Below are 71,847 nucleotides of genomic sequence, written 5' to 3'. Positions count from 1 at the left end.
AAGGTTAATGTTCAGGAGGATGCCTATATGTTTTTCTTTGGGTTCTCCTTCTTATTTAGCTTCTCTAAGAACCCGAATTATAGGCCCAATGTCCTTTATTTATAGCTAGAAACCAAATATGAGTGAGTACATCCCATGTTCCTGTTTTTGGGTCTGGCTTACCTCACTCAGGATTGTGTTTTCTATTTCCATCCATTTGCCTGCAAACTTCAAGAAGCACATCTAGGAGTCTTATTCTGCACAGGTGGCCAGGGAAGGATATAAAATGGCTATCAGTATTCTTTATAGCCTTCACATGGGCAAAAAAGTAGAATCATGTAGAAGTCAGTACACATTTCTTTCTGCGTTTTCCAAGTTGCTCTTTTTCTAGTCATAAAATATGCTTATGAATCAGGACATGTACCATATAAGAAAAATGGAAAAAAAAATCATAGTTTTTTTTTATCCAAAGAAAGACTAAATGTTTTTGCACATGTTCAAACTCTTATGTTCAAATTTATTTTTACAAACATTGTTATATTTAGTTTTCTAAGTCATTATACATTTATGTTTTTAACGTTTTCCGCAAACCAGGTGAATAAACAGAAAGAATAGGTTTTTAAAATGAAAAGTAATTATGAGGAAAGATATAACACACCGAACATTAAAATATAGTATAGGGAAATTTAAAAACATTACTTTGAAAAATACATGATAGAGATGACTCACCCCATGGTTCCAGAAAGTTTCCCCTGTGTCTAAAGCAGCCGGTGCTCACATCGGCACCTCCCATCACTTCATCATGTTGCATGTTATATGAACCTAAAAACTAAGTAGAAAAATTCCAAACATAAAAAAGAACCTGAAATTAAAGTAATAAAAGTGTTTGGCAAGATAAAAATATTCTAAAATTGAAGCAGTAAAATGGTTCATGCACAACAAAAGACTTGATAAATTTGATCCTCAAAAATTACAATTTCTTTCCTAGAAATGGTAGACTTGCCTACCATGCATGAAGCTTGACTTCAATTCCCACGACCAAAAATAGTTTCTCTTATTCCAAAACTACAGTCATATTCAAGAGACAAACATAAAACTAAGGAAAATAGACCTACTATTAAATATTTAATATAAAACTATTAAATATTAACTTGAAGCATAAGTTGATTATTAATATTGTTAGTGCCATAAAAATGCCTTAATAAAATTGGAAGAGAATTACTTACACAGAAATTAACACATATTAATAAGAGTCTACATCAGGGTGGTGGTGATGCACGCCTTTAATCCGAGCACTCAGGAAGCAGAGGCAGGCGGATCTCTATGAGTTCGAAGCCAACCTGGTTTACAAGAATAAGTCCCAGGACAGGCTCCAAAGCCACAGAAAAACCCAAACCCTGCCTCAAAAAAAAAAAAAATCTAACATCATTATATGACTTTAAAAGCTTATCAGTACGAGATGCAAGCAAGTTCCTCTTTTGTTACTCCATTTCATATTTCAGGAGTGAAAATACCGAATGTTGGTACAAATTTAAAGGAACAATCATTCTCATATTCTTTTGGAGTAAAAATTGGCTTAAATCTTTTTGTTCATAGTTTATCAAAAAGCCTTAACACCAATGTGTCCTGCACAGCAGTCATTCCATTTTTATAATTTTTGTCCTCAAAGGTATTTGTTTGCTTGTTTGTTTAGTTAGTTATTTGAGGCAGGGTTTCTCTGTGTAGTCTTGTCTGTCCTAGAACTCTGTAGACCAGACTGGCCCTGAACTCAGAGATCCGCCTGCCTCTGCCACCACAACCTTGCTTCTTCTTTTTGTTTAAAGAATGTAATATTCAGACATAAAATTCTCATAAAATTATTTAGAAAAGGAAATAGAAATACAATGTATAGCTATGTGATTAAATTTTCTTTCATGATATTTTTTAAACTATTTAAAGCAATAGTTTTTGCAATATAAATTAGCTTATGAATCAATTTGAGGTTATCTGAACTCTTGATTCAATTTTCCTTTCTAAGAAAATGCTTATGTAGGTCACAGGATGTAGCTACTGTACAAAGATGTCTTTTTCTATTGTGCCGTCTACACAGATGCTGCTAAGTAAGCAATGCTTACCTTACAATAGCCTCTGGCTCACATACTTTAGCTACGGTCAAGTGCATGAAAAGATGAGTGTACTGAGAAATTACCTAATTTAATGTTCAAAATAGCCAACGAAGAGGATGTTATGTTTTCCATTCCAGAAAAGGGATGTGGTTGGAGAGATGGCTCATCTGTTAAAGGTGAGGCTCACACACAAAAAGGTGATTGAGGAGACTTTAAATAGCTGGTAGCAATTTGCAGCTACCGAGTGACAGCCAGGTCCTTCTGACTTATAACTTCAAATCTCTTAACTACACTACTCTGAAGTGTAAAAAGCTCTTGAATCTTATATCTTTAACTTATATTCCAATTGACAGAACTTTAGGATTTGGAGAAAAATACATTTGAATTACAAATTTTAAATCAGCATTCTTTATTTCATCTTGCAGACTTCTCAATAAAGCTTCTATTGAATTTTAAAGACTACTTCTGACACAAGAATGCTCAAACGATTGTCAGTAGTATTTGTCAGGAGAAAAATCAGAAAGGTCTGTTAATATTTTTGAATATATCATGTCCTTAAACACAAATTTTGTGACTTAAAAGTCATGTTTTCATATGTCTCAGATTTCTTATAATGAAAAGACTCCGGGGCTGGAGAGATGGTCAGAGGACAACTTTGTGAAGTCCGTTGTCTCCTTTCAGCTTTTTGTGCTTCCAGGGTTAGAACTCAGGTTGCAGGCTTGTGTACCACATTCTTTATCAGCTGAGCTGTCTTTCTGGCCCTGGGGAGCCTATTTTACCTATTTTAATTGTTAAGAATTTTCCCAATGCAAGTTTAGATTCTCTCTCCTCCCCCCCCCCCTTGCTCACTCTCTTATGGTTTTTCAAGACAGGGTTTTTCTGTGGAGCTTGTCCTGGAACTTGCTCTGTAGACCAGACTGGCCTTACACTTACAGGGATCTTCCTGCCTCTGCCTCCAGAGTGCTGGGACTAAAGGCCTGTGTCACCACTGCCTGGCTAGTTTTGATTCTTTTAAATCAGTGCTTTTCAAAGTTCTCTGAGTGCATGCATTGACATGATAGAAATGATGATCCTAATTTTCTAGGAGGTCTGGATTGGGGTGTGATCATCTGCTGTTAGATGGATATTGCTCCTTTGCAGATTCTATTTTGAGAGGTAAAACTTCAGTTGAAAAGATCTCAGGAGACTTTTCTTCTCTCTTATTTATGGACTTTCTTTTACTGCACAGCATCTTACTACATAACCATGCCCATCCTCCTGTCTCTGGCCCTCAGAGCTAGGATTACAAGCCTGAACTTGCACACGCTGCTTCCAGCTGGCTTTTATATGGGAAGTGCACACACCTGCTTGGCTCCCTGAACGTCCCAGTACATTTTCTTGTTCCATTCTTTACATTAATGATGAGGCTTTGGATATTCTTTAAAATGTTTTTTATAGCCTGCATTGGAAAAAGCCCAGGAGAGGAACTAAAAAGATCCTTTAAAGATCTGATAAAAAAAAAAAATGCTCTTCAAAAACCAGCCCTCCTGGGTTTGGGGAGACAGCTCAGTTAGTGAAGTGCTTGCTGGAGAATGGAGTTCAGATGCCCGTGACCTATGGAAAAAGCCAAGCAAGGTGGCGTGTACCTGTTAGGCTAATGCTGGCCTATGAAATGTCTCTGAGCTATGCCTCCTCCAGCCACTCTTGACAAATGAGTGAGTTTCCAGGTTCAGGAGGAGACCCCATTACAAAAGACAAGGTGGAGGCTTGAGAAGCAGTTTGGTGGTTAAGAGCCCTGACTGCTCTTCCAGAGAACCTAGATTCAGTTCCCAGCACCCACGTGGGAGTTCAGAACCATCCAGCCCCAGTTTCAGAGGATCCGATGTCCCTTTCTGGTCTCCTGAGTTCATATCTCTTTGATAATTTTGTTAGCAGCAGGCACAGTGCCCAGCCTTTCCTTTTATTGGCTTCCATTCTCTTCTCTTTAGGAAACTAAATATTGTTTCAAATCCTTCATTTATATGTGTGATGCTTGACAGCAAGCTCACACTTGTGACATCAACATACGACGTGGAGATAAGGGACTCGGAAAACGTAGACTTTTAGAAAACAATCAAAGCGCTTCCTCTTTCATAATCCTAATTTAAAAAATACTATCGACATGTGAGTGCATTTCCTTACGTTTCTCTTTCACTCGTCATTTAAAAGTCCATTTGTTTTTGTAAAAGTCATATGAAAACAGAAAATGTTTCAAAACATACACACATGTCTATATGACACATCCATTTCCACTTCCCACCTCCTACCATCACTATGCCTACTGAATACACACACACACACACACACACACACATAACATTTTTAATTTTGGTTTTTCAAGACAGAGTTTCTCTGTGTAGCTCTGGCTGTCCTGGAATTTGCTCTGTAGACCAGGCTAGCCTCGAAATTACATATCTGCCTGTTTCTGCCTCCCGAGTGCCAGGGTAGAAGTGCACCACTACTGCCTGACTAAAGGGTCTTAAAGCATCCTTGTTTGTGTTGGTGGCTATTCTTTTTGTTTGTTTGTTTGATACATGGTATCTCTGTGTAGCCCCAGCTATTCTGAAACTTTCTTTGTAGACCAGGCTGGCCTTGAACTCACAGAGATCCACCTGCCTCTGCCTCTTGAGTTTATGGGATTAAAGGCGTGCACCACCACCACCCAACTTGGTGGATACTCATAAAATGTACTAATGTTTCTGTCCAGTTCTTGGCTTACTAATTTTGGACCATATCTATCCAGTCTTCTGAAAGATAGGATGTCTTAGTTGTATAGACACTGCCTACATTCCTCATTTCTTGGGTTTGGGGATTTCTTTGGTTATTGGAATTTGTAATGCTAATGTTTGTTTTCTGGATATAAATACCTTGTTGGTGCTGTGTTTATGGACTTCATATGGAAATATCAACTCCAGGGAACGATGGGAAGGAGGGTAAGGAGGATGCAGTTGGATGGCCTAGCACTTTAATTTTGCTGATAATGGCTCCTTCTTGAAAACTTTTGAAGACATTGCCTCTGTACTTGGGATTTTCCTCTGTGTCCTTTGGAAATGATTCCTGTCACCTCTGAAGTTTGGAGTTGTCACTTTTATTTCATTTAATCCCTTAGTGTGGTTCTATTTTATTTCTATTTTTTCAGGAATTTTCTCAAACTCATTCTATGCCTCTTACCATTAACATCAGCTAGCTCAGCAACATTCCAAATTATCTTCTTAAGACTTAGAATTCAGAGTTTATACCCAAGGGTGATAGATATTTAATAATAATAGCTATAATATTTAAAGAACAAACAAACACTAATAATTCAAATGCTAACACTTAAAATCAGGGCTGGTTTGTAGCTCAGCTATAGAGGATTTACATACGTGAAGATTCCTGGGTTCCATTCCTAGCAGTGTAAAATTGTTTTTTAAAACAACACCAATGTCTTACAATATAACAAAACTTTAAAAATGGGCATAGCTATAAAGTGAAAATGTAAAACTAAATATTTTTATAAATATTCTTTAAACTGATAATAAAATTGTTTTATAATTTTGTTGGCATCTCAGTGGGGTATTATGGTAGTTTGAATATGAATGGCTCCCATGGGCTTATATATTTAAATGCTGGGCTCCCATTGTTGGAACTGTTTGGGAAGGATTAGCAGGTGTGGCCTTGTTGGAGGAGATACATCACTGTCATTGGGCTTGGAGGTTTCAAAAAACCTAGGTCATTCAGTGATTTCTCTCTCTGCTTGTCTCAAAAAAAAAAAAAAAAAAAAAAAAAAACCCACAGAACTCTATCCCAAAGAGAACACCAAAACACTGAAAACAAGAGGCTGTCATGTAGCAGCCATGAGGAGTTAACACCTTCTTTTATACTCTATACAGATTCTGTGTTTGCTTGGATTTCCACCTCTCATTTCTACCCAGTGGGCTCCAGAAAGGAAAACAACAAACAACCCTAAGTCTTCTGTATAAAGGCAACTTTAGTTTCTTTCCTCCTTTCCCAAAGTTAGCCCTCTTCTGCTGATATGCGGAGAGGCATTTTCCAGGGTGGGACCTGATACCTGTTGCTAGTCCTGAGGAAGGTGTGAGTCCTAATTATGTATGGTTTATCTGAGGGTACTGGTTACAACTTCAGGGAAGCTTGATGGAGGAAGGTCATTGGCTAATAAAGAAACTGCCTTGGCCCATTTGATAGGCCAGCCTTTAGGTAGGTGGAGTAAGCAGAACAGAATGCTGGGAGGAAGAGAAGTGAGCTCAGACGCCATGCTCCCCTCTCCCGGGCAGACATGATGAAGCTCTGACCCAGGATGGACGTAGGCTAGAATCTTCCCAGTAAGCGCACCTTGGGGTGCTACACACATTAATAGAAATGGGTAATCAAGATGTAAGAACTAGCCAGTAAGAAGCTAGAGCTAATGAGCCAGGCAGTGTTTAAATGAAGACAATTTGTGTGTTATTATTTCGGGGCATAAGCTAGTCAGGCGGCCAAGAGCCGGGCTGTGGGAAGAGGCCTGCAGCTCTTACTACAGAAGCTGGGTGGAAAAAGTCCAGCCAACACTCTGCTTGTCAGGTGGGAAGTGAAGATGGGGTAATTTCTCCCACTATTTGTCTTGTTTAATTGGTATTATTGGGGTAAAAGGTTTAGTTTCCCTAAATATGTTGGATTCATGTCCCAGTTACTAATTGGTGTTCCAGACTGGGGTCAAGACAGAGAAATTTTCCCTGACAGAGGTATCATGACCTGCTTCTTTGATTCCTGGGAAGTCAGTCCCTCTGAAGTGGATACTGACAGAATAGCCCGGCTTTGCCAAAAGCCACTGCTTACAAAGGTTCTGTACAAAAAGCCTGCCTGCCCCTTCGTTGTTTTCCAATAACACTGTATTAGCAAAAGTCTGGGGATGTGGCTCCGGGGACAAACTGCTAGCCTAGCATGCCCGAGGCCCTGGCTTCCATGCCTAGTCTTGCATCAACCAGGGTGGCACAGGCCTCTGATCTTAGCACTTGATTAGTAAAGGCAGAAGGACCAGAAGTTCAAGGTCAATGTCAGCTACTAGAGAATACAAGGTTAGCTTGAAGTAGAGAATGTTTCAAACATACTATATATGAATACACTAGAGCTCACGTGTCTGTGCGTGCACGCGCGCGCATACACACACACACACACACACACACACACTATAACAAAAAAAACCAAAAAGCCTAACAGGAGACAATACCAGCAAGTGGTAAATGTGGGCTGAGGATGTAGGCTGGTTTGCCCTTTGGATAGAGAAAGATCTGCAGCCAGTTATTTAACACTGCATTTGCCGACCAAAAAAGAACTTCAGAACAACACGTCCGCAAAGCATCTTTACAGTCTGGGCACATTTTTTTTTTTTTCATTCTATGATGTGGATCACTGGTCAATAGTTACTTGAGTACATGTATGAGAACTGAAAATGTCTTTTATAGTTTGTGTTCCTATGGAATCTTATTTCCAAAACTGTTTTCCTATTGTTTTAATTAGCAAGAAAAAATTTCAGGTGCTGGGGAAAAAAATCTGTTATATTTAGTAAGGCAGGCCAACAGTTAAAAACCGAAGAAAAGGGGGAAATTGAAGTTGGTTTATTTCCAGATTTCACTCATCTGAACGTTCTGATTGGGAGCCACCTGAGAACTAAATCATGCATCGTTTTAATGGATTGAAGTCCAAACGCTGCAAGACCGCTGGCTTTTCCTCCGTGGCCGCGGACGGGCAGGGCAGGGCGGCTGCTGCATCCGGCATCACAGGCTTGGCCAGGCCCTGAGCCCAGCGAGGCGCTGCGCCACAAAGAGCCGCAGCGATGGAGGGAGGAGGAGGAAAGGCGGCGTCACCGTGGCGGCTCAGATGAATCAGAGGTGCAGGTGGGAGACCCGCGGCCGCGTCGCCCTCGGCATCGTGGTCAGCGTCCTTTCCATCACCTTCTGAACCACAAATAGAACCCCGCGGAGACGGGGAGAAGGTAGACCAAAGCGCTTGCTCCGCGGGCGGCACTTTCGACAGTCGCTCCTTAGTTTAATGCTCGGGCTTTAGTTTGAAGTCACTCGAAACGTGTATGATCTTAAACATTTAAAAATTAACCCTTAGAGTTTTTACTTAACTAGATTGCATGTTATTAAAAAATTAATCCTCAAAACAATCCTCTACTTTAAGTGATGGCTTTGAATCAGAGGAATCGGTCAACCACTGGACAATAGGAAATGGCATATACCTCTGGGGGGGGGGGATGATTTTTGGGGACTAGGAAGTTCTAATTCATGAACAGCACGGTTCTACTGGGCTTTACCTTTTAATTTATTAACTTAATTTTTTTGTTTCGTATCAAAATGCAGCGCGTCCTTCCTCAGGCTGCTGAGGGAGTAGGACGAGCGGACTCTGGGATCCCCGGATTAAGCTGTGTGCTAATAAGGGCTAACAATTGGCTCTGGGAAAAACTCTGATTTGTGGCAATTTTCTCGTTTCTGTGCATGACCATCTTCACCGTGTCTCTCTGGGAGCAGAGCAGTGTGAGGTCAATTGCTTTATCAAATTGCTGCCAGGTCAGCAATGCGCCTTGGGGAGCCAGTACCACGCTTAGTGGTACTGGGTGCCGCACCCATGCTGGTTCCCATGCCGACTGCAGGTGGATTTGAGCATCTCTCTGAGGTGATGGTTGGGTCGGACCTGCCCTTTGTGGCATGTGGGTTTGCTAAGTGATTGAGAGAATTCTTGAGGGCCACCATATTGGGGAGATGCTGCATGGCTAGGGGCTTCACTTTTCCCACTGCAGTTTTGTAGGGCAAGGGAGGCCTGGTTATTTATACAGGACTGGAATTTCAGTACTCAGGAGGCTGAGAAGGGAGATTGCGGCGGGTAAGAGGCCAGCCTGGACTTCAGAGTGAAATTCTGTCTCAAAATACAAACCAAACTACTAGCAAAAGCAAACACACACACACACACACACACACACACACACACACACAGGGTGAGGGTGAGAAGGGAGGGAGGGGGAGAGAGTCTCAAACCAAGCAGGGCAGTCCTGATTTCAGCTTCAGAATCCTGTACAAGATATTGTTTGAAGACAAAGGTCTAGTATCGAGGAAAAGATAACATTAGAGACCATCTGAATGGCTGAACGTATCTGTTCATTTTCATTTATGAAAACCTGACAATGCTGTGAATCTATAAATGTGGACCAAACACCAGCGTATGAGTCTATGACAGCACTGAACTCAGAGTTCTTTCTTGTTCTTTTATTTTCTTTATTTATTTATTTATTTATTTATTATTTTTTTTATTTATTAAAGATTTCTGTCTCTTCCCCACCGCCGCCTCCCCTTTCCCTCCCCGTCCCCCAATCAAGTCCCCCTCCCTGTCAGCCCAAAGAGCAGTCAGGGTTCTCTGCCCTGTGGGAAGTCCAAGGACCACCCACCTCCATCCAGGTCTAGTAAGGTGAGCATCCAAACTGCCTAGGCTCCCACAAAACCGATAGGTGCAGTAGGATCAAAAACCCATTGCCATTGTTCTTGAGGTCTCAATAGTCCTCCTTGTCCGCTATGTTCAGCAAGACTGGTTTTAACCCAGGCTTTTTCAGACCCAGGCCAGCTGGCCTTGGTGAGTTCCCGATAGAACATCCCCATTGTCTCAGTGTGTGGGTGCACCCCTCGCGGTCCTGAGTTCCTTGCTCGTGCTCTCTCTCCTTCTGCTCCTGATTTGGACCTTGAGATTTCAGTCCGGTGCTCCAATGTGGGTCTCTGTCTCTGTCTCTTGTCTCCTTTCATCGCCTGATGAAGGTTAATGTTCAGGAGGATGCCTATATGTTTTTCTTTGGGTTCTCCTTCTTATTTAGCTTCTCTAAGAACCCGAATTATAGGCCCAATGTCCTTTATTTATAGCTAGAAACCAAATATGAGTGAGTACATCCCATGTTCCTGTTTTTGGGTCTGGCTTACCTCACTCAGGATAGTGTTTTCTATTTCCATCCATTTGCCTGCAAACTTCAAGAAGTCCTTGTTTTTTACTGCTGAGTAGTACTCTAATATGTATATATTCCATACTTTCTTCATCCATTCTTCAATTGAAGGGCATCTAGGTTGTTTCCAAGTTCTGGCTATTACAAACAATGCTGCTATGAACATAGTGGAGCTTATACTTTTGTTGTATGATAAGGCCTCTCTTGGATTAGATACTAATCCTGGACAAAAAAGACAAGTGTGTCTGTCTGAATGGTGCTGTGTGCATGTAACCACGGACCTGTTTAAAATGAGAAGGACCTTAGATATGGTTTCTTCCATTTTCAGATATGCTATGCAAATTCATTGGAACCCCCCTGGAAGGTGTGTATGTGAGGAGAGGGAGGGGAAAGGAAGAGAGAACAAGTGCAGAAGCTCACAGAAGTTCAGTCCACACGTACCCAGCCCTCCCTGCCACACGCCACCCCTGCCCTTGCACAGAAAGCAGTTCCTTGGTGGGAATCTGCTTCCTGTGTTTTCAATATGCAGCTTTCATTTCAGGAGAGTGGTGGTAACTGACGTTGTCTCTGGCTTTCCAAAAACGGAGAAAAATGAAAAAAAAAACTAACAAATAAACAAAAAGATAGTAAACTGTAAAGAAAACTTTGTCACTGTCCAAACAGCGGGTAAGAGGCAAGGTCAGATTTGGAATAAGGATGTCTGCTCCCCACATTATTTTCCGTTTCAGAAGCCAGCTACCCATCATTCCTTCCTCTGACAGCTCTGTGTGAAGGTCCAGGATGTGCCAACCCCTGAGGTACTATCGCGGGCGCAAACTGTGAATACTTAAAATATGAGGTTTTCCCAATTAAGATGTATCAAATGATTAAAAAAATTAGTTGAATTTTCTGGGTTTTCAGACTGGAAAACTTCTAATTATGTGATCTTCTTGAATTTAAAAGGAACTCCACCAGATTGCTCTATAAAAACATGTGATATTCAGCTTTTGATGTGGGCGTGTTTTTTTAAAAATTTAACACAGATGCAAAGCCCACCCCCCAACTGAAATAAATTCTACCATATTCAGATGCTATCAGTGATTCACCCTGATTTGAAAGAAAGATGCTAGTGAATGTCCACGTGGCTCAGTCTCCTTTCCCACTAACACAGCACATCACTCATGTCATCCAGTATTTAACAATTTATCCTTTGTACAGTGTAATAATCAGCAGCACCAAGTACCACGAAGATGGAAAATGAGAACCAGATTGGACTGAGTTTGCTCTGTAAGGGCAGCCCACCTTCAGGGTCTTCAGTTGCTTTGACCCTTACTCTGAATTCTCTTTTTTCTTAAGCCATTTGGTTTCTTTAAAATATAGGTGTTCTTTAAAACTTAACCTTATATGCTAACAACCTATCTATCCAGGACACAAAGAAATTGATAAATAGATTTAAAGCAATACCAACAGGAAGTTCCAGATTTTAATTGTCAAACTTTGTTATTTAACATATACTTAGATAAAAAACATAAAAAGTGATGGTTCTATGGTTTGTGTGTGTGTGTGTGTGTTTTAAGACATGATCTTGCTACGTATACACCAAACGATGGAAGTTGAGATACTCCTGAGTCCCACAAATGTTGGAATTTTAGGTATCTGTCACACACAACTTTTTAAAAGAATGGTATTTGATGAACAACCTGACTTTTGGGAACGACGATCTTTCATGGGCACATATTTGTGTCCAAGAATTCGATTCTCTGCACATGGAGTCTGAAATCCAGAGAGACACTAACAGTCTTCCGCCAGGAACTGGGCAGCCTTAAACCGTCTGGATGACAAGGCTCAGAGAGCTCCCAAGCCCCCGTGAAAAGATTATTTTCCTTTTAGATTCTTTGCCTACCGCAATTAATGCTGTTTAGTGTGCACTGTCAACGTTAAAACGAAAATTTGCCATCCAGTCGCTCTTAGCTCATTGGCATGCACTTTGGAATATTTCTTTAAAAAAAAAAAAAACTGTGCAAATGTGTTCTGATTATCCTTATCTCCAAATTCGCTCCAGAGCCTAAAAAAAAAAAAAAAATCACACTCAAACATTCACGACGCGTCCACGAGGCCCAGATCCCGCGGCAGGAGCATCATCAATGTATTCAGTTCACACCCTCCTACAGATCAATTTCAGCAGAGCCTGAAAAGTACATTTTAGTTTCTTTATAGTGAAACCCAAAATATTCAGAAACCCAATATCCAAGGATTTTGTCCAGCAGCCAGTTTACACCGATCCCGTCCAGAGCCAGTGTCCCTCCTCGGGAAGATTGGCACCCTTTCCGTCCGCCGTGGGCGCTGGGCTCCGGGCAGCAACTGTCCTCGCGGTTCGCAGCCCTCGGCTCTGCGACCGGCCAATGGCTGATACCGCTCGCCCTTTCATCCCGCCTTTTGGCGGCATACTAGCCAATAAGAATGGCCTCACGGAGTCAGCAGCCAATGGGAACTGGGAGAGGCGGCGGCCTAGCCTCCCGCGGTGCAAGCTGGGCCTCCGCTCCGTTGCCCGGGAGCCGAGGCCGCCGAGCCGCCGCCCACAGCCGAGGTCCCAAATAGTGATTGAGTTCAAACTCCCCAGTCGCAGGCGCAAGTCCGCAGCGTCCGTGTGTTCCTCGCTTCGGGCCGCAGCTGTCGGTCGGGCTCGGGGATCGGGTGGGTGATCCAGGCAGGAGCAGGCAGCGCCGGCTTGGAGGGTAAGGGGCGGGCCGAGGCCAAAGAAGAGGTCTGCGGCTGGGGGATGGACACGATGGGGATGGGGTGGGGTGGGGCGGGGCGGCTGATGCGGCACTGGGGCGGAGCATTAGAAAGTTAGGAGCGTGAGGGTTTGTTAGCCCCGAAAAGCAAGAGGAAAGTGCGGTGCTGGCGGATCCAGAGTTACCAGAACGAACTAACTCTCTGGAGGCTGGTGGAGATCCGGACGGTGGGCGTGGAGCCTTTCAGAGGCTCTGGAACAGGGTATTATTATTATTACACTGTCATTAAGGGGGCAAGGCACATTTTCCCAGGCTGTGAATTACTTTTATTCATCCTTGAGGGATGGAATGAGACGAATAAAGGTAGTTAGCAAAACCTACCTGTTGACATAGCTGCGTTGGGGTGGGGTAGACGCTTTGCTCCGCGTGGGGTGAACAAGGGGGACAGTGTTTCTCAGTGTGGAGGGCTGAGCCAGTTCACCTCACTTCGTGGGCTTGAAAAGTAATGGCATCTCTTGGTAACAAGTTAGAAGCGGCAGTGTCCCCCCCCCCCCGAGGGTGAGGGGTGCGGTGAATAGCAGATTCGTTTCGAGGATTAATTTTATGGAGGTATTTGTGCCAATGTTTGGGTAAATGGGTGAGGGGTGTGGAGGAAGGTTTTATGAGAGTAGATTTTCTTTTCGGAGTGATTTTGTGTCTTTTCTGTCACGGACCAGCCCCTCATCTCCACCCCGAAGTTTGAGGGTCTAAGCTCATCCATCGACCAAGTAGAGTACGCCTGACCACTTTAATGTTTATTTATGCCCAGTCGTGCATTTAGGATTAGATGTCTTTGGGGTCAAAAGTCGTCATTTAGTTCAGCAGTTAAGAGCACTGACTACTCTTCCAGAGGACCCAGGTTTGATGTCCAGCAGCCACATGACAGGTTGCAACTGTCTGGTTCCAGTTCCAAGAAATCCAACGCTTTCTTCTGGTCTCCTTGGGCATCGGAATGCACATGGTGCACAGACGTATGCTCAGGCAAAACACCCATACACATACTAATAAATACATCAGTAACAGGCATCGAGGAAAAAGGTAAATGGAGGTTTCATTTTGCCCGTGTATTCTTCTTTCTAGTCTCTCAATGCACTTCTGTTTTATATTATCATTTACAGTATTTCATCCTGGGTTTGGTTGCATATTGATTACGGAGTCCATTCGGATGTGTGACAGGAAAGGCTAGTTTTCTTGGAGTCTTTAAGCTGATAAACTGTCATTCAGATGTCAAAAATCGGCTGATGCCAGCTCTCTTTAACACGACAGAACTAATTCCGTAAGACTTGCTAGAAGACTCAAGCAGTCCCTTCCTGGTTCTCCTTTCTGTTGTCAACTCTGGAGGACACCCTCTTCTGCCCACCACAACTTAATCTACCCTTTTCCCCCATCCCATCCTTTTCTTTCTGGCTAGCTTCTGCATTTCGGCTTCTACCATCTATAACTAATTAGCACACACCCCAGTTTTCTATCTCTGCAACTCCTATGTAGGCAGATTTAGATATTTCCACTAAGATTAACCTGGCCACAAGCACCCTAAATTCAGAATGTCTGGTAGCTGAATGATTACCTTTTCCTGAGAAACTCCTTGCAACTGGATGGTATCCTTTGCATCCAGTTTTACAAGTCAAAAACTTTGAAATTCATTCAGGTTCTTCTTATAGTCCACATTCAATCCTTCATCAACTCTAGTTTATTTGATTTGCTAAATATCTCTGACATCAGTTTGAAGCCCTGTATCTCTAGTTATGCTACTGTAGCTCAAACCTCCATTTCTCGGGTTAGGAGGATCCTTTGTTTCCATAAGAAGTCTTCCCGTGATTGCAGTCTCCCCATCACTTACTGGTGCTCACAGCCAGTGCATTCTCTTCCAGCCAGATTGCCCAATATTAATATAATGTGAAGCATATTTATTTTCAGTAAGCATATAAAATATAAACAAGTAAAGCTAATTTTAATATATGGTAACCTAATAATCCAAAAATATTGTTTCAACACATAACCAATATAGAAAAGATTATTAAAGGTTTTTTTTGTTTGTTTTCCGTGCATGCATATTAAATTTTCAAAAGCTCATGTGGTATGTGTAAGAGTTTTGGTTACTATACAATGAGAATGACTTTCACTGCCCTCTTTTTTCCGCCTCACTTCCTTTAGACCTGTTCCTACATTCTCATCATGTATAAATTTATACCTAGATTCTACATATGTGATAACACGAAGTATCTGTCTTTCTGTGTGCAGCTTATTGAAATAACACCTAACAATCCAGGTCCATCCATTTTCCTGCAATATCATACTTGCAGGTGAATATATTTCCGCTGTGTAATCTGCCTTATTTTCTTTATGACTTCTTCTGCTGGTGGACCTCTAGGCTGATCCGTATCATGGCTACGAGAGTGGGGTAGTGGTAAACACAGAAGTCCCACCGACATATTCCAGCTGTCATACATCTCAGTTCTGATGATGTGCATTTCACATGCTTAGTATTATTTAAAATTTGAGGGTATGCTATGTTTTTGTTATTAGGCCCTTGATGACTTGGTATAAGGTCCAGGCTGCTGGGTTCTGGGGTTGAAAGCATGGCCACCGTGCCCAGCCCTTGCTAACCTTTTTATTTTTACAGGTGCTGCTGTTTCTCTTAGAAGAAGCCCTTCTTCACCAGCTACCTGCTTTTAGTAACCGAATTTGCTGCTGCCCATCCAGTCTCTCCCCTCCCCCCAATTATACTGTGCTTAACCTCTAGTGATACCTGAAAACAGAAACCGAGCGTCGTCTCCTGTGGAAACCCCCAGTGCCCTGCTGGCACTAATCTTGGATCTCATTTCATCGCCTCGACTTCCTTTTTCTCTCAGCAGCTGAATTCTTTTGCATTATTTTTCCTCCTGTTGGCTCAGAGTTCATTAATGTGAGGGAATGTGGTCTCTTCCTCATTTTTTATTTGTAACTTATTCAGTGTACAATGCCCGACATTTGGTGAGTGTTGAACAAGTGTCTGATGAATGGATGAGACATTTGTGGTATTTTCATCTGACTGACTAAACTTTGGGAATATGTACTACAGTTATGCTTTCATTTGGCTATTTTAAAATGCTTGCTTGATTATTTATTTATTTATAAAAAGAAGCTGATTTTGCCAGAGATGAGAAGGCTAGCACTTGCTATGGTCTGACTGATCATAATAAAATCATACTTAAAAGTCCAATGTAGTTTAAAAGTTCTTAGTATTTTAAAGTTTTATTTAAAAAAAACATAGTTTGATATTTAAGGAAGAGAGGATTCTGTGAAACTAAAATAAGTTTTTTTTATATGCAGAAGCATGTAAATAGAATGAGAAAAGTATGGGTTTTCATTTTCTTTTTAATCTTTTGAAGTTCTCTATAGAATTTGCAGTTGTAGCGTGAAGGCAGCACGGTGGCTCTTTCCCGTCATCTCGTCATTCTTGAGAGATAGAGCTCCTTAATTCCAGTTGTCACTCTTAGTTTCTTTCGGGTTTTTCTTTTGTTCTGTTGCCTACCAGCAGCAGGAGTAACCAGGGAGCGATGTTTTATACACAGAAACTCAGCGCAGGCTTTTGTTGGGGGATTAGCAACACTTTGGTTTATACACTTTGTTCATAGACTCGCATGAGCCTGGTGATCACTGCGATAATGCCTATACACAGTGTCTCTGCAGATTGCAGCTGCTTTACGATCCATGAGACCTGGTCATAAGGAAGGCATTCCAGCACTGAAGGAGGCCTTTGCATGTTATCTCCCGACCAGTTAGGAATATATAACCTGTACTGTTGGGGATTCTTGTTAAAGAAATACAAAATGAAGAGTTTTGAAATTGATAGTTTCTTGGCATTGCTATAGTAGTGTTCTTGGCCATTGTTAGGAAGGTAACTATTAGAGATTGAATTAGCAAGACACACACACACTGCTTTTAGCTAGCTAACTTTTTATAAAATGAACTACATAAATCACTCTACCCCGCCCCTCATTGACAGCAGAAACAGATAAAACATCTGAAAACTGTGTATTCCTGATCACAATGACTAGTTTAAATGAGGATGAAACATACACATGGAACATAAATCTTCAGAGTTCTGTTAAGTTATACATCTTTTTTTTCTTTAATGGAAAAGAATAAGAATATATTTCATACAACATATTCTGATTATGTTTTCCCCTTTCCCATTCTCTCCTCCTTACCCTCCCCTCCAAACCCACACCCTTTCTTTCTCTCTCTTAATAGAAAACAAACAGGTATCTACTAATAATACGAAAGTAAAATAAAAGTCAGATAATCAAAATCATATAAAACAAACGAGAACAGGACAAAATGAATAGAAGATAAAGAGCCACATAAAAGCACAAGAGGCATAGCTGCAGAGACACCCACATTCACACACAGAGAAAACGCATAAAAACACAGAACAGGAAAAAAATAAGGTATACACAAAGACCCGTAAGGTGAACAAACTAACCAAAAGTGCTGACAAAGCACAATGAGACAGAGGACTCCAGAATTGTCATCTGCTGCTGGGCATGGGGCCTGCCCTCCAGAGTGGTTTGTAGACACAGCGAAACTCTGTTGGAGAACTGAGGTTTCCTTTGTGAGCAGTTTTCAATTGGAGATAGCTTCTGGGCTAGGGACGGGGCTGTGTTCACCCCCTTGTCGGTGCTGGGACCTGGTCAGGCCCAGACCTGTTCAGGCCTGTACATGCTGCCACAGTCTCTATGAGTTCATCTGTGCTTTGGTCCTGCTGGGTTTAGATGGCTTTGCTTCACTGTCCCCCCCCCCCTTCCACAGTGTTCCCTGAGCCATGGGGTAGGGTGGGCTGGAGTGGGGGTATCTGATGGAGACATCCCATTTCAAACTGAGTGTTCCAAGGGCTCTCACTCTCTGCACATTGTCTCTGGGTCTCTGTGTTCTCCTGCAGGAAGATGCTTCTCTGATGATGGCTGAATGAGACACTGCTCTGTGGGTAACAGAATGTCATTAGGAGTCATTTTGTTGCTATGATTCTTTAAGTTATACGTTTTTTGTTTTTCTTTCTTTCTTTTTTTTTTTTAAGAGAAGTGGCAATCCATTCATTTAACAATATGTCTAAGCCAGCCGTGTGGGTCACACTTGTAACCCCACTGCTTGGGAGGCAATAGTAGGGATGAAGGCATCGTTAGCTGCACAGTGAGTTTCTCATTAGCCTGGGCTACCCAAGATCCTGTCTCCAAGCCAACAGTATTAGTCATGTACAAATTATAGATGTAAATGCAGGTGAACTTTCCTTTGTCTAAAGCCTTATTAGATTTCTCAGTTATTTCAAATAAAGCCATTAAACTTTCTGAAATAGAATAGTATTTCTGGTGCTAATAGGCCTATATAGATGGTAAAACAGACCAGTAGAATAGAGTGACTGGGCCCACTGTAATAGACTTCATTTGAAGTGTTTTTGAGAAGGTGGTCTTTGTGCTGAAGCCAGGGTGAGGGAGCTTCTGTTGGAAAGTTCTAGATGGAGAATGAAGGCAGTGGGAGGTTTGGCAGGTGGGGAACACAGAAGGCTGTTTAGCCTGGGAAGAGATGAGAGCTGTGCCTTGACCAGGCTGGGGCAGGAAGCAGAGCATCAAATCTTGGGCAGGTTTGACTTTAAGGAATCTGATGGCCTTAGGAAGTCTTTGAAGTGGATTGAGCAGGGAGGCCCCACTGTGTAATCTCTGCTCTGGCTGCTATTTCTGGCTGCTGCATGAAGAATTAGCTGTGGGAATGAAAGTAGGCTGTCAGCAGTGAGTGCAGCAGTCCAGCGGAGAGAAGATGGTGATGCAGATGGGGCAGTAGGCCTACAGACAGAAGGAGCAGGCAGATCTACCCCAGGAAGGAGCAGGCAGATCTACCCCACAGAGTTTGGAGGTTAAAGTGTCTGGTTTTGAAGATGACTTAGGGATGTACAGAGAGAAGGATCTAGGATGATCTTAGATTTCTAACTTGAGACATTTAGTAGAAAGGAGTCACCGTAATGACATCAGCAAAATAGGAAAGAGCCAGGGGTGTGATGAAGCCACTTTAATTTTGAACATGTGTGATAAGTAGAAATCCCAGGGTAGTAAGTAACGCTGCTGTGGGAGAATGCTGTAAAGATGTGTCACTCACATTGGTTTAATAAATGTTGATTTGCCAGTAGTCAGGCAGGAAGTATAGGTGGGGCAACCAGACTAGGAGAGTTCTGGAAAGAAGAAAGGCAAGAGAGTCAGCCACACGGAGGAAGCAAAATGAGAATGCCTTACTGAAAAAAGATACCAAGCCATGTGGCTAAACATAGACAAGAATTATGGGTTAATTTAAGTTGTAAGAGCTAGTTAATAATAAGCCTAAGCTAAGAGGCCAAACAGTTTATAATTAATGTAAGCCTCTGTGTGTTTCTTTGGGACTGAACAACTGCGGGACCAGGCAGGACAGAAACTTCTGTCTACATAACTCCACCAATGCAATAGTTAGATCAGAACAAATTAATAAATTCAGGTTTAATCTAAGCAAAACATTAGTGGGTGAGCCCAAGAAAAAGAAGCCACGAGGGAAAACCATGAGGGGATGTTTATGGGCCAGACTTTAAATACCTCAGGGGGTGGGACCACTGCTTGGCAGGCTTTATTTGGGCAGGGTCTAGAGAGGGCAGCTCCAGGGAACTGCTGCTTGGTATACGGAGGGCAGGGTTTTGATTGCGGCCTTGAGCTAGAAAGTCCCATCCCCAGATTATGATTATGCTCTGTCTAGGGCCACAACAGAACACCAGAAACCAAGATATTCCTATTTTATGATGCCTAAATAGTCTAACAAAAGGTCTCTCCTTACTTAAGGTCTATTCAGGCTCACAAAGACCAGTTTAAAAATATGTCTAACCTTCTTGCTTTTACTAGAATTGGTAAGTTTTAGTTAATTTGCTAAACTACTAGCAAGTTAACTGTTAATTACCTCATAAAGGATCAACATTTTTGATATGTTCAGTTTTAGCTTAAGTTAAGCTTAAACAACATTTGTCTAATTTAGATTAGCAATGCAAATTTGAAAGGATCTGTCCAATAGGAAGAGGGGATATTTGAGTCTGAAAGTCAGACTTAGAAATGACCTAAGTGGGGAGTCAAGATAAAGGGCCTGAAGCCAATGTGGCTGGAACACTGAGCATTCAAGCATTTGGGCATCAGGTAGAAAAGAGAATGCTTTTGAAAGGGGCAGTAAATCCTAGGTTCAGTGGAATGGTATAGAAATTAGCTGCTGGATTAGGATGATGACTGCTTGTCTTAGTTAGGGTTACTATTGCTGCGAAGAGACACCATGACCATGGCAACTCTTATAAAGAAAATATTTAATTGTGGTGGCCTGCTTACGATTCAGAGGTTCCGTCCATTATCATCTTGGTGGGAGCATGGTGGTGTGCAGGAAGATGTGGTGCTAGAGAAATAGCCGAGTGTCCTACATCTTGCAGGTAACAGGAATGGAACCTAGATAGCTGTGCTAGAAGGCTTATTCTACACAAGGGGGAGTTTTATTTTCCATAGAAGCTGAGATATCTTTAATAAGAGAATGACCACCACAAGTGACTCCCAGGCCACACTGAAAGTAAAAACCAGAGGAGCAGTGTTCCAGGAGTTCTAGAGAAAGTGACTTGACCTGGAATTCAGAACCTCTGAAAGTGTCAAGTATGAGGACAGAAAAGGACTTGGGGCTCCCCTTCCCTAAGCGGCACATAGAGCATTTCCTCTCTAACATAAATAGAGCATCTTCTCCCCAAGCTTTACATAGAACTTCATACATAGAGCTTCCCCTCGCTAAACTGTACAGCCCTTTTAAGGATATGACCAGTATATGATTACGGGAACTAATAAAGATGACCCCATGAACTGGAAGATCTGGTGTGGTCAGGACTGATGGTGCCATTAGAACAGAAGTGTTCTCAGGTTAGAACGTAACCGGGTTACATCAGGGTAGGAAACACAAGGATAATGCCAGAAGAAGAATGGTGTGGATTCAGGCTATTGTTAGCATAAAAGCTGGTATTTGTAACACATGTAGTAACAATCATGCATTTTCAAAACTCTCAGCAAGAAAAAGCCAATTAAATGCTCTAAAATAAAAGGCTGTAAAATTAGCACATAGCTGAATGTTGAGGCCATTTTCTAAAATGAAGAGTGAGTTAAATCCTCATGATTCAAAGATAGTAATTCAGGTAATGGTATACAGTAGCTCCTTTTGTCCTTTGGGAATATGTTCTTCAACCCTCATCAGATACCTGAAATTGAGGATAGTGAAAAACTCTGTACTATGTTTTTGCCCAGTTTATATGCCTAGGCTAAAATATACCTAATGAGCTAATCATTATGAATAACAGTATTAACTAGAACAATTACAAAGTACTATAATAAAATTATGTAGATGTCTTTTTCTTGAAGTATCTTGTATGATGGGTTTTAGTCTCTTTTTCTTTCTTTCTTTTTCTTTTTTGGGCTTGAGAGATGGCTCAGCAGTTAAGAGAGCACTGGTTGCTTTTCCAGAGTACTTGGGTTCAATTCCCAGCACTCACAAGGCAGCTCACAACTGTCTGTAACTCCAGTTCCAGGGAGTCTCACACCCTTACACCAATGCACATCAAATAAAATTAAATAATTAAAACAAAAGAACTTTTCAACTTTTCCACTTAACAGCAGATTGGCAACTTTTTATATAACCAAAGTGCAATGTCACTATTAGTGGGCCATTGCTAAATACAGTACAGGTTGCAGTGGGGCTGACCTGATTACCAAGCCAGCCATTACACAAGTAGTGATCAGGTAGCATGTGCAGTGTGGATACGCTGGGTAGACAGGTGATTTACCCCGCAAGCTGCACAAAGTGGAATGACATAGACCGTACTGTGGTGCTATGAACAGTGGCAATTTAGAAGTTGTGTGTTCTATCTGCAATCTCCCATTTAATAATTTTGGACCCAGTTGACCATGGATGAAGGGAGACTAAGCATAAAAGTATAACCCTTTAAAATACTTGTTATGGGGTATAGGAGTTGGATAATGGGGTGTAACTGAAAGTACTTGGGAGGAGGGAAGAATGCGCTTCTGTGTATTCTTCCCCTTCGCCAAGAATGGCTGATGGCACCCTGATGGTCTAGATGGGTGAGGCCAGGGAGCTGCTTCTGGTATGCAGATAAAAAATAGAATGCATCTTCATCTTACATAATCAACTTTAACATTATTGATGTTTAAATGGAAGGTAATTATTGATGTGATAGTTACTTAAAACAGTTCTTTAGCACTTCCTATTAATAGACTCACTGGGTGGATGACAGAGGGGACAAACGAGGCTGGTAATTATTTTTGCTGTGTGTATGTGTGTGCACATGAGGGGACCAGAGGTTGCCATTGTGTGTTCCTCAGTTGCTCTTTACCTTACTGTTTGAGAACCTGGAGCTCACCGTTTTGGCTACACTGGATGCCTAGTAAGCCTCAGGGATCCTCCTGCCTCTGCGGCTCCAGTGTTGGGATGTTGGAATGGTCCAAGAATGGTTCTGTGAGAGGAGAATTCTAAGTACTTGTGATAAAACTCCAAGAAAAAAAGACACGAGTATTGTGACCTCAGTTTCTTCAAAACACAGAATTGTTTTGGGAATGTGCTTTTGTGCTCCCCCCAGGTGTAGCAGATAGTGAGTTTACTTCGGATTATTTATTGCAATTTGCTATTGTGTCTGTGGCTTATGGAAAAATGTTTTTACCACGTGCAGCTTGTCCTTGTGATTGTATACTTACGTGAGTCTTTTCACCCTCAGAGTATAAATTGTCTGATGCTCTGAATAAAGCTGGCTATTGAATGAAGCTTTAGTTTGCCTCATTTTAGCCAGCTGGAGAGGTAGACACTGGGAATACTGGTATATGCCACTGAAACCAGCTCTTAAAATGGGAGTCAGGACCCAAACTCAGGTCATAAGACTTTGCATGGAAAACCCTTTTCTGACTCAGTCCTCTTTCCAGACTTGATTTGTGTTTTGTTTTTCTATTTTGCCATTAGAATTGTTGATTTCAGATCCATTAATGAATTTTTAACAGCCTGAGATTGGCAGGCACTAATACATCAGACTAAGATCAAAGTATTGGTGGAGATAAAGGTCAGCGGTAGAGTGTGTACTTAACGTGCAAGGGCCAACATTGCCTCCATTCCTCGCTCTCCCGCTCCCTATGCATTCAGAGTAGCAGTGGTCGCAGGAAAATGAAGATGTTTCCTTCACCACCCTGTTCACACAGTTGCCAACTCTTGGTGACCTTCCCTCTCTGTGCTTCTCTGGGCTATTCTGAAGCAAACCTCAGACATCGCTTAATTTTATTTTGAAGTATTTGAACAAATGTCTTTAAAAGGTGAAGATTCATAAAGTTCATAACAAATACAAATGGCACGATTGCATTTCACCCAAAGCCCACAGTAATTCCTTAACATTAATACACAATTCGTGTTTAAGTTTGCTCAGTTGTCTTACGTTCATTTATAGATGTTGTTTGAGTTACAGTAGAGATGGTGTGCACAGGTTGTGATCTGTTGTTGTTGCTTTATACTCACTACACAGGCAGCCTCTTCACAGTTTATTCTCCTTGCAGTTTGTTCATGACAGTATTTTATTGTACAATTGACATAGCCTGCATTTCCCATAGATTGCACTGAACACCGGGCAGGAGGACAGACGACTTCAGAGTGTCTTCGCAGGAGGTGCGTGTCTGCGTGTTTCTTTCCTGTGTTGTTCTCACCATTAATGGTCATCACTTTGTTTCCTTGTTTTATTAGTGGTTGTAAAATGTCAGACTTCTAATCTTGATTTTAATATTTCCTTTTCCATTATTTGCTAAAAATGATTTTATAAAGAAATGTTTTATTTCTTGTTAGTTTGAGGGACAGCTTTGGCAGCATAGGCAAGGTAAATGCCTGGTTCCCCCGGAGGGTCTTGCAAAGGTTGTTTGGAGATTTATTTAGTGTCTCATGAATTTCTGGGCCAATATATTTCTTGTATTAAAAATTCCTTGCTTATATAATCTTTATGAATGATGAAAGTGTTCAGTCTTTGACCATTAAGAACTTCTTCAAGGTGGCACATAAGCCCTTTCAGAATCTCTCAGCATCATCTCATGACGTCTTTGCTTTCTAAAATACCCAAACCTCTGGATTCTTCAGTTGAGCTTATGTGCCTCCTTCAGACACTGCATGAGACAGCTGACAAGGCAGGGATATTTAGATACAATGTGTGGGTATGTTGGCCTAGCTTTTTTCTTGTTTCTAGGATTTCTCAGTGGATATAGATATTAAATAGTTTTTTTAAAAAAAAACTTAAAAGATAAAAGTTACCATACATTCATGTTGATGCTTCTGTCTTGGATTTTTTACTTAAAAATGTTAGCGCTCAGCTGAGCAGTGGTGGCACACACCTTTAATACCAGCACTCAGGAGGCAGAGTCAGACAGATCTCAAGAGGTCAAGACCAGCCTGGTCTATAGAGCAAGTCCTCAGGGCAGCCAAGGCCACACAGAGAAACCCTGTCAAAAAAAAAATGTTAGAGCTCATATAAGCAGATTTTTGTTTTTATTTTGTTTTTTTTTTTCTGTATTAGAAATTCCAGTGACCAAGTAGTACAACAGCTCCCAACTTGCTTTGTCCTTGCTACATGTGTTGGTCTGAGGGTAAGAGAACCAACAAAGATTGCCCGACCAGCCTTTCACATTGTTGTCATTTGATTTTGTTACATATTTAAAACATTTTACTGTGTGTGTATGTGTGTGTATATATGTCTGTGTGAGTGTGTGTGTGTATGTGTGTGAGTGTGTGTGTGTATGAGTGTATGTGTGTGTGTGTATGTGTGTGGGGGTGGGTGGGTATGTGAGTGTTCAGAGGACAACCTCACATGTCCTTGCATTCTACCCTTCAAGTTGTGTTTTAAAGTAATTTTAACTGGTTACTTAATGTTTTTGTCATTTTACCTCATTTATTTAATTTCTCCTGCTTTATAGGATTTGTTCTAAAAATCTAAGATTCCCCAAATCATCAAGTCCAGTTTGTAAACAGGTACAACAGAGGCTGTGCCCACCACTGACCCTGAATTCTGCCCCCCTTTCTCAGTAGCTCTTTTTCAGTAAGAAAACCACCTGCACGTGTTGCTTGTAAAATTTAAACGCATTAAGACTAAATACACGTTTTCTCTCGTCACCCCAGTGACATTTTACGTGCTGTTACAGGGAGCCGTTGACCTCATAGAGCAGACTGTAGAACTCCGCTGGCGTGGCTGAGAGTTCCACTGCCCGGCCTACCTCCAGAGAACGCGTTTCTTTAAACATTTGCTTTAGCCTCGTACTTTTTTTTTTTTTTTTTTTTAAAAAGTAAAGGTTATATATTTTTCCTGTCGTGTCACAAAATACCCGAAGCTGAGTACTTACAAAGAAGAAAGGTTTATTAGCTCACAGTTTAGTGATTGGGAGCCCAAGATTGGGCAGCTGCTCTTCTTTGGTCCCCTGTGAGGACCTCATGGCAGATGATGGAAGCCCTTGGTGGTGGAGATCACATGGTGAGACAAGAAGCGTGGAATTCAGGGGCTGGACCTGATCCATGGCCCCCACATGAATATAAGGTCTCTGTTTTCTGTGTTAGAGAAGCTCTTGACCACCCCTTTATTGAGCTGGATCCCACCTTTTTATTTTACTTTGAGAATGAGCCTTTCCCACTTACACAGGCTGCTCTAGAATTCATGATCTTTCTTCTTTCTGGTAGCTCAGATGACAGCTGTGTGGAATCCTGCTTGGTCTAGGCTTGGTTTGTATAAACGACACACCATCTCAGGAACTCATCGTGGAAGACCAGGGTTAATTCCTCCCAAGGGTAATACTCTCCTGACCTAATTACTTTGTATAAATCTGGTCTCTTAAAGACACCATCAACCTGAGCTTTGGGACAAAGCTTCCAAACTGTATTTATCCCGTACTGCAGACTTCCTGTGGTTTGCATGCTGTTATCTGTTGGCGGTTTCCTCTGTACGCCATGACTTTACACATGCTGTTCATGGTAGGCCAGTGGTGCGCTTCTGTGTGACGCCCTCACTCCGTCCATTTCCTAGGATATAGAGCAAATACAGAGAGTCACGATCATCCTCACTACTCCAGTAGCTTACAGTCTATTAGAAGGCCAGTGCCTTCCTGGTGGCATTCTGGTCATGTCAGCTATCATGGTTCTTGAGTATCCGTGACTGCCTTGTGCACACATCTTGTCATGTATTAGGAAGCACTCTACTTTAACAGTAACTTTATCAATAAGGTCACATCTTCATATATGAAGAGGGGAATTATTCTCATTATAGAAGTAGCCCTTTTCCATTGCATTAGCAAAACAAATGAGAGAGAGAGAGAGAATGAATCTACAATTTGGGTAGATTTGGGTGCTGTTTGGGTGCTGATTCATTCCTTGCTTTTCAGATTGTTTTGAGTTCTTGAGTTTGGATGGGAAGAGTACTCAGTATTTCCATGTCTTTCCAATGGACGTGTGCATTTGAGATATGTGGTGTGCACTAGTTAGAGGTTTCCTTGAACACAGCAGTTTTGTATGTTCCCAAGGATGTCCGTGGTATTGATTTTCCAGTCCTTTTCTTAATCTGTGATAAATTAGGCATTTGTTTATTTAGGTTACTTCTAGATTAAAAAGTTGCATTGTAAACTGGGCATGGTAGCACACACTTTAATCCAGCACTTGAGAGCACTGTGAGGCAGAGGCCAATACGAGTGCATCTCTTAGTTTGAGAACATCCTGGCTAGCCAAGGTTACAGTGAGGCCCCGTCTCAGAAGCCAAAACAAGCACCCTCAACCCAAAAGCTGCATGAATACTACTACATGAAGCATTTTTACTTTTCCTCATATTTAGTTTTTTTGGGGGGACCCAGAAATGCAGTTATTAAATTAACTATCACAAGCATAGATAAGATGGGCATGATGTTTTTTGCCTGTAATCCAGCAGTTAAAGGTGGAAGCAGGAGGCTTGCCATGAGTTCAAGGCCATTTTTGGTTACAAACCTTTCTCCAATTTCTAGAAGCCATAAATAAATTAAATATAAAATTTCTCCTCTCAAAATCTCCTTATGGTATCTCTGGCCACATTGTTACTATAATGAAGCATCTTTGGTTATATAATAGCTTTAAAATGTGTGTTACCTTTTTGGGAATATTATCTATTTTTATCATTTATTTTTTTACCTTGTTTTTAAGGGGTTCTATGAGGTACTTACGTGCCAAGGTCGATTTTTTTCCATCAAATATTGATGTGGGAATGATTTCTTACTAATAAAGAAACTGCCTTGGCCCATTTTATTGGATAGAAAATTAGGTAGGCGGAGTATACAGAAGAGAATTCTGGGAGAAGGAGGCTTGGTGGAAGAGTCGCCATGATGCTCCCACTCCAGACAGACGCAGGTTAAGATCCTCTCTGGTAAGCCAGCTCATGGGCTACACAGAATATTAGAAATGGGTTAGAACAATATGTAAGAGCTAGCCAATAAGAAACTGGACCTAGCCAGGCCAGGCAGTGTTTGAAAGAATACAGTTTCCGTGTAATTATTTCTGGGTATAAACTAGCCATGCGGGCGGCCGGGTGCCGGGGACGCAGCCCTGCCGCTCCTATTTCAACAGATGGCGCCCAGACGTGATGGGCTAAATCCACTTAAAAACCTGAGAGGGCTTAAAAAGGAGAGAGAGAGAATTTAAGACAGCTTTTTGCTGTTTCTGGGTTGCGTGCCGCAAAGAAATTGTCCTGACTCGGCAGCAGGAAAAAACTGGCTGTTTTAAAATGCCGGCTTTCTGGGCTGTGCCGCCATTGTGATCTCTGTCTGGCTCCGGCGGGAGACAGAGCTTATGAATGGAGCATTTGGATTAAAGTGCTACGATTTGTTTGATGGCAACTAGACTGCTGTGTGCCTAAAAGGGGGACATTGTGTGCCGCAGCTCAGAGGCACAAGCAGCTCCGCCATGCTAATGGTGCAATGTGCAAGGATCAGAGGCACGAGCGGCTCCGCCATGTTGGACTGGGCGGGGCCAGCATACAGTACCTGTTTTTGACCTAGGAATGTCACAGCTTAGATTCTTAAGCGCTTAGTGATTTAAAGGCGCAAAACAAAGTGCTCCTGGATAGTAAAAAAGTTACAGATTCACAATAAAACAGATTCAGACACTGTTGGATAAATGTACGTAGGCTTGGGAAAGAGAAGAAAAAGAATATAAAGAATAAAGTTAATGTCTTAAAAAGAAAAAGGGTAAAGTCTTTAAAGAGACAGAGTACAGAAGTACAGATAGTTATAGATTAAGAGAAATAAAGAAAAATAAGCCACGTAAAAATGGAAAATTCACAGAGAGTCTGGATTATGTACATTGTGTTTTCTTTAAAATTTTTGACTGTGAAGGAGCTAAGTACAGAGAGACATTTCATTATATGGGCTGCCAAGCTAAACCAAAATGGATTTCATGAGGGTATTATGATTTCAGAATTTGGGTCTAAGGATATGATGCTTTGGAGAGGGTCTTCTTTTGTTTTTGCAGAGGATGAGACCCTGTGGATTGCATCTATTCCGATTTGGTATGATAGACCACGCCCTCCTGAAAGGTTGCTGTGAACACCCTCAAAAAATTGCTTCGCTCAATTGCCAACTGAGATGAAACTAGCATACAGGTTATATCATGAACAACCTAATTAACGACGCCCCTATTCAGCAGGAAGCAGTTTGGAGAGAAAAAACTACGCCCATGTTCCCAAATATTGTTTATAAATGTTCTTTTACATTTAAAGGGGGATATGATATAGATATGAATAATTTGCATTGGTATGGATTTTAAGGTCAATTTTGTTATATGTATATGTATTTTTGATCTTGATTAAGGTATTGTGATTGTGTAGTTCATTTAAAAATGTAATGTATAATTAGGAAATATAGGTTGTTAATGGATAATCATCGCTAATAGTTAAGCTTGTAGTCATGTTAATTAGATTTTCTAGATATATAGAGATATATTTCAGTTAGATAGGCATTCTTCATATCTTTCAAAGACTGCAGAATATGGCATTTAAAATATTTTAATAACTTAGGACTTTTCATGACAAGGAGACACGTCTGCTCCTGGCAGCACCAGCTACTTCAAGAGGAAGATGGGCATCGAAGAGGATCCTTATGGAGTTGGATAGTCATTTGGGCAAGAAACTGCTCTTGCCTGGACTGTTGCATAAACTGGACACAGAGAACCCTCAGAGAGAGGACTGCTGAACTTGCCTAAAGGTGAGATGGTCTTTCGGGGTTCCTGATTCATGAAAGAGTCTGCGAGACATTCTGCAGGACACAGCAGAAAATGACTGAACTGTCTTTGAAATTTCCTGCTTCATGGAAATGTATCTGGATACCATGGGCCTGTAGGCCGAAGATGGATGCCCCAACGGTACCAAAGAACTTTGGGTGACTGTCCAGGCAGCGAGATGTCTCTGTCATTTCTAGAGTTTTCTTATTTCTTGTTTACTTAGGTAATATTATATCCTTCTGGAGTCTTTGATGGAGTTGAAGAATGAATAGTTATAGTTTTCCTTAGTTATGGTAAGAGATAAAATAGATATAAATATTGTAACTGTAATTCTTACTTGATAACTGTTTTGTTATATGTAATTTTACTATGCTAAAGTTAAAGCCTTTCTTTTTTGTTTAAACGGAAAAAGGGGAAATGATGTGGGAATGATTTCTTACTAATAAAGAAACTGCCTTGGCCCATTTTATTGGATAGAAAATTAGGTAGGCGGAGTATACAGAAGAGAATTCTGGGAGAAAGAAGGTTAGAGGAGGAGTCGCCATGATGCTCCCACTCCAGACAGACGCAGGTTAAGATCCTCTCTGGTAAGCCAGCTCATGGGCTACACAGAATATTAGAAATGGGTTAGAACAATATGTAAGAGCTAGCCAATAAGAAACTGGACCTAGCCAGGCCAGACAATGTTTAAAAGAATACAGTTTCCGTGTAATTATTTCTGGGTATAAACTAGCCATGCGGGCGGCCGGGTGCCGGGGACGCAGCCTCGCCGCTCCTATTTCAACAAAATATGTTTTAAACTTTTAAAACATTCTTTTGTTTAACAGTTTTATAGTCAATCTTGGGAATTTTTCTTTTCTTTCTTTTTGTTTTTGTTCTTGTTTTTTGAGACAGAGTTTTTCTGTGTAGCCCTGATTGTCCTGGAAGCTATTCTGTATACCAGGCTGGTCTGGAACTCCAGAGATCCACCTGCCTCTGCTTTCTAAATCCTAGGATTGAAAGTCTGTGTCAGCACCACCTGGCTAGTTATTTTTCTTATTAGGGTTTGTTTGGTTGGTTGGTTGGTTTTTGCCACACCCCACATAGGAAAATACTGGCAGTTTGATCATTATTGTCTTGTAAATTTTCAGGATTGTGTCTCTAATTCTCAGGATTAAAGACAAATCAAAATTAGTTGACCTTATTCAGAAGGAATGTTATTTTCTAGGTCATGACAAAGTATCTTATTTCAAATATGTATATTAATGTATAAAAGCATAAATGACAGCTTCTTCCTTATCCTGGGATGTTGTAGATTGTTTTGCCTTTAGTCACTCTTGTTTTGATTAGAGAAATGATTTCATGACCCTTCTATGAGTCCGTTTCTTTCTCTTTTCTCAATGTAGGGAATAAAGTATAGCTGTGTCTACTGATGCGGACTGCAGACATATGGTGAGGAAAACAAGCTTGTAAATAGTACCAGAATACCAAGGCTACGAAAATCCTCTTCCATATGTTCATGAATCTGTAAAATTATGTGACTGGAGGTCACTTATCCCAACAATGGGGGAGAGAGCCAGGAGTCCAGATAGTGATCAAGAGAGAAAGGCTGGCAAACACAGTTACTCTCGCTATTCGTCTGACTTTGGGTCCTCACCACAGTCTTCTGGCCATTCATCACCTGTCAGTCCACCGCCTTGTCCAGCTACTAAGGGGAAGAGTCCCAAAAGACAGTTTTCAGACAACCCAGGATATCACCAAGGTAAGTGTCTGCTGTGAATGTTCCCAGGCACCGGGACCTCCGGGGCAGCACGGCAAACCCCGTGTGAATGAAGCTTTTCTCCTGAGGTGTATGTTGCTCTGTGCAGGAGTGGGCTGATCGCCCTTTCACGTGGGCTTTGTTTCCATAACTGTTGCATTGCTTACATGTATACATTGTTATATAGTAACATTTTTATGTCTGAATCACACAGAGGAATGTTCCAGAAGATTGCTCATTTTTCCTCTTTCTTGTGATCTCAGAGGCACTTACTGTAAAGGCAAAACATGCAAAACAATTGTGCCTTCTGTGTCGTTTTTTACTGTCACTGAAAGCAGGGACTAAACTGGTCATGAGGCATTTTCATTGACCACGCTGTTGACCTTAGGTGGTTAGCACAGTGCTCTCTGGAAACACGCAACTTAGGCTAGGGATGCCTTAGGACCCTGGATCACCGTTCAGTTTATTTGCCTTTCACTGACTCAAAGGAGACCAGATTATTATCAAACACAATTTTATTATTAGAATGTTACTACTCTGGAGCATGCAGAGCTACGCACTGTTATATAAATCTCTTCATTGAGTGTCATATATCAATCTGTTGATTTCATTGGCTGAGCAATAAAGAAACTGCTGGCCCTGATAGGTTAAAAGATAGGTGGGTGGAATAAACAGAATAGGATGCTGGGCGGAAGAGGAAGTGAGGTCAGACTCTGTGCTGCTTCCAGAGGGACCGGACAGCCGCCATGCTCTGCTCTCCCAGGCAGCTGCAACCCACGATGGACTTAGGCTAGAATCTTCCCGGTAGGCGCACCTTGGGGTGCTTACACAGATGATTAGAAATGGGCTAGTCCAGGTGCAAGAATTAGCCTGTAAGGGCTAGAGTTCATGGGCCAAGCAGTTCTTAAATGAATACAGTTTGTGTGTTGTTATTTCGGGCATGAGCTAGCCAAGCGGCCGGGGTGTTGGGGACGCAGCCCCGCCGCCGCTTCTATTTCAACAAGGAAAATCCCACTTCATGGAGCAACAGAATGCACAAAGTCTCTAGTCTATAAAAGTGGCATAGAACAATACGTTATGTCAGGCGAGGTAATCATGACACATTGATCCATGTACCAAGTTATGACAACACTGCAGATTATTGAGACTTGCTGCTGCCAGCTAGGGAGCAGGAAGTTGGGGGCTGAGAAGAAAACAGAAACCATATAATGAAATACTCACATCTGATGGTAACAGACCATATTCATTATTTTTGTAGGTGACAGCTGTTGGACAGTTTAAGAAAGGGTGTAATTAAATTTGCATTAATAATTGCTTTCAAAAGTAACGTTTACACATTAAAAACTACAAAGAGGTGTTCTTAGCAATGGATAAAAGGGATTTGTTCCTCACGCCTGATGATGTGAGTTTGACTCAGGAACCATGGAGGAAGGAGAAACCCAACTCCATGAACTCCAACTCTGCCCTTTGATCTACAAATGTGCACATGTCCCCTGCAATATAATAATAATAATGAAGAAAATGGCAAAGAATGAGTATCTGCATGAGAGCGACTTTTTTATGCACCCAGACCAGTGTCTCAGGATGTCCATCTGTTGACCTCTGAGTGCTTCTCTTGTTTGAATGCCATTCCTTTTTGACTTCTTTTTGTTTCTTTTTTTTTTTCTCTTTCTACATATCATCTTGATTTTTAACTTTCCTCTGAATCTGGTTCTTACAATTAGCTGGGAGCATGGTCTCAAGTTTCTATATAACACACATCTCTTGTCAAGTTGAACCTTAGAAAATGCCTGGTATTCTTAAGGATAATTTACATATGTAGGGTATTGTTGGCAAGAAGTGTGTTAATTTTCTGTTTCTCTCCCGGAAACTCCCCATTAAGGGTTGGAACTGTGTGAGCCTTACCTTATTTGAGAAGATTGCTGAGAATCAGATCAGCGAAAAACAGTTCCAGCAGCAGTCAGAAAATCTCCCCTCTGGCTTGCCTGGCTTTCTGCTCTGTGATGCTTTCAATTGAAGTCTGAGGTCACTTTTCTACCCTAGTCCAAGCAACAGGACCCAATGAATTAATTTCCTGTCTTAGTTACTGTTCTATTCCTAAGGAGACACTATGACCACACAATCTTATAAAAGAAAACATATAATGGGGACTTGCTTCCAGAGGATTAGACAATGATTATCATGGCAGGGAGAGGTAAAGCACTAGAGACTGGGTCTGGTGACACACCTCCTCCCACAAGGCCACCCCTCCCTATCCTTCCCAAACAGTTCTGCTAACTGGGGACCAAGCTTTCAAAGATGTGAAGCCGTGGGGACAGTTTTGGTAAGACCACCACACTCCTGCTCCTGATACCAGCTGCTGCCATGGTTCCTGTTCTTTTACTGTGATAAGATAGCATGACCAAAGCAACTGTCATGGGAGAAAGCATTTGACTGGGGGCTTGCTTACAGTTTCAGAGGGTTAGCCTCTTATCATGGTAGGACTGTGGTGGAACTTAGGCAGGCATAGTGCTGGAGAAGTTAACAGAGAGCTTTACCTTCTGATCCATGGGCAGCAGGCAGAGAATGAGATGGCCTGGTCTGGGCTTTTGACTTGGAGGTAGTTTGTTTATTTTTGTATTTTAACCTCTAGATCCCTCTTTTAAAGAGTAGGTGTGTATATATATCCTGAGGCTTAAACTCAATAAATTTTAATGAAAACACTTTAAAAATTTTGAGAAATGTTGTAATTTAATGTGTATACTTTAAGAATTTTATGTGCTTTAAAATGACAATTATTTTATTTATATGTCTGTATGTCTTTGTGTATGCTTCTCTGTGTGTGTCTTGTGTGTATGTGTATGTGGAGGGTGGAGGATAACCTTGGCTGTCATTTCTCTAGCCCTATCTACTGTGGATTTTGAGACAGTAACTTCTGGATTTGTAGCTTGCCCAAGTAGACTAGACTGGCTGGCCTGTGTGAGCCACAGGGATCTTTCTGTTCTCACGCTCACCGTACTGGGATTTCAAGCTCACATCACCATACCTGACTTTATAGTGGCTAGCTTTTTCTATGTGGATTGTAGAGAGCAAACTTGGGTCCTTGTGCTTGTATGACAAACACTTTGTGGATTACCCCAAAACCTCCTAAGAGAAATGTATCAAGACTTTAAAGAAACCCTGGTATTTGATTTTTGTATAGTCCTGGAACTTGCTGTGTATCTCTTGAACTCAGAGATCCCAAATGCCTCTCAAATGCTGGTGTTAAAGGCACATGCCACTACACCTAGCCTGTAAAATCTTTTTTTGAGACAGGGTTTCTCTGTAGCTTTGGAAGCCTGTCCTGGAACTCACTCTGTAGACCAGGCTGGCCTCAAACTCAGAGAGAGCTTTGCCTCCCGAGTGCTAGGGTTAAAGGCTGTTGTTGCTGCACTTGTTCTGCATGGATGAATAGTAACGTGGGTGTGGCCTTCACTCACATTATCACCGTTTCGTTTTTAGCCCTTAGGAAAATTAGCCCTAAGGCTGTACCCAGCAAAAAGGGAACCCGAGTGGGATTTCGATCCCAAAGCCTCAACAGAGAGACGCTTCGGAGAGATCCGGATATCGTGACAAAGCGGGTCCTTTCTGCGAGGCTTCTGAAAATCAACGAGCTGCAGAACGAAGTGTCTGAACTGCAGGTTAAGCTATCCCAGCTGCTCAAAGAAAACAAGGCTTTGAAAAGTCTCCAGTTTCGTCAGGAGAAGGCGTTGAATAAGTTTGAAGATGCTGAGAGTGAAATCTCTCAGCTTATACAGCGTCATAACAATGAGATCACTGCGCTCAAGGAACGCCTGAGAAAATCTCAGGAGAAAGAACGGGCGACAGAGAAAAGGGTGAAAGACACAGAAGGCGAACTATTTAGGACCAAGTTTTCCTTACAGAAACTGAAAAAGATCTCCGAGGCTAGACACCTTCCAGAACGAGATGATCTGGCCAAGAAACTGGTTACGGCCGAGTTAAAATTGGATGACACTGAGAGAAAAATTAAGGTAAAATTGTCCGCCTCCATGCTGTTCTGTGGTTGGTGCTCACGGGACATTTGGGGGGCCCTGATTAAGCAGCCCGTTGCACTTTGGCCTTGTCTTAGACCTGAAAGTGAATTTTAATACTATTTTTCTGAGCTAGAAATCAAAGACAGAGCGAGGCTGGTGGTACAGGCTTTTAGCCCTAACATTCAAAGTGCCAGGGTATCTTGGTGAGTGTGAGACCAGCCTGGCCTACTTTCTAGACCAGCCAGTGCTTCCTAGTGATACTCTTGTCTCAAACAACAACAAAACCACAAAAGAAGTTAAGGGCAATTAAGAATGCATATATTCCAGGCTTAGTCTGTAGTGGACTTGTTCCGCAAACATGAGGACCCGAGTTCCACCCCAAGACTTATATAAAAATGGCTGGGTGTAGGAGGTGGCCTGTGCACGTGTAATTTCAGTACAGGGAGGGGAGCTGCAGATAGGCAAGTCCATGGGGCTCACCGAGCAGCTAGCCTGGTCTACTTGGTGAGACCCAGGTACCAGTGAAAGACCAAGGTGGACCGCTGCTAGGAGCAAAACCCAGGGTTGTTCTCTGGCCTCCAAACATACACGTACGTGTATGCATACCTTCATTTACACAAAGGATGCCATATTGAAGAGCTAGATAGCAAGGCTTGTATACATTATTGGTAAGCCATATGCTGATGGAGAAATTGGAATCTTAGTAATTTCTGGAAACATTGTGTCTGGCTGTTTGTCTTTGATGTGTAGTTACCTACCCTGTACAAAACTTCCCTTCCCACGAAACTAGAAATTCACGAGAGAGGAGAACGATCATAAAGGGGTAAAAAGAAGGTCTTAGGATATCATGATAAGGAAGCAAAGCAGGAAGAGGACTGTCAGGGGGTAAAGAATCACATGGCTTAAGAGACATGGGAGACAGTGGAGTAGGGGAGCAAATGAGAAGGAAGTAGGGTGGCCCATAAATGAAATGGGTTTAGGGAACCTGTTTGGGGCCCCTTATATAAGAAACCTGCATGAACAGCAGTCTGTGTGAGGGTGGGGTGAGGCAGAGAGAGGCCTGATGTGGTGGCATGTGCTTGTAATCTGGGCATTGGGGAAACTGAGAAAGAACTGTGAGTTCAAAGCCAGCCTTGACTATATAACAAGACTCTCTCTCTGGAAAATAAGGGTACTGGCTTCTTTCTATTTTGAGGTCATTGTAGATGCAGATGCATTAATAAGACAATGACACAGAAAGATCCTATATTCTCTTTACCTGGTTTTTCCCCATATTTTATAATCGTCACATAATATTAGGGAGTTGGTTCTAATACAGTGAAACGATCCAGCAAACTCCTCAGCTTTCCCAGTTTTTTATCTGTGCTCATGTGTATTGTGATATACTGTTTAATTACATGCATGGCTTTTGTGACCATGATCCTTCCCTCTCTAACCTGAGACATTCTCTGATGGGCATCTCTCTAATTCTGTAATTTCAAAGATGCTGTGTAACTAGAGTTGCTTACTGTATAGGCTTAATGTTGACATACATCACTTACAAGCTAATGGCAGTTGTTGAATGAATCAACAGCTTTTGATTTCAGAGTAGTACTTGGCAGTGTGGTCACAGAGGATCATGGTATAGCCACTTGGAGGATATTACCCTATAGTTTTTGTACTAGCAGGTAAAGCTGCTGAGACCATTCATGTATAGAATTTCTGTATGGACGTGACTTTTGTTTCTTTGGGATGTTTCTTTTGAGGAATCAGTGACAAAAATGTGTATATTTAAGGTGTATAGCTCAAAGTTTTATAAATACTTATGTTTTATATTTTACAGTTAAACCTGTGGTTCATTTTGAGTTTTTTCCCCCCCAAGTATTGGGTCTCAGTTACTCAGGTGCCATGAGAAAAGGTGACTCTTCCTCCATCACATCAAGTTGCTTGGACATCTTTTTGAAAAAAATCAGTTGGACATATTTTTTGAGGGCTTCTTTCTAGCTGTCTAATCTGTCTTGCTGACTTAAGTCTCTCCTGTTCCCAAATACTCTTGATCCTTAACATAGAGTGACAGTGGTTTCTTACAAGCTTCTGAAATTCTTTTTAATCTGCATTAGATCTTCTGCCTGTTTTAAAAGATTTAGTTTATTTTTACATGCGTATTATCTGATTTGGATGCTGGGAACCCAACTCGGGTTTTTTTGGAAGAGCAGCAAGCCCTTTTAACTGCTAAACCATCACTCCAGGCCCTCCATGTGTTATTAAAAGGCGTGTGTGTGTGTGTGTGTGTGTGTGTGTGTGTGTAAACACATCCTAGGGCATTGATAAGAACTGCTTTATGCACAGGTCAGTTTGCAATGACTGCCACCTTACCTGTTGTTTCCTGACCAAATGCACTGTGTCTCCAGTCATTTGACTCATCTTTGACTTCTCAGTAGTCTCCGGTTTCTTCTCAGATCACTTCTAAAGTTATTTTCTTGAATTTCGGAGCTTGTTGCTGTTGTAAAAAAAACGGAGTTTCAATTGAATGTTTTATGCACAGAAAGGAGCTACGCGGTATTAGAAATAACCCAGGTTCAGGATAGTTGAGGTACAAGCTCCGAGTCTCCAAGTCTGAGAGCTGAACCAAGCTGCTTCTGTGTAATTGAAATTGTGTTGGGTCAGTGTTTGATATGCAGTCAGGGACCTTCTAGTGCTACTTTGGTAATGTCACATCTGCTGCCACACCTTACTAGCTCTCTTCTGAGTGGTGAAGCCCCTCAGGAGAATTATTCTCACCTTTTAGTTTATTCTTTATCCTTCCCAACACTTTTGACATCCAATTCAGTATATATAATTATTTCCTTCATAATCTCACTAATCACAGAACTTAAACTATTTGCTGGTGGGTTTTTAATTTGGTTATGAGTGAAGCTTTTGTTTTTATGTCTCGTTTAGCTTGTTAAGGTTTGCCTGATCCACTCTAACTTCATTCCCCCCACCCCAGATCAGCTGGTGATGGTTAAAGGTCTGTAATTGCTCAGGAGTCGGTGAAGAGCTTAATTGTGATGTTGCCTTTTGCAAACTCACTAAAACCCAAGGGCGGCGGCCTGGCTGTGCCTGGCAATTGTTGTCCCCTCCCTGCAGTGTTCCAGCAGTTGAGCACTGTCCCCTAAGGCTGACTGGCTGTGTGGTGCAGAGGACATTTCGCTTGTTTGTTTTAGTGTTTTTTTTTTTAATATGTGTTATCTGTGCTTGAACCAAATTTGTACCTTCAAAACAAAGATTTTATATCTTTCAGCTTGTATTACTTGACTTTCTTAAATTTTACTTTAAATGAGTTTTATTATGTATATTTAACTTACAAAACATGATACATATACTAAAATGGTTATCATAATAAAACAAAATATCCATCATCTCAAGCAGTTGCATTATTTCTTCTCTGTGATCTGAGCAGTTAACATGTATTCATTTAATTAAAATCTTGCACATATTACACTGATTAACCTGGTTTTCATATTGTATATCACACCTTTGACACTTTTGAGATTATTTTTATATTCATTTTCTAATTTTTGAGATTTGCACACATGAGCACTGTATTTATATCATTTATTCCACATGCTCTCTTCCCTCCGACTCTTCCCGTGTGCCCCCTTCCATGCCCTCTCAACTGCACGGCTTCTTTAACTATTACTGTTATGTAACTACAACCTGCAGAGTCCATTTGTCTTGCTCATACATATGTATGTTTAGGGATGCCCATTTGGAATTGGATAATCCATCGGGGGCTCATCCCTCTCTCAGAGGCACTAATTGCTTGCAGCTCTTCATCAAGGGATTTCCCACACCCGTGTTAGTATGTCAGCTGGTACTGTCATTCTTTGGGTCTTGTTTAGGAGACCATATAGTTTCATATTTCATGGGTGCAACTCCCTGTCATATAGAATACAGAATCTTGGAGCAGATGACCTGGTCCATAGTGTATATATACCACATTTTTATTATCCATTTGTCACTTTTAGGACATTTAGGTTGTTTCCATTTCCTAGCTATTGAGAATAGAGCAGCAGTGAATGGGCATATGCTGAGCAGTGGTATAGCTGGGTCACATGGAGGATTTAACTTTTTGAGGGATTTCAATGCTGATTTCAATAATGATTGGACCAGTTTGCAAGATCAACAGCAAGGAATGAGTGTTCTCATTCTCTCCAGCATTGACTGTCATTTTGTTGTTGTTGTTGATTTTAGACATTCTTTCTGGGGTAAGTTGGAACCTCAAAAATCTTAAAAAAAATGTTTTAATTTGCATTTCTCTAATTTCTAGGGATAATTATGTTAGTTTTATTTCTTCTTTTGAGAACTCTCTGTTCAGATTCCTTAAACCATTTCTCAATTGGGTCTTTTGTTTTCTTAACTCTGTTTTTGGTTTCTTTGATATTCTAAATATTAGGTTTTTGTCAGATATGTAGATGATAAAGATTTTCTCCCACTTGACGAACTTCCTTTTCACTTGGTTGATTGTTTCCTTTCCTATACAGAAGCTTTTTAATTTTATAGGTCCCACTTGTCAGTAGTTGGCCTTATTCCTGAGCAAATGGAGTCCTGTCCAGAAAGTTTTCCTTAGATCTGTATGTTGTAAGTTAGCCTGTCTTTTCTTCCAGCAGTTCACCATTTCTGGTTTCACATTGAGGTCCTTGATCCGTTTGGAGTTAATTTTTATGCAGGGTGATAAGGGTCTGGTTTCATTCTTCTACATAAGGACATCAGGTTCCTCAGCATCATTTGTTGAAGATGGTATCTTTTATCCAGTGTGTGTTTTTTTGGCATCAAATGCGAGGTGGTTGTAGTTACATGTACTCATCTTTGGATCTCCTGCTTTGCTCCTTTAATCTCCATGTCTGTTTTTGGGCCAGTGCCATGCCATTTTTGTCACTATAGCTCTGTAACATAGTTTGAACCTCCAGCATCATTTCTTTTCTCAGAATTGCTTTGGTTTTCTAGGTCTTTTGTGGTTCTGTGTGAACTTAAGGGTATTATTTTCATTTGTGTGGGATTGATTTTAGTTTTATTTCAATGTAGATTATAGACTGGAACTTGGGAAAGCAGATTTATATTCATAAGGATGTCGGGCACAGCTTTTACTCCTCTCATCACTAGTTTAACTAGTCTCATGTCAATGGCCTTTCCCCATGTTTATCAGCCTAGAATTGGGCTGCTGGCTTGTTTTGTTATTTGATGTGAGTGACAAGGTGCATGTGAGCTCAGTAGTTTTGGAGTGCAATCAACAGTTTTGAAATGGGCATGTGGTTAAAGAGATAAATAGTGAAAGATTTCAGTGGAGTCAACTACCCTAATAGTTGTCCTCTCCCTTTAGGAATCAGCTCACCTATAGCAGTGCTTGCTCTTGGCCCAGGGTGTACCAGGGTGGACTGCTTGTTGGAGTTAGTCTAGCTAACACTGTAAAAGTTCCAGCGCCTAAATCAGACCACATGTTTAACCCTTACTTAAAATTACTGTACACCTTTATTTTGGGTTCTATATATGTATTGCATGGCGACTTCCAAAATTCTTTCCTACAGGAAACTTAAAAACAATTTCAAATATATAGCACATAGTTGTCTAAAGTTACCATTCAGAGGAATAGCACACTGTTGTCTGTGATCATTTTCTACATGACAGCTCTGTGTTGGCTGTAGCCATCCATCTGTGTGACAGCTCTTTCTTACCTTTTTAGTCACTGTACTGTGTCACAGCACACAGTAGCAATTTATTGAGTAGTCATCTCAAAATAGCAGTTCTATTTTAATGTATGTTCTTTAATAGATTAATACAAGTTTTAGTACTGAAAACCTGATTTTAGTACTTAAAAGCTGATTTTTAAAGTAGAGAGAAACATGTTTTAGTTATAGGATGCAGAGGTTTTCAAACTTCTAAAAATTATCAACAACTCTTCCCTAACAAAGCTTTTGATAGTGGTTTTGACTGCTGATGTTTGCCACATTAGAAATTAAACGTTGAGAACATTTAATTAACCGGTGACATTGCATTATATAAAAAAATTCAGTATGAATGATCACTGAGTGGTTAAGAGCACTGGCTGCTCTTGCAGAGAACTGACCCGGTTTTGGTTCCCAGCACCTACATGGCAGCTCACAATCATCTGTAACTCTTATTCTGGCCTCCACAGGTACCAGGTACATATATGAGCCACACATGCAGATATGTAGACAAGCACTTTGACACATAAAATAAAAATAATTACATCTTTTTTTAAAAAAGTCTTTTAATAGTATTTTTTTCAGAAATTGAAGTAAATCAGGATGAAAGTGGTTTGTTTTATATATTTGTAAATATCTTTATTGTCAGACTCAGAAAGGACAGCTGGGTTCTATATCTGCTTCTCACTCAACATGTTGTTGTGATTGATAAACATGTAGACAGTCAACCTCATGCAGATGTTTACAGTAATTGGAAAACAGAGGCATATTTAAATAGCATGGTAAGCCAGTAGGTATCCTTTAATGCTATTCTAAAACTTACATTATGTTCTCCAGACTTTGGGGCCTTCCTAGCCAAAGGTACAGGAGCAGGTTAATCATAGCATTGTGCCCCCAAAGCAGATGTCAGGGATTGTAGCCATCATAGGAGTCCACAGTCATCAAACAGAAAATTGTCTTCCAGCCTTTATGAAAAGATAAAACCAATTACTGTACATGTACATAAGTTGTTTTCTCTTTAAAGACCTGCAGCAGGCTCTAGGTGTGCCTTTCGTGTATGTAAGTCCAACTACTCGTGGCGTCATATTGGCAAAGAATAAGTTACTTTGTCGGGAACACCTGATGAAACTCTCGAGACTTCCTCTCTATCTCTGAGCTGTTGGTGAAACTTCAGGAAACAGTTTGCTGATGCAGAGTTCAGGGTATATTGCTGTAGATGAGTGGATGCTTGGGTGGATGCGTCTCTTGGTAGATTTTCCTTTAAGAGTCCAGGACTGCCCTCAAGCGGGGTGTGCTTCTTCTTGTTAAAATCATGATGCATCTCAAGTAAACAGTCTTTAGAAGCAGGGGTTAATTGAGGGAAACTGTTTTTCTCTCCCTGCCATGGTCCTCTAGTGCCTCTGTTCTTAGAGCTTTTCTGTCTTCTGAACCCCAAATCCAGAAGCCCTGCCATTGCCGTGGTCCCTTCGGTGCTATTTCTAACACAAGAAGCGAATTAAGACCATAATGGATGTCAGAACAGCAGGTTATTTCTGTTCTTGTCCTCGTGTTTTGTGCTCTCTCTACATCCCCCGGCTTCAGCGGACACATCTGAGGGATTGAATGCTAGGGCTCCTGAGCTGCCCTTAAACTCTGAACTCTGGGGGCCTAAGTCAGACTTAAAGTTTTTATTGTCACATCATCTACCTGTCTATCTATCATTCATCTGTCCATCTATTATGTGTGTGTGTACACTCAAGTGTGAGTGTGTGTGTGTGCTTGCATACCTATGCGTCTCTGTCTATGTCTTTATCTGTGTAGTGGCTTGCAAGGTCATGGCATGCTAGTGGAAATCAGAGGACAACATGCGGGTTTGAGTTCTCTCCTTCTTCCACATGGACCCCAGAAGTTGAATTCTTAGCTATCTCACTGGCTCCGAAATCAACTTGTTTAAACCTTTCATGTGCCTAAAGTATTTTTAGCTTTGGGAAACCATTCATTTCCTCTGGTCAAAGTTAAGGTTTCTTTGTTTTGTTTTTTGATTTCTTAAAAGTGATTTTACTTTTACTTGTGTGCATATATGTGTAAATGCAAGTGCCTGCAGAATCCAGAAGAGGGAAGGCATGGGATCCCACAGAGCTGGAGTGTCAGGCAGTGGTGAACCTTCCAGTGTAGGTACTGCAAATCGAACTCTAGATTTTTGTGAGAGCAGTAGGTGCCCTTAACTGTTGAGCCATCTCTCCAGGACCCCCAGCTCTGAATTAAGTTCTTATATATATATATATTATCAATTGTTACAGAGATAAAATATTCCTAATGCTGAAATCATGAAGTCCCTGCTAGTTTTTATTGTAAACCAATCCTAAAAGTGGCTAGACCAAATACATGTTAATATATGTAAATATTAGTGTATTTTAATACTTCATGGCTTCAGTAGTTATGTTTGGAGGGTCCATGGAAACCTCTCATTTTATAGAACAATTATTTTAGCTTTATATTAATGTTTTCCTAAGAATTTTGTACTGAAGAAATAACGGAAGCATGGGGAGGGGCTTTAGCGCTTTGAAGAGATTTGCAGTGAGGTAGGATTCCCTCAGTCTGTGTTTAGGCAGCTCCTAAGAACCAGTCCTTCTTAGGAAGTAGTCTTTGCCTTGCAGGCTCTGGCAGTGTGTCAGGGTCATTTGATACCTCTTACCACAGACAGGGGTGTACGGTAACTGAACCGTGTGTTTTGAGTGCTGGGGATTCGAACCCGGGTCCTCATGCTTGTGCAGCAAGTACTGTACAGATTGAGCCATTTCCCTATCCCATAACGTTTGTTGTTTCATTGAAGAGACATGAACTAATTGAAAATAAAGTTTGGAAGCTTTACTGTACCCAGGCTTGGTGCAGACAAGCTGGTGTGGCCATGGAGAAGTTTCTAGGTGGTGCTTTGAATGTCATGGTAGGCCTCGACCCTGTTAGCTTTCAACTGACTGGATTCCTAAAGGTCAGGAACCAACCTAATGTGGTTGTGCACTCACAATACTAATGTGCTGTCTGGAATAGAATTAATGTTTCTGAAAAGAATGAATGAATAAATGGGTTGATGAGGCATTTGTGATAAGTTCACAAATGTGGAGGGCAGCTACTCTGATGATGACAAGATCAAAATGGAATCTATCGTCCTAGGCTCAAAATTTTCCTCCAGACAAGCTCATAAAACTTGATTAACTTCATGTTTTAAAAATGTTGACTTTGAGCCAGATGGTGATGGCACATGCCTTTGATCCCATCAGAGGCAGGCAGATCTCTGTGAATTTGAGGCTAGACTGGTCTACAGAGTTCCAGGACAGCCAAGGCTATACACTGAGAAACTCTGTTTTGAAAAACAAAATAAAAGCAAAAAGTTGGCTTTGTAGGTATCTATTGTGGAACGGTTAATGTTCTAAAAAAGAACATATTTTTAGTTGTTAAGGCTGAATTGCTGCTTAAAGTGCTAACACAGTGAAAGAGTTATTCAGAGATGGTGACACCATGTGTAGAAGGTATTTCTAACTCTAATTTTACTGCTCAGACTGCGAAATATTAACAAGCTGACGTGTAGAGAGCAAATGGGATAGCTAGGAAGCAAAACAGCAGCAACAAACCTGCCATGTCAGACACGCTGAAACAGAGCTGGTCTTCAGATGGCTGAGCAGGTAAAGATGCTTACAGCCCAGTCTGATGACCTGAGTTCCAGTCTAGGGACCCACTTGGTGGAAGGAGAGCACTGACTCCCTCGAGTTATCCTCTGACTACCACATGTGCTCTGTGGCACAGATGCATGTGTACACACAAGCATGCGTGCACACACACACATGCACACAAACATACACACACTAAGTGTAATAAAATGTTTTAAAAATAAGTAGAATAAATATGGAGGCATGGATGTTACATGAGGGCCTGCTTGTTGGGGTTCTGTCCTGTCTGGTTCCCACAGTTATTAGGTCCCAAAGAATCCCACATTTTTAAATTATAAAACCCACTGGCCCATTAGCTCAGGCTTCTTACTAACTCATAACTTATATTAACCCATTATTCTAGTATATATTAGCCACATGGCTCGGTACCTTTTTCAGTGGGGTAGGTCACATCTTCTTTCTACTGTGTCTGGGCAGGACTAGGGAGGAATGGGCTTCCTCCTTCCCAGAAGTCTTCTGTTTTCATTGTCCCGCCTCTACTTCCTGTCTAGTTATCTCACCTGTATTTCCTGCCTGGCTACTGACCAATCAGTGTTTATTTAAAACATAATTGACAGAATACAGTGCTGTAGCACATGGACCAGACTAAGGAAAAATGTCCCTTCATTTTTTAAAGGGCTGAGGCTTGGAAGAGAGGAAATACTTTTTTTTTTTTTTTTTTGGTGTTCTTGGAGTAATATAGTCCTGATGAACATTACACAGAAACTGGTTTCTACTCATTTGTAAAGAACTTCCCAATCACTGAATTGCCTGTCGTAAACTCAGTATCTTGTGATTGCTGAGCTTTCTATCCCTGGAAGAACTTGAGTAGAGGCTGAGTTCATCTGCCAGGAACCCCTAAGTGACTCCTGTAAGGTGGGCTGGCGAGGTGAGCGAGGTGAGCGACCAGGCTGAAGCCTTGAGAACTAAGCTCCACTGAATTAAGAGCTCGTGTTAAGAGAACATGAGCAGAGCCATCTAAACAAGCTCGGTGTTCAGTGATATTCATCTTTACTAGGAAGAAGGAATAAGTGGAAGTAAAATCCGCTGCTGTGAGTGTGTTTGCACAGCTGTTAAGCCATGACCACCCCTTGTCTGTCTCTTAAAAGAGTTAGCATTCTGACATACTTCATTTTGGGAAAAGTTAAGGGTTTAAGTTTTTGTTTCATTAAAATGTTTCTTTAAAGGCATTACAAAATTTATTTTAAAGTAGTGGGGAAAGTCTCCATTGTCCTACTAAGGTCAAGTTACTATTCCTAAGGTGTTTTTCCATTTAATTTCTTCAATTTTGAAGGCAATTTTTCCTTGTGTAATAATGTATAACATAAGAGAATATCTAAAACATTCATGTCCTTACTGGAGTCCTACTTTCACCTTTGGGCTGACTTTGAAAAAGGAGACAATGTTATTCAAGTTCCCTGTGGCCACCTTCCTCAGGACTTACCATGCTGAAGCTATTAGGAGCGTCTCCTACCCAGACATTTCATTTCAAACATATCTTTAGAGTTGGTCTTTTAATTTTTAATGCATTTTTTCTTATTCACTTTCAAAAAGATGAAAAAAATCTATGAAAACTAAATATTCTTACCACCCAGAGATCACAGCTTTTAGCACCCTTCTGGATCTTTCTCTGGGAGGGAAAAAAATAATATATAATAGGAAACATGGTCCTGGGCTTCTGTTGTAAATAATGAGCTGGATCTCATCAGATGCTTTTGCTCTATCAACTGGGATGATTAATGCATTCTTGCTTCATTAGTGTGATGCATTTAGATATATTAGGAGTTAATGCTATTTTGCTCGATGGAGTTTTATGTATTGCTTGATTCTTTATGCTAATACCAAGGAATTTACATTAGTGTTCACATACAATTTTATTTGATTCTAGGCTGCCCTTGCACAGTTCATAAAACTCAAGTCTATAAACTTCTCTTCTAGAGTGATATGTAAGGGATTTCCTCCTTGTACTCTCTACATTTCACCTCTCAGCCTTTGGATTGCATACTTAGTTCTCAGTCTGTATTTGTCTTTCTGTTTTTCCTGATTATATATTTTTCTTACTACTTATAGACATATATAGACCTCTATTCCAGTTTTAGTTCCTTAGAGTAATTTATATTTGTTCATTTCATCTTAGGTTTTATATTTTCATCATTAAGTAAATATCTATTTTTATAGTACATATAAGTGTACACATCAATAGGATTTACTGTGGTATTTCCATATAGGCATACAACATGTACCGCTATGTCTGTCTGCGCTTCTTCCACTCTCTCCTGTGCCTGTATCCTTCCCTGTCTGGCTTGTTTTGTTGAACATGATGACTTTCAATTCTGTTGAATTTTCTGAAAATGATAGGACCTTATTCTGTTCAGCTAAGTAATATTTTATGGTATGTGTGTATATGGTATGTATGTGTGTATATGAAATGCATGTATGTGTATATATGATGTGTGTATATGGTATATGCATATGTGTGTATATAATATGTGTGTATGTATGTTGTTTCCTTTATATCTTTATCACTTGAGCAATAGGCCAATTCTTTTTTTTTTTTTAAAACTAGTCTAATTCTTACTGTTCAGAATAGTGCCATGGTATCGCTTTGGTGTGCTGACTTCATTTCTTTAGGATATTCACTCAAAAGTAACAATAGTTGGATCATATGGTAGTTCTATTTTTAGTTTCTTTAGGACCCTCCATTTCCACAGTAACTGGACTAATGTACATTTTGTCATATCAATTGATTTTCAACTTGACAGGATCTTCTGTCACTTATGAGATAAACCTCTGGGAATGTCTAGTTTCTAGATTGAGTTAACTGAGGTTAACTCTCTGGTCTGGAGGCTCAGACTGAATAGAAAGGAGAAATAAGGGCACGCCAGCATTTGTCTCTCTGTTGTGGGTGCACGTGACCAGCTGGGTCGCAGTGTCTCTGCCCTGCCTTCCCCGTCAGGAAGGACTACACCCTCCTCCCTTTGTTAAGTTGCTTCTGTCGGGTGTGCTGTCACAGGAACAAGGGAAGTCACTGGGACTTCAGTGATGGCATCAACACTGGCCTTCCTTATTACTGCTCTGTGCTTATTCTGGATCTGTTTAAGTTGTGAGTATCACCTGTATTAATTACTGTAGATCTTACACGTATAGATATTGAACTGTTTCTTTTAGCTTCCAACCTCCAAGAACAAAAGTTTTTAAAACATCAACTAAAGATCCTTTGGATTTCATTGCTATCTGTTGTCATATCCTTTCATCATGTCTAATTTTATTAATTTGGGTTATCATGCTCTCTCTCACTCTTCTTTCCTTCCTCCACCCCTTCTCCTTCTCTCTGCTCTCTCCTATGCACCATGGCTAAGAATTTCTCTGTATTCTTGATAATGTTTATCTTTCCAGACAGCTAACTTCATCTCACTGATTTCTTTAGTAGTGTTCATTTTTCCCCCTCTGGTCTTCATTATTTCTCTCCATCTGCTCATTTGAGGTTTGGATTGCTTTGTTTTTCTGAGACCTTGATGTGTATCAGTAGGCTACTTATTTATGACTTCTTAATGTAGGCACATATTGCAGTAAACACCTAGTAAGTGGTGTTTTTACTTTCATTTGATTCTAAGCATTTTCCCTGTTTTCTTCAGTGATTCAATGATCACTCAACAGTTTATTGCTCAATCTCCAGGTGTTTTCATGTTTTCCTTTTACCATGTTTATTTGAAAATTTCATGCATGTATGAAATACATCTTGACCATATCGACCCCCATTCCCTCCCTCCAAATTCCTTCAGCTTATATTTCAATATTTTCTTTCTTTGCTTTTCTATTGAGTTTTAGTTTTAGTTCATTATGATGGAAGATATAAGAAAATATTTTAGTTTTTAAATATTTGATAAGATTTCTTTTATAGCTTCAATGATCTGTTTTGGAGGACAGTGTCTTCACAGCTGTCATGCACATTCTACAGACATCTCTTAAGTCTGTTCCGTGTGGTCCAGCTTGACTTTGAAGCTTTTCTGTCTTGATAGCATGTTCATTGGTGAGAGTTGGTGTGTTGGGTTCACCGTTGTTTTATCTGGACCTGTAGCACTTGTTTTGTGAAATTGAGTGTGTAACAATGTGCAGTATATATTTTCACCCATCGAATCCTCCTGATGGATTGTTTCTTTTGTTAATGGATGATGCTCTTCTTCATCCCCTCTAATTCTAGCTTAACGTCTATTACCCATCAGTCCACCTGTTCCTGCTTGTTTGTAGCTTCTGCATGCTGGGTAAATCCCTTTCCAGCCTTTCCATCTCAGTGTGTGTATCTCTGCCAGTGAGACTGGATTTTGTCCTCTCATACGCTAGACTGCAGTTTTTAGTTGGAGAGCTAACAACCACTTACTTAGGTTCTGGGTCAATATTGAGAGTTACTTGTTATTGTAATTTTATTGGATTTTTTTCTTGGTTTATTTGTATACCGTTTGTTCTTTTCTGTCTTCCTTATTTATTTTAGGAATTTGCCAAATGCTGAGATAAATATGTTTGTTTAATTCCTTATTCTTCTATTCCTGTTGTAAAATATCTTCTGTGATTTTTCTTGGTTTATCTATCTGTACACCATTTGTTCTTTTCTGTCTTCCTTATTTATTTTAGGACTTTGCCAAATGCTGAGTTAAATGTGCTTATTTCATTCCTTATTCTTCTATTTCTGTTGTAAGATAACTTCTGTGATGCTAGTTTGGTAGTCAAGAATTGCTTTAGTTTGTGCTTATCTTGGAAAGCATCTCCGTTATACTAAAGAATTCTTTGGTCTGTATGGTAATGTTATCATGCGGTTGTTTGCATTTCTCCATGTTTTCCTGGCATTGGGCTTTCTGCAGAAAGGTCTGATGTGACGTGGATGAGTCTGTCTCCCAAATTACTTATTTTTTGTGGCTTTCTGAGTCTTCTTTGTTGACATTTTATCTGTAATGTGCCCTGGAAACATGCTTTTCTGGTCACATCTTTTTAGAGTTCTAAATGCCTCTTGACCTTAGATGTCTGTTATTCTCCCTTGATTTAGAGACCTTTTTTTTTTCACTGTAATTTCAGTGATTATGTTTTCTGTGCCTGCAGTTTGTGTTTTATCCCCTTCTACCTGTGAATTCTTACTATTAACTCCTTAAATGACATCTTGAGGAAAGTCACCAAGCTAAGCCCTAAAACTTGCCCTAAAAACCGTGGTTTTTATCTTCCCTCTCAGAGTGCATGAATATTGATAGCTGTTCATCCCCATGAACAGTGGTTAGATTTACTAGTTGTAGACATTTAAATAATAGGTGATATCACTTCATTGTGGCTTGTTTGCATTTTCTTCACAGCTAATGATACAGGAGCCTCATGCTTGGTGCTTATTTGTCTCTGTCTTCTTTGGTAAATCACCTGTTCAAATATTCCCTCTATTTTTATTGAGCTGTTTAGTTTCTTTGAATTTTGTGATTATATATATTATATATGTGACTACATATGTCTGTATACATATATGTTGTATATATCCATATATATGTCTATACACACACTGTTATAGTGATATAATGGCTTCTTAAATCAAAGACAGGAGTTCTTAATTTCAGTAAAATCCAAGAAACTTCATTTCTTAACATAGCCCTGGGGATAATCAATTTATGTTTGAAGTTATTTATTCTAGGATATCCACTAGGGAAAAACTGGAAGCACAGAAAAACTGGGACAGCAGAATCTACTTAAATAAATTATGCTGATCTAGAAATGGAATGGCCCCATCGTAAAGGACAGAGGGACTAAAGTCCGTCGCTTTAGGTTTTTATGCTAGTGCGGAGGAACACATCGGAGTTCCTGGTTGTGCACTGAGATGTTGACAATGGTGATTACTGAAGAGTGAAATCATAACTACCTTATATTTTCCTTCTTTCCTATGTGGTTTATGTTCTGTTTAGAAAACTTCTTTCTGTCTAGAAGGTAGGCAAATAACTAATTATTTGGAAAAGAAAGTATTTTAAGTTCTTCATAACCTCGGTGTTGCATGTTCAGAGACCATTGAAACAGCCCCCAGTGTCCTGAGAGGGTGTTGGGTGCGCACACTGCTCCTGTGCTGTTTGCCTTTAGCTACCTTGGTATTTACTTCCCAGCACTGACTTCTGGAAGCCCCTCTGTTATCACTTCTGTCTTTTGGTTCCACAAGTGACTTGTGCTGTAGGCAAATGTGTAAGGATGAATTACCCATCTCAGGAAAAGCAAGGAGGGATCGCCAAGTGAGGCATCGCACTAGTGGGTAGGGAGCCTGTTTCCTGGCTTGTGATATGCCTGGTTTTGAAGTCTCATCAGTGCTTCCAAGATGTCGCCTGGCACTCCTGAGTCCTGCGTTTGACTCTTGGTTGTGTTTTTGTTACACAAAGGAACTATCAAAAAACCTCGAACTAAGCACCAACAGTTTCCAGCGGCAATTGCTTGCGGAAAGGAAAAGGGCGTTTGAGGCTTATGATGAAAATAAACTTCTTCAAAAGGAGCTGCAGCGGCTCTATCACAAGCTGAAGGTAGGCATGTCTTTTTAGATCCCATTATTTCTCCTGTCATATAAATTACATGAAAACCTAGTATTTTTTTTAAAAGTGGTCACTATTCATATTTGTTACTATGTAATTTACAAAATTCTAGTATTATATCTGTCACTTAGAAAGAAAAGCATTGTTAATATAATTGCTATAACAAAGTAAAGTACTGTATATGCCAGTAGCAACAATGTAAATGAAATAAATTTTACAAAATTCTGGAAGAGAACCATGGGACTGAGCATGTGTGTCACATTCTTAAAAGACCCAGTATTCTTCACATGACCCAGGACTGCTTGCTTTTCACGTTGATGCCACCTTCATTTTGTTTAGAGGAAACCAATTCACATTAGTTAATTGAATTAAGCATATTTTCATTTTATGGAGGTCATTGATGGGTTGAAAGTTTGTTCAGAATTCTACAAAATTATGCCTAACCTTATAGAGTTTTCTCTTTGCTGCACAACTTCTCAGAAAAAAGGCATTACTCCCGTATTGTCAAGATCCCTTGGGTTGAAAACATGATTTAATTTTTAAGTCAGTAATAACCCAAAACACATTCTTAAGAAAGATTCCACTTTTGTCTCCATGGCTAAGCCTGGATCACAGATGGGCATTACTCTCTCTATGGGGGGAGGAAGTGGAGCGTGCTTCCCTCCCCCTTCTCCCCATTCCCTCCCCCTCTCCCCACCCCCCCTTTTCCCTTTTCCTCCCCTTCTCCCCATTTCCTCCCCCTTCTTCCCTTCCCCTTCTTCCCCTTCATTCCCCCCTCCCCGTCCTCTTCTTTCCCCTCCTCAGAGATACTTCTTTCTCTAGTTTGACAGTTACAATGGAGAGCTGACCTAGAGATGTTTCAGTTTTATAAAGAAGGTGTTAGTTATCACACTGCAGGTGTTTGTTTAATTTCAAACTGATTATCTTCCTTTCTTGTATTGGGTTTATTTTCAGGAAAAGGAGAGGGAATTGGATATAAAAAATATATACTCCAATCGTCTGCCGAAGTCATCTCCAAAGAAAGAAAAAGAAGTTGTTGCAAGAAAAAATGGTATAGTAGATTACTGCTAAAACTGGAGCCCTGTGATGTGTGGGCTCTTGAGTCATGAGAGTGAAGGGGAGGAGCCTTGGGGTATATTTGATCTGATTTTTACAGGTCAACGTTGCTAGTAATCACAGTCTTTCAACTTTTGTCTTTCTAAGGAGAAGTTATTAAAATCCTGTCTTAGAGGGACAAAGAGATGACTGGGGTGGGGATGGGGGTTAAGAGCGCTTGCTGATCTTCCAGAACAGTCATGTAAAGGTGGCTCACATTGACTTGCAACTCCAGATCCAGGACATCTGATGCCCTCTTCTGGGCTTCTGGAGCACACACACATTCATGGCACACAGACACAGAGACAGCCCATGCACATACATTAAAAAAAAAAATTCACAAAATTAAAAAAAAATACGTTTTATGCAGCCTTTTAAAAAATGTCTATGTGTTCCTGTGTTGAAGCATCCCAAAATATGTTAATGTACAGCTTTTATGTTCTCATTAAACTTAATTTTAATAAAAGGTTAAAAACCTTATTGTAATTTTGATAGCATAAAATATATAATTATTTCCAAGTATTAAGCATCTAGCTTTAACAGTTGTATCTTTCTTGCTGCTGTTTCATCCATTCCTTCCACTTCCTAGTGTATTTTAAAGCAGATCCAGATACTACATCACTTCACTTATACTTTGTATTATTGTGCGATTTTCCTTTTCCTAAACAAAAGTATAATTGTCCTGTGAATTAGAGAAATTTTAAAGTATTCACTTTGCAAAAGATGATTATCATTTGTAGTATAATTGCCCTCAGATCACATAATTGCTAGTTAACTCTTCATGAATGAAGTGAGTCCTCTCACTTAGATGAATATTGCCGGTTGAATATATGTTAACGTTATTCAGTGGGGTTAGAAAACTTGTTTATGGTTTTCTTGGTAGTATCATGCCAGAGTGACTTTACCGACCTGTGCACAAAGGGGGTGCAGACCTCTGAAGACTCTGAGCTGGAGGAATTCCCTGTCATGCCACAGACTATCCTGTGTTATGAGAACAAATGGGACAGACCAGAATCTCTTTCTTCGGTGAGTGTAGCACGATGGCTAGAGCCCAGCCGCAGGAAATCTGTTTTCACAACTGTGGCCGAAGTTTTCACAAGCTGCCCCCCAACCCCCGTTCTGTATCCCCTGGGGAAGGGTGCTAGTTACCTTTCTTGTTTCTTGACCAAATACCTCATAAGATGCATCCCAAGAAAGGAAGGGCTCATTCTGACTCTTGACTTAGGGGATGCCGTCTCTCATGGTGAGGAACGTGAGACAGCCAGTCATATCACAGCTAGTCAGGAAGCAGAGGTGAGTGTGGCTGCTCAGGTGGCTCTCTGCTTTCCTCTTCAGTCGCCAGCCATGAGGGCAGGACCACACACATTTACCGAGGGCCTTCCTCCTCAGGTTCTTTTGCTTTTAAGATTTATTTATTTAATGTACTCTACCTGCATGTATACCTTTATGCCAGAAGAGGGCATCAGATCCCATTACAGATGGTTTTGAGCCTCCATGTGGTTGCTTGGAATTGAACTCAGGACCTCTGGAAGAGCAGCCACTGCCTTTCCTCTGAGTTATCTCTCCAGCCCCAACCTCAGTTCTTAGGGTTACACTGAGATCTTTATCTCCTAGACAACTGATTCTAAGCTGACAATGAAAGTGGACCATCTTGGGGACCAGCAAAAAAGTTCATGACATTATTCAATTTCAATGCTACATAATTTTTAATTAGAAATTTAGCTATAACGTAGATTTGCAAGATTCAGTGTGGCTGTCAATGCCTGTGTTCTGCAATTCAACACCATCTTAGTTGGCTACCTCAGCTGGTTAATGGCTATTTCTGGTTAGGTAGATTAGTCAGATTTTACTATAAAATACACAGACCAAAGCTACTTTTACAGCTTACCTCATCACATGGTTGTTGGTTTTGTTTTCATTATTTTGATTGGTTCTGATATATCTTGTAATTTTTTTCCTTTAAAAATTTAGCTCAATTAAGAATTCTTCTTGAAGAATCTTTCAAAACATGGTCACTTGACTTATTACGTGAAGATTTGATTTAATTTCTAACTTGGTAATCATGCTTAATGGATAATTTGTCATGTTTAAAGACCATTTCCCCCTTTTTATATGAATTTGTATTTTTGAAATGCATGATAGTACCTGGAATACCAAGAGCGAAATGAACGTGGGGCAGAGATTCTAAACTCGGAAAAAGAAGAAAGATGCAATGAAGATCAGGAAGGATACTCTGGCAAACAGGAGGCGGGGAAGCCTGAGAGGGGTAAGAGAGTGTGTAAGCAAATAGCGAGCTTTGCATGGTTGCAGGGACAGAGAAGAGGTGGAGGCAGCAGCAGCGGCAGCACACAGGAGTCAGAACAATGGGATGGAATCACAAAAGGAAGAAAAGGAAGGCTGGAAGGGGCTTAGGAATTATGAATAAATTAACTTCAGAGAATTTAGATGAAACAATGTTTAATCAAAGAGGAGAACTATTCCTGTAACTCAATGAGGAGTTAACTGAGCAAGCCTTCTGCTGTGTTGGCCTTGATCTCTAGGTCATGCAGTAAGTGCAACACAAAAATCAGTGATCTACAAGGCCCTGAGTATTCCTATAATTTTTTTACTTTAATTTGTAAATATTTATAACATTTCCTATAAGTTCAGAGAAACAGTTCGCATAGTTTAGATGATGGAAATGAAGTTCACTGTTATACACAGACCAAAGCTACTTTTACAGCTTATCTCATCACAATTTTATATAGGTTGTTAGTTTTATTTATTTAAGTCAAGTTCATTTCCATCTGTATAGAATGTGTTAGAGGTTTGGGTACCAAGAGTCCAGACTGACTTCCATGCCCCATTAGTTCCATGGTAGTTGTTTACAGAGAAATCTTATTTGTTTTAAGCTTAAATTCATGGAACAGAAATTTGTGTTCCAGTTATGCTTTAAGTTGTTAACATACATATTGGATGGGAATGTTAGCATGTGTACTGGATTGAAATGTTTGCATGTGTACTGGATGGGAATGTTTGCATGTGTACTGGATGGGAAATGGTAGTTGTATCACTTTTGACCAGTAGCCAAGCAAGATGCTTTCATGTGTTAAGCCACAGAAAGGAAAGTTGTTACGGTCAGTTCATTTTAGGGAACAGGAGAAAGAACAGAAGACCATGGCTTGGTTGCTTTGACTATCTCTTCACTCCCTGTTCCATATGGGTGATCTGATATCAAAATGTACGCCCTTTACTGAAATCATGATATTTTTATACTTTTAATTCTTTCACTTGAAAATGATTTAAAAATTATAGAAAACTGCCAAGAATGGCCTGAAGAAAACAAAGTTTTTCAAATGAATTCCGCACCTCATGTCTGTACCTTAAGAACATGGCATGTATGTCCTGCAGGCACAGACCTTGCCTCAAAGCTCTCTGGCATCCTCCCCACGCTTCGGGAGCTTTAACTCTGACACCTGTAGCTAGTCTGTGGTCATACTGCGATTTCATTGGTAGACACGAGATTGTTCCTTGAGGCATCTTCTTCCCTCAGAACTTGATCATAAATTGTGCTTAGTTCTCACCTCTAGGGTCATGTTTACTGTGAAGTATTTTTGCTTATGTTTTTTTAGGCTGTGCAATTAATATTTTTGATAGTTACATACCTTTTTTAAAAAATAGAATATTCTTCTTCTGAGATGTAACTGAAATTTTCTCTTGATTTGAGCTAGTGCAGTTCTGAGTTCTGTGTAAGGGCTGCTTTCTCAGGACAGCCAAGTATTTATGTTTGAGCTCCTTGCTCTTCCTGTCTCCCGCACACCATGAGTTGTACATTCCTGCATAGAGAACCTTCCTACTGCCACACTGAAGGTCAGGGTCCAATCCATGTGAACTACTTCTGAATCCAGAATGCCAAGTGTAGAAACAAAATATTATGATGTCCATTCTCCTATCTTAGCATGCCAAATGTAGATTAAAAGACGTTTGCAAAAGATGGTAGCCAAGTTCTCCTATTTAGAAATACTAACTGCTATAAAATTCCTGTCTTTAAATTTTATTTTATACAGAATGGGAAAGAGAAGAATTTGATAAAATGAAAGGTAAGACATCTTTACTAGGAAAAGCAGAGAAGCCAGTGCTGGAGACTGGAAGGTTTCAAGGAGAAATGTATCAAATTCAGAATGCTGATAAACTTGAAGACGAGGCAGAAAGACTAAAGACAGAAATGCTTCTTGCCAAACTGAACGAGATCAACAGAGAACTCCAAGAACCTCAGAACCTCAACCGGCCCCCTTTGCCATTGCTACCTAATTTTGAATCAAAATTGCATTCTCCAGACAGAAGCCCCAAATCATACACATTCTCTGAGTCTTCAGACAGATCATTCAATGGACATCACTTGTCAGACATGAGTTTTTTAACTCCCAGAGGAGAAGGCCGGAGTCCAGGACCGATTCGGAGTCCAGGACTAATTCGAAGTCCAGCCCCTCCAGATGAGTTTGCATTTGGTGGCTATGTGCCTTCATTTGCAAAAATGTCAGGGAAGTCAAATCCACTTAGCCAAAAAAGTAACCTTTTAGATTTTCAAAATAACAGTTTAGAAAGCCTAGGTAAAAACAGTGTAGATTTAATTTTGAGAAGGGAGAAAAAAGCGAACCTAATGGAGGAGCTGTTTGGCCCCAGCACCAGCAGCACCACCGTTTCTTCCAAGAGTGGTGAGACACATTTTCTGGCTGCCAGCAGAGAAGACTTGGACCCTCTTAATTTCCCCTCTGGGGACAAAAGCAGCAGAGTTCAGGAGCCTGGTGATGAAGATGAAGACTTTTTCCTCAGTGAAGGAAGAAGTTTTAATCCCAACAGACAGCGGCTGAAGCATACAAGCAATAAGCCAACAGTCACAGCTGTTGACTCTGTTGACGAGGACATTGAAGAGGTCACACTCAGATGACTGACTGGAGCGCACAGAGTATATGTGTATATATTTTTTAAATTGTAAATATTAAAGTATTTTAATACAGTATTTATTATAAAAACTTAAATTTCTAATGGTAAAATAGACTTACTAGGGAGTAGGTCTTAGCAACCAAATACGGCACACTTGAATGAATAGCGCCATACCACGTGACCATGTTGCTAAGAATGCTGTTTTTGTTTTGAAATGAACTGAAAGGAGAGTTGCTGCTTCCTTTTTTTTCTGTTTTTACAACTGGTCTCACTTACTGAGCTGGCCCTGTGGGAAGTTTTACTTCACTAGAATCTTTCTCATTTCCTACTTTTACCTCTGTTGATTTTTGATCGAATCTCGCTGAGCCTAAGTATTGTCTTCCCATTGATGGCTAAATGGAAATTAAGGGTCTCCAGTGAAGACCCCAGTTAGCAAAGAGCAATGGGACTTGGAAGCTGTACCCTAGTTTGAGGTGACAAAGCCAAGCTACTCGCGAGTGGTGGTGGCAACAACCTTGGGACTTGCTCTGGAATTTGGGGTATTTACTGGGGAGCCCAAAACACTCAGTGCTGCTCGGCTGGCCACTTAAGTGGGTCACGGAAGGCATTTTTTGCCCTGCGCGGTGCCCTGTGTGGCTCCAGGAGGCTTAGGCACTGTGTTACTCCTCTCCTTTTGTACACTCGAACTCTGGTGGCTGCTGGCAGATTCCCTAGCAAACACAGGAAGGAGAAGAAATGTCAGTACAACACAGAATGGTTTCCAGTTTAATTATGTTTCCAGAGTCCTGGTTTGGGAAATTTTAATAAATAATTTTAAGATTTGAACTTGTCCTCAAACTCAGCCGACAGAAGTGTGATAGTATTGGGTTTATACAGGACTGATGTTGATGCTACCGTGGGTAGAAGTGTTTAGCATCAGGGCACCTGCCACGCAGAGTGGACGCGATAATCTTCTGTAGAAAGGCGTGGTTTCCTTACCCTCAGTTCAGGACAGATGCAGAGGCGGATGCTGAGCAGGCCTGCTCTGCTGCCGCAGTGCTAGATCAGCCAAGGAGAAACACTGTGTGTAACGGAGCGACGGAGCAGTGTGACCATTTGTTCATGGTGTGGGTCGTATGGTCGTCCAGGCATTCATGCTGACTAGGGGCGGGAGTTCCCATGGTATCTGGGGTTCTTCTCAATGCTGATTTGGGAATACTGCTTGGTATTTGGTAAGTCTTTACCTGGTTAGGCCTCTCATTCCCGGCTGCACTGCCTGTCACCTCCTGGACCAGCTTCTCGTCATTCATTGGGAACAGACTCTCCTTAAAGTACTACATAGTATGTTAAAGCTTCTCTCAAGGAGGATTTTAGATCTTCTGTGAGTAAGCATTTGCTATATTGCAAATCACTGTAATATATGTAAACGTGTTATTTGTGATACAGTTCTTGATCAAACATTATGTAATGTTAATTTTGTTTGTAGCTGTAAGTTTTCTACTGAAGAATTCTAATTTTATAGTTTTTAAAAAAACTTTTTCAGAAAAATTTTATTCATTACTTTAATTAGATTTATGTCCTGAAAGTCTATTTAACCCAATGAGCCAAGGATTATTAAAATTAAGACAAATTAAGTTAAAAGTTTAAAAGCATTCTGATGTTTAGTGTTAGAACTGGATATTAAAATGTGCGGAGCTTAGTGAGCCAATCAGTTTTTTCTAAATGTCAGGTTAAATTTCTTTGTACTCAGAACTCTTACTAATAAACATTTAAAACACTCCATGACTCTTTATTTGAACGACCTTTTATAGTTAGGAGGTATTCAGTGGAAACAGGATTGGGACCCCTCATCCGCCTGTTCCGTTGTTTAGCGGTTTTGGTGGAAGCCCAGAATTTGAACTAATTCAGGATAGACAGTGTTCCAGTCTCATCAGATAATTGTAGTTCCAATTAATTATTTCCAACTTAATAGCTGTTGCAATGACACACATTTCACATGGTAATACAGAGGCGTGCAGGCAGGGAGGGTTAAACTGAATCGTAAACACGGGCCTCTTTCCTGGCTGACCCGGTGCTTCCTGATCATCTTCATTTCGTTTTCTAAACTGGTGTCCCTGGCTGGCCAGGACACAGGGAAAGGAAATTTGCATCCTAGTGATGACGCGAGTCACCGTAACTTGGCAACAGAGAATACCTGTGGAACCTTTGTCTCAGCTTCACGGTGCGTACCTTCTCGCATTAAAGTCCGTCTAAAAAAGAATCAAAAGTGCTCGCCTCATTGAGGGTGCCCTGCCTGTATTAGGTGGGTAGAGACTCACCCACAGACACTGCCCTTATCTGGCTCCTCATGTGGTGTGCTGTGGCTTCCTCAGCTCCTAGTGGTCTCCCGTGGTCCTTGTGATGGGTACAGGTGAGTAAAATCCTGGAGCTGATGCTCTGCCAAGTGCCCGTCACATTATCAGCGCTTGATAAACAGCTCTTGTTATCATAGCTAATTATGAGTTTCATGGAATAATTGAAGTTTGCATATTCCCACCAGCAGCAATGCAGGAGTGTTCCCTTTACCCCACATCCTCTCCAGCATAAGTTGTCATCAGTGTTTTTGATCTTAGCCATTCATTTTTTTTTTAATTTTTATTAAGCTCTACCTTTTTCTCTGCTCCCCTCCCTACCTCTCCTCTCTTCTTTAATCCTCCCCCAAGGTCCCCATGCTCCCAATTTACTCAGGAGATCTTGTCTTTTTCTACTTCCCATGTAGATTAGATCTATGTATGTCTCTCTTAGAGTCCTCATTTTGTCTAGGTTTCCTGGGATTATAATTTGTGGTCTGGTTTCCTTTACTTTATGTTTATAAACCACTTGTGAGTGAGTATATGTAATAATTATCTTTCTGGGTCCATGTTACCTCACTCAAAATTATGTTTTCTAGATCCATTCATTTGCCTGTTAATTTCAAGATATCATTTTTTCTGCTGTGTAGTACTCCATTGTATAAATGTACCACATTTTCCTTATCTATGTTTTGGTCGATGGGCAGTTAAGTTGTTTACAGTTTCATACTATGACAAACAATGCTGCTATGAACATAGTCAAGCACATGTCTTTGTGGCATGATTGAGCATCCTTTGGATATATACCCAAAAGTGGTATAACTGGGTCTTGAGGAAGGTTGTTTCCTAATTTTCTGAGAAATCGCCACACTGACATCCAAAGGGGTTGTACAAGCTTGCATTCCCACCAGCAATGCAGGAATGTTCCCTCTACCCCACAACCTTTCCTGCATAAGTTGTCATCAGTGTTTTTGATCTTGGCCATCCTTACAGGTGTAAGATGGAATCTCAGAGTTGTTTTGATTTGCATTTCTCTGATGACTAAGGCTATTGAACATTTCCTTAAGTGTCTTTCATCCACTTTAGATTCCTCTGTTGAGAGTTCTTTGTTTAGATCTGTGCTCTATTTTTTTTATTGGATCATTTGTTCTTTTGATGACCAGTTTCTTAAGTTCTTTGTATATTTTGGAGATCAGACTTCTGTCCGATGTGGGGTTGGTGAAGATCTTTTCCCATTCTGTAGGCTGACATTTTGTCTTGTTGACCATGTCCTTTGCTTTACAGAAGCTTTTCCGTTTCAGGAGGTTCCATTTATTAGTTATTTCTCTCAATGTCTATGCTATTGGGGTTACATTTAGGAATTGGTCTCCTGTGCCAATGCGTTCAAGTGTACTTCCTACTTTCTCTTCTATGAGGTTCAGTGTGGTTGACTTCATGTTGAGGTCTTTGACCCATTTGGACTTGAGTTTTGTGCATGGTGATAGAAATGGATCTATTTTCATTCTTCTAGATGTTGATACCATTTGCTGAATATGCTTTCTTCTATTTTATATTTTTTACTTCTTTGTCAAAAATCAGGTGTTTGTAGGTATGTGTATTGATATCTGGGTCTTTGATTCATTTCCATTGGTCCTTCTGTCTGTTTTTATGCCAATATCAGGCTGTTTTCAGTACTGTAGCTCTATAGTAGAGTTTGAAGTCAGGTACTGTGATGTCCAGAAGTTCTTTTATTGTACAGGATTGTTTTGGCTATCCTGGGTTTTTTGCTTTTCAATATGAAATTCAGTATTGTTCTTTTGAGGTCTGTGAAGAATTTTTCTGGGCATTTTATTGAATCTGTAGATTGCTATTGGTAAGATGAGCATGTTTTTTTAAATGCCAGAGATGGTGGTTACTGCTTTTGTTGCCTTTGCCTTGTTATTTCCCCCAAGAACTTTTTCCTGAGAAGCTGGTACTTTATCAATCATTGCTCCCTTTTCTAGAATCAAGGAAAATATAACACATGTTATAACATATACCCAGATTTCAAAGGTGGAATATTGCACTCAATACTCACAACATAAGAAACCAAACCAAACCAAACAAACAAAAAATCCAGTTGTGCACCAGTGTGTCTGTACTCTACACAAATAGCTTACACAAAATCGATTGCTTTTGCTGTCTCTTGTTCTCTGGTAATCTTTCAGTAAGAATATTGAGTTGGGAGCTTCAAGCTTTCATGATCGCTCCAAGTTGGCACTATCTCCCTAAATCTCCTACGAACAGGCGGAAGTGTCACTGGCCCATGTTATGCCACGATATGCCCACCCTCTGTGCTGGTTACTCTGGCAGGGAGGGGTGGACTCCCTGTACTTGCTCTGGTCAGAAAATGTCAGGTTTGCATGAATGGGAAGGCATGCTTCCACTGATGAAGGAAGTTTAGACAGTGGGTGGCAGCTGGGGAGAGAGTTACTTGTTTGCGTGCTTGCTTGTTTCTTTTTAACAGTGTGGCCTCTGGTAGGTTGAGTCTGATCCAGTGGTTGGCATAACCCAACACCCATGAGTATATGGACTGGAGTTAACATTTTCTAGAAATGAAGTTGGGAGGAGGTGGATCTGAGAAGAGTTGGGAGGGAGTGGAAGGACGAATGTGATCAAAATACCTTATATGTGTGTATTACATTCTTCAAGAATAAAAAACCTTTTTATTTGAAAATTTTAATGGTTTATTTCTGATGTGTACCTCTATATACATGAATATATTCATCCTGTTCCTAACACAAAATAAAAATTAGAAGTCAAAACAGGAGAGAAAAACATTTGCCTTTGAGGTCAGGAAATAGGTTAGACTTGAGTGCTTACAAATTATAATTTTCATTAAATAATCTGTCTTTTAAGCCCCTCATATGTGAAATGGGACTGATCATGGGTTTATATGTTACAGGAATCTGAAGTAGTACATTTTTAAGAAAATAATAGGATAAAGCATTATCCTAAGAAGGGTAGTGTTGTCTGCTTTGGGCTGGGGAGATGTCTAAACAGATAAAGCAAAGTGGTTGTCTGTCTGTCACCTCTGTGCTCAGGAGGTGGGGAGAAGGGACCACTGGGGCAAGCTTGCTAGGTGAGCCAAATCAAATGGATGAGCTCAGGTTCAGACAAAAACCTTGCTTCAGGAGTTAAGTCTGAGAATGGTCAAGGAAGCCACTTTATGTCAACCTCTGGCTTACACACACACACACATGCACACACACACATGCACATGTAAGTACACAGTAACATGAATGAATGCACGCACTACACTCAGACACAAACAAAAATATCTCCCTCCAAATATTTTTAAGCAGTAGAGATGTGTCATTATGGACATTTAAGAAGCTAGATGTGTTCGTGGCCATCTTCAGCTGCAATGACTCTCCTCTTCCATGATGCATGCAGAGGCTGCAGTTCTCTACAGAGCACATTTGCTGTTTCTGTGAAGCAGCAGCCAGTCAAAAGCAAGTTTGCACAGAGCTTTGCTTTACTGTTGAACTCATGGAGAAACCTGGAACCAAGACTCTGTATGCTCTCAGAGGACAAAGGTTATAGAGAAAGCCAGCCAGCCAGCAGTGTTTGGGATTCCCTGAATTCCAGGGCTGAGGAGAACTGTGTGTCTTCACCGGTTGATTCTGGCTAGGCACGTTTTTCATATAATCCGTGTAACAGGATGTTGTTAATGTCCAATTTTTACCCTGATATAGGGAATCATATACAAGCTCATATACAAGCATGGATGCGGCTTTGTCTAGAAACATTTTTTCCTTCTTTATAATTTCTTCTAAAAAATCTTAACTACATTATGAGCCTCTAATCTATATGATATGGATAATATTTACTCTCCTAAGCAGTTGTTGCTGGTCATGGTGGTGGTAGTGGGACATGACTCCTTCAAATAATGAGTTCAAACCCTCATATGTAGAATTAATAGATCCAAAAAGCACTGGCCAGGAAAACAGTGACCAGGGCATTTGTGTAGAACAGTGAGGTCCATGAGCCTCAAGTCTAGTTTATTGTAGGCACAGTGCATCCCTCATCCTAGGTAGGACATCATTTCCTATGACAGGACCATTGTTTACCTCTTGGACAAACTGAGTGTCATTTAAATTCATCTGCTTTATACTTGAAGTACTTGAAGGCAGTAATTTTCAAAGTATGCCCCACTCCCCCAGAACCACTGCAGCTCTTGGAAACTAGTGAAGATACCTGTTACAAACCCACTGTGTAGAGATAACCTCGGAGTTCATCTGGATTATATGAGTACTCCAGGGCATCCTGATACTACTGGAGTTTGAGAACCCCTTTTTAAGGAAAGCAAAGGGAAAGGAGGTGTTTTATGCACAGGAATGACCATAGTGTGTTGCAGACTCCAATCTAGTGCTTGAAGCTGGTAATCTCAGTGTACAAAGGGAGATGTGGAGTCGGTACCTCATACTACATGTTCCTGATGTGGGATATCCTTCTCTTTATGTGTCGCTTTTATTGGTTAATGAAAAAAGATGCTTTGGTCTATGACAGGACAGAATATAGCCAGACTGGAAGGGATAGAGAGAAAGAAAAGGCAAAGTCAGGGAGACAACATGTAGCTGCCAAAGGAGAAGAATACCACCAGAAACTTACCAGTAGGCCACAATCTCATAGTGATACATAGATTAGTAGAAATGGGTTAACTTAAGATGTAAGAGTTACTTAATAAGCCTGAGCTAGTAGGCCAAGCAGTATTGAAATTAATATAGGTTCTGTGTGATTATTTGGATCTGGGTGGCCAGGAACAAAAGAACAATCTCTGCTTACATGTTCCCTAGAAATAAACTATCTTAAATTTGTGGTGTGTGTGTGTGAAGGAGACGTTCATGGGTGTAGATAAGGACACACCCATGCTAATATACTTAGGGTAATGGTCCTGGCTTTTGAGACATAGTCTCTTTGCTGAGGTTAGCCACGCTATCTGACCTGGTAGCTTCTGGAGAGTCCCTTTTTTCGGGTTCTCTACCCCAAGATCACAGACACTCACATTGCTGCATCCAGACTTTATGTGGGTTCTAGGGATCCAAACTCAGATCACCAGGTGTGTATAGCAAGGGTTTTACCTGCTGATCTATCTCCCCAGCCCAGAAGTTGTTATCTTTGTAATGGCTTCAGCTAGTTGTGGTCTGTTACTGTCAGTCTTCTGGCTAGTGGGTAAGGAAATTTAAACTAGTTAAATAAAGGAAAGAAGAAAGAAAGAAGAGAGAGAGAGAGAGAGAGAGAGAGAGAGAGAGAGAGAGAGAGAGAGAGAGATAAGAAGGAAGGAAGGAAGGAAGGAAGGAAGGAAGGAAGGAAGGAAGGAAGGAAGGAAGGAAGGAAAGGAGTTTTATTAAAACATCCAATATCAGAACAACTGGGCAGTTCATATGACATTTCTCTTATATCCTATGATCTGTTGGGACCAAATTGAGTCCTGGCCTTCAGCTGCTCTTCCCTGTCTAGAGCCTTCTAATTGAAGTTACTAGAAGCTGTGCCTAGCCTAGAAGATTAGAGGATGGGATTTTCACCTGTTGGACATTGACTGCAGGGTATTTAAGCCTCCATGGTGCTATTAAAGACGGGCTTTTGTACCAGCGATTAGAGGTCCGTGTGTCGGTCTGTTTGTGTTTCCTCAACCTCCAGCCCCTTGCCCAAAGCTCGAACTGGATTCTAGCATAGAGAGTGCAGACGGGGGCCACAGTGCGTGGCAATGATCCCCAGATTTCCAGAAAAAAAACTTGAAAATGTATAGTATTCTCTCAAAAAGGGCTAATCAGTGACTTAAGTTTGACATTCTGTGTGAACATACAATTACTTTAGTAACTGGTCTCTTAAAATTTTAAGATTTTTGAAAGCTTAGAAAGCTGGTGTGTGTGTGTGTGTGTGTGTGTGTGTGTGTGTGTGTACGTGTGTTTAATGATCCACCTATAAACTTGTGAATGAGTCTTACATACTAAAGTTATCTAGAGGATTAGTTTGCATGCAGGAGGTAGTTTAAGTAAAAATAAAACAGAACTAAGTATTTGAATTCTTATGCATTCTTCAGTACCTGGGAATAATATGTGTGTTATTTATGCCAATGTCCATTAGGTTTTTATGAGTTAAGATTTTGTTTGCAATGCAAATCTCCATGTCTTTCATTGGCATCCTAGCTTACTACAAAACCAAACAAACAAACCATTTCATTTTCAACAGAACTGTTTTTCTGAAATATGTTTACATGGGATTTGTTATTGTACCAAATATGGAGCTGTGTTAAACAAACCACTGACAACAGAGATGAGGTGTGGCAATAGTGGCAATGATTCCTCCTGGTGATTTCTGACGTGTCCCAAGGTTTTTCTCCCGTCACAGGCTCCAGAAAATGTATATTGGGCAGGCCAGTGAAACTGTAATACAGTTCCAAGTTTGGAACGTATTTCTAAACTGTGATTACCCCAGTACAATTTTTGCCTGGGGACTAGCAGTCTCTTTAGTAATTGACACATTAGTTCTGGTCCCATCACCAGACTCGGAACTTTGTTCCCTTCTCTTGCTGTTCTGTCTGCTCAGAAACACGTTCTGGTGACCTTGTTGACTCTTGCTGTTCTCCTCCTTCTCCTCTTCCCCAGCCATTCTCATTTCGGATGTAGCTTAATTTCTGTTTCTGTTTTTAAGTATCCTTTTGATTAACTAGAAAGTTTGATGGAGTCCAGTGGCATAATTAAATCCATGAGCTGTGTCAGTTGGGTGTTTCTTAGCTGCAGGCATGTTGCTAGGATACTCTTAAAGACACAATTCTCTTGATTAACTGCACGAGCTAGATTGCCCAAGTAGCATTTTTATCATTCATAGAAATACAGGTCAGGTTGCATTTGAATTTACAGCAAGATGAGTGCTACCCAACTCCGAGTGCTTTCAGCATCACAGAGATGTATTTAGGTATGCGCACAAAGACTGTGTTTGGAATAATAATTTAGCGGCTGAGAATTAGTCGTCTATTTTAGGGAGAGCTCAGTGTCCATGGATTTGAAGCTGAAAGAATCCTGAATTTAAATAACCACCGGGAGACTCTATCTCCATTGTGTGGGTAGCGCTGCAGAAATCCCACTGCGGTTATTATGATTGTTATTATTTACTGTTGTATTTGATTCCAAAATTTCAAACAAATTGCAGTCATGGTCCCTGGCTGATTTAGTAAAATAAAATCAAGAATCTTGAAAAGTAGAAATTCTTCTATTGTAATTGATTTCATATGACCAGTTTTTATTTTATTTTATTTTATTTTATTTTATTTTATTTTATTTTATTTTGAGGTTAAGGGCTGGCAAATAATTTAATTTGAGTGGTGTTCTAGCAATTATTTTATGGCTAATTAATATGAAAATGTCAGTGTCTGTGTCTAGTCCTTTCCTATGATGCATCTGTTAATGTGTTTATTCGTTTAACAAGTGCTTTCAGGGATTCTATTGTATATAATGCGATTGCTAGAAGCCGTAGGAGGAATTTTAAATGTGACTATGACATCGATTTTCATTTTGGAGCCATCAGTTCCATACTAATGCAGAAGATGGATTGCACAACTCAGGAATTGCAGATAAGATGTAATGAAAGAGTCGTGGGAATCCACTCCACAAATGAATCGTGGAGTTATTTATGAGACAGCATCGACAGCTTTCGGTAATCAATCGAATGAGGGAGAGGGAGAGGGAAGCCTGCAGGAACTGAGGAGGTGGCAGTGGCAGCTGCATGACCTATAAGAATAGATTTGAGAGGAAATGACAGGTAGCTTCATTTTAATTCACTGTTTTTTTTTTTTGTTTGTTTGTTTGCTTTTTTCTGTTTTTTTTTTTTTTTTTTTTTTTTTTTTTTTTTTTTTTNTTTTTTTTTTTTTTTTTTTTTTTTTTTTTGTCCATTTTGTTTTAAGTCAAGATCTTTCAAGTGGCTGAAGCTGGCCTTGAACTCTTGACCCTCTTCCCCTGACTCTTTGTGCTGACATCATGTGCCACTATGCCTGGCTTCTTCTAGCTCTTTCTTAAGTGTGTTGAGTTGCTGAACATGCATACAGACATATGAGACCAGCAGACAGAAGGCAAGTCTACAGCAGAGATGTTGATTAGGGCTTTGTTACACACGGATGGTGTTTATACTCGGGGATCGGCACAAGGTTGCCTAGTGTGTAAAACATGTGAGTTGAATGAAACAGGGCTGTAATGACACTGAGATCATTCTGCCCATTAGCTTCTACCTTTGAAAGGGTTTTCTTACAAAGAGGTTCTCATTTTTACTCCAAGTTTCAAAGGTATCTGAATTATAGTTAATGAAGTCATCCCCCTCCCATTTCCCATCTATTAATAGGAGAGGAGCTTGATTTTTTTGAAGATTTTTTTAGGAAGAAAAGGCTTTTTTTTTTATTCTGAAAGGGCTTTGATTTCTAATTGCTTGCCTGTGTTAAATTTTACAAATGAGATTGAAGACAATTGAAATAGTTTCCCTGTAGCCACTGCAGAAGCCACCCATTGGCAAATAGACAAATAAGATGATATCAACCGTTAGTTCTGCCAGTCCATCTGAAGAACCGTTCTGAGGGTCCATGGCTGTTTATTTCCTGGCTTTGTAACTTCTCTGATGATCCCCTTCCCCATGTCAACATCACAGACATCACTATTTCACCTTCTTAAAAAACCCTGTTTGCCAAGGTAGTGTAGTCTATGGTGTGTAAGTCAAGAGGACATGGAAAGACACAGTCAGTTCTTGCTCTTCTCCACAGTCCCCAATCTGAGTCAGAAATGCCCCTATCCACAATCAAAGTCTTCCTGTTGATTTCCTAGGAATCCTTCCATAACATAAGCAAATGGAGGCAATATGGATTTTTGTCTTTAGTAAATAAAAGACAGCATGTTTTGCGCATTGTGGTATACCTAGGCGAACATTTATGCATTGCCCTCCGCAGCTGGTATTCAAAAGCCAGGCCCTTGTACATGCTAGTCAGACAATCAAGCTCAGTTACATCCCAGGCTTAGAAAAAAATGTTTAGCTTAAAAAAAAAAAGACTTTAGAGATATTTTTAAATTATAATTAAATTTTTTTGTGCACGTGTGTGGGTGTTTTATCTTCATATTATGTCTGTGCACCACGTGTGTGCAATGCCCATAGAGGCCAGAAGAGGGTATCAGATCCTGTGGAACTTGAGTTACAACGGGTTGTGAGCCACCATGTGGGTGCTGCAAATGGAACCCATCTGGAAGATGCACCCAATGCTCTTACCTGCTCAGCCATCTTTCCAGCTCCTGGGATATTTTTATTAAAACCATGATGATACTTCTGTAGTGTTACCCTGTGTATCTGAGACTGTGGTCTGTGCTCTGTTTAGTTCTATAAACTTCAATAGTGTTTTAAGGTTTTGTTGGATTATTTTTGCGTAGTCCTTACATATTTCTTGGTAAGCTTGTGCTAAGGGCTTCTGAGGTTGAGTTCCAGGGTCTTTTAAATTCTGAGTGTTCTACCACTAAGCTATATTTCCAGGCCCATTTTTGTTTTCGTTTGAAATAAATTGAAATAAATCATCTTCTTCTATAGGATCTTTTATATGACTACTGTTTGTATATGTAAAAATTATTTTTTTTGAGATTTGGGGGTATACAAACATTTTGATAATGAGGTTTCTGACTCCTCACTCCCATATATCATCACCTTTGCTACTCTTGGCATCTCATCAGTGTCTTCCTCCAGCAACTTGACACAATGCTACGTAGAACTGAATCATGCATAGTTTAGGGATGCACTCATTGTTTTCTCCTTAAATGTGGCTCTGACTTTGGGTTTGGGTCTGAGGTAAATTTAGTTTTCTTCACATTAAAAAATATATATATATATATTTTCTCATTTTACTTAAGAATTTTAACCAAGAGCACTTGTCCAGTTGTTTTTCAAGTGCTTTTTTTGTGGCTAGCAAGACAATTATGTACTTATTCATTCAGAACTAATGTGGTGGATTGTTTTAATAAGAGATGTTTCTATTTCTATTGTAGCCACTGTAGATTTACTTTACTCAATATGCTGAAGTGTTATTTGATGCAGAAAAGATTTATAATTACATCCTCACTGTGAATTGGGCCATTAGCTTTAAGAACATCTTTATTTTTATGGATCATTTATGCTTTGAGGGTTGAATTTCACCTTTCCTATTAAGATCTTGCTCCTGTTTTTATTATGAAGTATATTTGCATTCATTTATTTTTAGCCTTGTTTTGTGATCCAGCCTCAAAATCACTTTCAATGTATAAATTACTTGACATTTATTGCTATTCAGATAAGTTTGACTTTTGTTCTATACTACTATTTCATGTGTTCTTGTGTCAGCAGTTTGAAAAAATATTTTTCCATTATGTAGAATTTTCTTTGCCTAAATATGTACCTTTTGGTGTTAAGAAAGGTTTTTTTTTTTTTTCAGTGTCTAATTCCCTTTCCTTTGGGTAGTCATATATAGTTCTATAACCAGGGTGTTAACAATTGTCATGATTCTTTTCCCTGTTTGCTCTTCACCAACAAAAGGTTTTGATCAGCATCATCTTTCTTATTCTTGGTTCTATTGAATATTATTATGCTTCTGCCACTTAGTTCATCAATTTTAAGTGATGTCTTTCAACTTTCAACTTTGTAGATGAGGCTGTGACTTTCTTCTCTTTCCAACGTTTTCATTTTGGATGTCTATGCTGTCAGGGTGTAGAAGCAGTTGCGTTCTGTCTGGACACGGGCTCTGCAGTGGCACTGCTCTTCTGTGACATACTTTCACGTTCAGAAGACATCCTTCTGCGCCAGTGGCCCCTGTTCTCTTGCGGTTGCTGGAGGAGGTTCACTTGCCCACACTAGAATCCTCATCGCCTTTTGACCCCAGAATTAGGCTCTAGATAGAATGCAGAGGGTCAGCTTTCTAGGACTATCTTGACAATTTATGTTTCTGGGATATAGAAAAAGTGAGCTCCACACAAGGCCTCATGGAAGGGCTTCCAGAAGGTGGAGATGAGACACCGTGGAGGATAAGTGGAAAAAGAGAGCTCCGAAACATCCGTGCATTAGTGAATTGATATTCATGGGATTAAATGGCTCTTGGTGTCATGGGGGATATTCTGAAGACTGTATTAAATGTTTCTTGGAATTGACAGAGGGAAGAATTCTGTCCACTGGTCACCATGCTAATTGGTTGAAGGTGTTAGCTTTCTTACTCTTCTAGATGGAGGATGTATGAGCACCGAGCCCAACTCACCACTCAGGTGGGCTGCTGCCTGCAGATACAGACTGTAGTCTACATGGAAGGACATGCCACAGGGAAGGTGGCCGGGGCCAGGTGAAGAAGGGGATGTGAGATGGTATACAAGAAGCATTGGATACAGTGTAACCACCTTTGTCTGTCTTTGTCTAGGGGGTTAGAGTTATTTGATACTCTGATTAATTTTAACTTTTAGCTCACTGCTATTGTGCGTTGCTAATTTTCTATTTTACTTAACTGTCATATATATGACAGAATTGTCATTTTGAGGAATTTATAGGGATTCCATTTTAAGACTTAACATAGCCCCAAAAGCTGTAGGTTTTCCATAAATACATGTGCTTTATTTGTAGAGCACAAATTTCAATGTTATTGTCATTTAAATTATTGTTTGTTCAAATCCTCCATATTCAGTTCTCTTTGTACATAGCTCTGGTCGAAACTTAGTAGATAAACCAGTGGTTCTCAGCCTTCCTAGTGCTGAGACCCTTTTCTACAGGTCCTCATGCCGTGGTGACACCAACCATACAATCACTTTCATTGCTACTTACATAGCTGTAATTTTGTTACTGTTATGAATCATAATATAAGTATTTGCGTTTTCCGATGGTCTTAGGTGTTCCCTGTGAAAGTGTCATTCAACCATCAAAAGGGTTCTGACCCACAGGTTGAGAGCTGCTGATGTAAGCCAGGCTGCCCCAAACTCGTAGGGATCCACCTGCCTCTGCCTCTGGAGTGCTGGGATCAAAGACACACACCATCACATCTGGCAAGTCCGTCTTTCAGAATGTGACTTTCGTCAATTTCTTCATATACATTGCTTTAATGTATTTTCACTAAAGTTAGTGGCTCCCGTTGTAGAGTCTGGAGAATGTTACTTATAGTTCTGTCCTTTTCAGCTCATAAACCATTTGAGAAAGATACTCAGACATCAGACTGGCATGAAATATCACCTTCACTGCATGCAAAACTGGATTAGGAGATGCCATCTGGATTCCTAGATAAGTCAGACTTTCTCCTGTTAACCCATGTTAACTAGTCAGGGGTGGAATATTTGACTGGGCAGGTGCCCTGGCCCGGGATTTGTAAGGAGTGAGAGTAGAGCAACAAGCTGGGAAGTGCGTGCTAGGAAGATATACTGAAGCCAGAGCCAGAAGCATATGACTTTGCTGGCCTTTCAAGTAGTGTGGGTAGCAAGGGCTTCCTCCAAACCCAGACACTAATGCTACCACTTGATGACATGCAGGAACCTCCATGTTCTTTTCCCATAGGTTGTTCTAAGAGTGTGGCACAGGGTGCAGTCCAGGATGGTGCAGCAATGCTTGGCTCTTCATGACCTGGAGCAAAAGTATGGCCATGAGAGCAAACACAGTAGTTCTAAGAGCTGTGCTGGGAGCTTCCAGGTGGAGGGGTCTGTGTCTCTCTCCTAACCATTACTATGTGATTTTTTTTTTTTTACCAACGTAAAAAC

The 71,847-nt window shown here is 40.5% G+C and overlaps 1 protein-coding gene across 6 annotated transcripts; it reads left to right on the top strand.

Moving 5' to 3' along the window:
* The first annotated feature begins 12,657 nt into the window (after positions 1-12,657).
* Positions 12,658-60,456, top strand: Lca5 (lebercilin LCA5). Of its 6 annotated transcripts, XM_050127173.1 has the most exons (10): positions 12,671-12,776; positions 13,666-13,853; positions 23,480-23,534; positions 30,515-30,870; positions 34,348-34,877; positions 50,637-50,774; positions 51,738-51,834; positions 52,762-52,904; positions 54,021-54,144; positions 55,925-60,456. In XM_050127173.1, the coding sequence occupies exons 4-10, from the start codon at positions 30,672-30,674 to the stop codon at positions 56,803-56,805; spliced, it is 2,112 nt and encodes a 703-aa protein (XP_049983130.1). In that variant the 5' UTR covers positions 12,671-12,776; positions 13,666-13,853; positions 23,480-23,534; positions 30,515-30,671; the 3' UTR covers positions 56,806-60,456. The 6 variants fall into 6 exon arrangements, with proteins under 6 accessions (XP_049983150.1, XP_049983121.1, XP_049983130.1 ...); XM_050127164.1 differs by lacking the exon at positions 13,666-13,853 and having other exon boundaries at positions 12,669-12,776; XM_050127180.1 differs by lacking the exons at positions 12,671-12,776; positions 13,666-13,853 and adding an exon at positions 12,951-13,038.
* Positions 60,457-71,847: the final 11,391 nt, after the last annotated feature.

This window comes from Alexandromys fortis, unplaced genomic scaffold (genome assembly GCF_014885135.2).
Source record: "Alexandromys fortis isolate MF-2015 unplaced genomic scaffold, M_Fortis_MF-2015_v1.1 scaffold_22, whole genome shotgun sequence".
NCBI classification, from domain to species: Eukaryota; Metazoa; Chordata; class Mammalia; order Rodentia; family Cricetidae; genus Alexandromys; species Alexandromys fortis.
This window is presented reverse-complemented; position numbering and strand designations above follow the sequence as displayed.

Bases quoted from the DNA above. Each gene is read 5' to 3' on its own strand.
- Lca5 (XM_050127193.1), top strand. From the start codon at position 30,672: ATGGGGGAGAGAGCCAGGAGTCCAGATAGTGATCAAGAGAGAAAGGCT. The intron at 51,835-52,761 runs GTATAGTAGATT...TTTTCTTGGTAG, and splicing joins AGTTGTTGCAAGAAAAAATG to TATCATGCCAGAGTGACTTT. The intron at 52,905-54,020 runs GTGAGTGTAGCA...AATGCATGATAG, and splicing joins GACCAGAATCTCTTTCTTCG to TACCTGGAATACCAAGAGCG.